This window comes from Cryptomeria japonica, chromosome 7 (assembly GCF_030272615.1).
Source record: "Cryptomeria japonica chromosome 7, Sugi_1.0, whole genome shotgun sequence".
NCBI lineage: Eukaryota > Viridiplantae > Streptophyta > Pinopsida > Cupressales > Cupressaceae > Cryptomeria > Cryptomeria japonica.
The window spans coordinates 527994193-528066281 of record NC_081411.1 but is presented as its reverse complement, the minus strand read 5'-3'; positions in this window follow the sequence as shown (position 1 = coordinate 528066281).

Below are 72089 nucleotides of genomic sequence, written 5' to 3'. Positions count from 1 at the left end.
ACAACCTAATGCTTATAAATTTAACCGCAAATGTTTCAATTGCAACAAATATGGTCATAAAGAAAATTAGTGTAGATTTAGAAATAATCAGAACACAAACTCACCCACCAGTCAATGTTCCAAATGCAACAAAGTTGGTCATAATTCAGAAAATTGCAAAATGAATGTGAAATGCTATGTTTGTGGAAGATTTGGACATTTATCTAATCAATGCAGATCACAAACCGGTCAAGGATATGGAAAGGCTATTCAGAGGAATAATGTAACTTGTTATGCTTGTAACAAGATTGGATATATTGCTAAATTCTGTAGATGCAAGAATGCACCAGCAAACAATATGAGATCTAGCTTGAAGGGAAAAGAAAAGGTAGAAGAAGTAAAGAAAGAATTTTCTAAATAGTGGATTAAGAAGAGAGATCAGAGAACTGATGAAACTATATCTTCACCAATAGAACAGAGTAATCCTCCACTAGTAGGAGATTCTTCATTTAACTGAGGAATAATCCCTTGGGGGTATGGCAGTGAGTTGAAGAACATGCATTCTACCCTCGGTTGATGGTGAGAAGATACATTTCTTCTTTATCGGTAGGTGTGTTAAGTTTTAACTTAACCGGCGAGCATTTAATGATATTTTAAAGAAACTTTTGGCTATAAAGTACCAGGAAACCCTCATTTCAAACTCACCGAGCATTCAAACTCTATGTAAGCACAAAATCGAGCAAAGGCATTCAAGGAAAATCTGAGAAGTGTTTTTCAAGCATTCAACAAACATCCGGATAAGAGGTATTTTTCATAATGGTTGCTTCATCTTTTGTTCTTGAATTTATTCTGAACCCTACCATTGTGGAGAATGTGAAATGCCCTCGGCCCATATTCAAAATAATTCTCAAGATTGTGAAGCAAGACGACTCTGTAGGAGCTTTTTCAAAAATACCTAAGGGAGTAGCATTTGCAGAAGACCTTAGGATTTACATACATTTCTATATAGAAGATCTAGGATCTGAGGAGTTAATGAAAATGTTTAATAAGGTCATTTGTGATGAACATGGAATTGTTAAACCCGAACACAAGATTGTGGAAACTTTAGGTTTTGTGGAGATACTGAATATCCCTCAATTTCCAGAGGAAGTGGTAAGGATTGTATTGAGTAGAGAACATGGAGAATTCTTATGGTTGGATTCTATTTGTATGATAAACCAACAAGCAATTAGGGCAGTTACTGGTTTACCCTCAACTGGTAGTAGACCTGATAAGACAAATAAGATTCCCAACAAAATGGTAACAAGCCTAACCGGAGCAACATCTGAGAATAGATCACTTAGAGTAAATGACATTAAGGACATTAATGTGAGATATGTAAGTATGGTTCTTGGATACAAAGCCACACATGCTAACAGACTCAATTTTGTTTCCAGTCTTTGTATTTACAGTGCACATGAAATGATAAACAACAATGCTAAGATAGATGTGTGTGAATGGTTAAAATATGAGCTTATTGACAACCTGAAAAAGATTAAGGGAGACAAGAAAGGTACTTTCCGCTTTGGAAACCTTCTAGTATGTTTGATGTTATATTTCACCAAAGAGATCCCCGATACAGGACCCAAAGACTTTTGTTATGATATATCGGTAGGAAAACAACTACAGGAAGCTTTTACCAGCATGGGAACTGATAGAGATAATAACATAATAGATTACTTTAGAACTTTCCAATCTAAGATGAGAGCTATGGAAAGGATTCCTCATAGCATAGTTGAGAAATATGACAAGCAAATTTGTTTTGTCATTAAAAGAGATGAAACGTGGATGGAAGCAGTAAGCCCTAGAACTATTTGGGTTAATAAAATGGGTTATGAGGTTGATCTACATGTTTTGGAAAAGTATGCAAAAGCATTGCTTGAAGCACAAAGAGAGCCATCTGAAGAATTCTTTGAAAATGCAGAAACCATAGAGAGTAAAGTATCTATGCAGAAAAGGACTAAGAGAAGAGAAAAATACATTAGGGATGCATCTAAGAAATTAAAATAAATCAAATAAAATGTCATGAACCTTAGTGGCATATCGGCTAGTGAGCTTGAAGGAATTCAACCGGAGGCACATATTTCACCGGTTGACACATCTTCTGACAGTGATAGTAGTAAGGCAACTGAGTTCAAAAGAGTCGAAAGGAAGAGAAAACCCTCACCGGTACCCTCTCCTTCTCCGAAGAAAACAAGAACATTAAGGAAGAAACAGAAGGCGGTTAGGGAAACAAAGAAGAAACTCACACCTAATAAAAAAGACATCAGTAACCCCCACATTGAATGACTTACTGAATGAGATAACTAAGGAAGGTAATTTATCTAATGTGACCAAATGATATACTTCTTCAAATGATACTGACAGAAACACTATTTGATTGAAGTTGTTGAGGAGCTACCAAATGATCTCTACATGAGACTAGAAGCAAAAAGACTATCAATGATGGAATTAGATAAGAAATTAAAAGTTGAAGCACTCTTGGTAGCTCACCCGGTTAACTCCAAAGAAGAAATAGATGAACTTATTTCTGAGGCTAACCGGTCAGTATTTTCTAGTGGACACCGGCAGGTAAGCCTGATGGCTGGAAGAGTGAAGCAAATTGTAGATGAAACAGCGGACAACTGGGATATATTATTTGTGGAGAAAGAAAAACAAGAGGAAATGAACAGACCTAAGAAGACATTTAAGGTTTATCAAAAGGACAAAGGTAAAAAAAAAATTGGTGGAGTTCCAAACATTAAGATTACTGACAATCTTCCACCACCACCTTTGGATATTGCACCGGTACACTTAGAAGATTCACCGGTTATTGACACTGAAGGAATAAGACATGATGATACTAATCTTGAGTTGGAGATACTTTTTACAATGAATGTGGATATTCAAGAGGTAAACATTGTAGTGGATAAGGATAACTTTGAAGTTAAGTCAGACAATGTTGACAATAGCAACATAGCAGAGAAACCGGTACAAACTGTTGAAACTGAGACATCAACACAATCAGAGAAACCAGTACAGACTGAAAAACCTACTGAAGATAAAGGTACTAGCATAGGGCCATCGAAGAAAAAGCAATCGGCAGTTGAACTTTTAGAGAAACAAACTGAGGCAAAGGTGCACACAGAGACAGAGAAACTGGCAATCACAAATACATTGAAACAGTCTAAGAAATCTTTAAAGGTTGAGATGCAAACGCAGACTAGTCCACCAGAAGAAAATGTAAGCAAAATGGATACATCTGATGGAAGCAAAGAGGTAATAAAGATGATTGGTCAGACATCCGACACATCTACAGGTGAATTCAGACTTACCAATGTTACAGAGGTACTATTGGATTCAATCAAGAAGATAACGGATTGCAATGCATTGGCCTACAAGGCAATTGACAACACATTACCTATTCTTAGGTTAATTGCACCAAATTGTAACATAGATCACATTAAAGATTCTTTAGGTAAATTGGACACATTGTCCAAATTTATTGTTGATAATGTAATAACTATTGATAAGGTGAATGGGGACACAATTAAGGAGAGAGTTGAAAAAGAGAAAAACACATTCTTTGAAGACACTATAAAGAAGTGTACAAAACACTTGAACACATTATTACTGGTACTTAACTCTACAATTTTGGAGTACAAGGAGCTATATAGGGAAACATAAAAACCTCACCTTTTGACAGAGGACATAGATGAGGAGATCAGAAAAACACAAAAAGAAATTGATGATATAGAAGATAATATAATTGGTTCATCCAAACATATATCTGGTTTTTAGCAGGAAATGGCAGTTTTTGAGGAGAAGTTAGAGAAACTTAAGAAAGAGAAGGTAAGGATAAGGTCAAATGCCCGGGAACTTAAAAATAAACTTGGTCCTAAGTTGGACAATCTTATCACTCAGAGAATTGAAACATCTAAGGCATTAGTTCAAGGAGAGAGATCACTGCAAGAACACATGCATTATCTCACCGGCACGATCCAACAGACTGAGGCAACTTTGAATGAATTTAGTTTTGGCAAATATTTTTCAGATTGTAACCAACCGGTTACAGACTTTTAGGTGAAATTTTTTGCACTTGTTTGATCATTTTTGACAAACCTTTGTCATTGACGTCAAAGGGGGAGTAGTGGAGAGAAAAATACTTATACAAAGGAGATCACTTACTCAAGGGGAGCACATCTTTCTGGAATCTTTTTGGACTTTAGTTTTTGGAAACTATTTTTGGATTTTTCTCATTAGTGTTGCCATCAATGCCAAAGGGGGAGATTGTTGGAATTATACACTCTTATGAGAATAGTTGATGTTTTCATTGATGGCAACCAACTGGCAATCATCTGGCAACCAACTTGCAAATCTTGGCACTGGAAATAGACTTCTACATACACTGGCAGGCACTTCACCGACATCGGCAACAATGCATACCAGCACTCAGGCCGACATGGAATAAACTTTTGTTTATTGTTTTGTAATGTAATTATCTTTTGTAAAAGCCGACGTGGTACATTGTAATGGATTCATATACATATGAGATCTTATAGGTCATTTTTGTAAGTGGATGGATGAAAAGCATAAGGCAATTTTTTATAAGGTGATATAGTTGATAACAAAGGTTTTGGTTATTGACTGAGCTTAAACCAGTACTGAACCTGGCATGAAAGATGTTGTTTTGAAGAAGTACATTGTATTGGATTTTGATAATCCATTTTGTAGTCAGTGTGACTCTTTATTGAGTAGTGTGCTCTAGACTATTGTCCTCCCTGCATGTGCAGGCCCCTATTGTAAGTAGTATATATTCATTGGCGAGTGAGTAAATATTGTGGGTCACAAATCCCACTGAGGTTTTTCCCACACCGGGTTTCCTCATTAAATATCTTATGTTATGGTGTGTTTTCTATGTTGTCTATGTTATTCTTATTTGATGCATTAATTATTATTTACCGGTACACTGTTTTGGGATGCAAAGTTTTAAATAAGTATAAATATTCTGCTAACCGGTTAGACACTGATTCACCCGCCCCCCCCCTCTCAGTGTCTTTGGGATTGTCATTGATTCTAAGAGCCAATTATATTGTTTACTCTAACAATACTTCCCACCTGATACCAATATTTGCCCTTACCAAATGAGAGTATCTCAACACCTTAACATCCCTCTTAATTGAATCGGCCTTTCTATAATCTCTGTAGAATTAACACTTCATGATATAAATCAAATGGCCACAAGAAAAACAATATCAAACTCCCCCAAATATATCCTTTATTACTGGGACTCCTGCAAATTTGTCTCCACAGGAGGCTTTACAAATTTGGCACAATTGAGGACTCCATCACGATTCACCTCCTTTTGGAAGAACTAGGGTTTTGTCCAGCTCTTATGATACTCCTGAAGGTTATCATCTCCATAAAATCAATAATCATTTATCAAATCATAAGCATACCAAAAACATCATCACACACCCCCTTATAAAGATCTCTAGGAAGAATCTAGAAGATAGGCCGACTTGATGGAGAAATATATTTTATAAAGTGATATTATAATAATATTTTATTACTTTATTATTATTTAATTAAAATAATTAATATTGTCATCAATTATATATTTATTTATTTTGTTGACAATTTAATAAAAAATAATTTAATTAATTATCACTTTAAAAATTAGGTACATTACAGCAAAAGAAATTATGAGAAATTAGATACACAGAATGGAAGAAATGAAAGGATATGCTCCCCCTAGGATTTATCAGGAGTACATATTTTTGCGTTTTGATTTGGTCATCTAGATTGAATCTATGAACAAAGATCTGTCAGACCCTCAACCATGAGGACATGGTTGACAGCAGGAGGGGGAGGATGATGAGTGCTCAAAAATGACATTTTAAATCATAGTTTATACTTAAAAACTCTATATATTTTATTAATTAGTGTGTTTGGTCATAGACTATATGCTTACATGTTTAATTCTTTTGTTTTTATTATTTATTAATTAGAAGGTATATATTAAAAATGATATTTTGTATTAAATGTATTACTTCCATGGTTAAATTAATGAAGAAACAACTATTATCCAGAATCTTTGTTGTTATGTCTTGTCCTATTTTCTTGGATATGGTTACAGATATTTTTAAAAGTTGTTTCAAAGAATGGAGCCATGAACTCTCTATCCAGCAAAGTGGAATGTATGGTCATACTTTTAATCACTCCAGTTGGGCAATGCAATGGTCCTCTCCAACTTAATTTCATTGGATGTCTACTCCACACTCAACATCATCAACTATTCATGAAACTTATAGTTTCATCAATAGAGAAATAAAGCATTGTAATTAAAGACATTAAGTTTTATGTAGTTCAATTAGTATTTGTTACCCATCCATGCGAGTAACACATCATTTGAAATTCAACTAAGGATATTCCTATATATCCCTCTGCTCTCAGTAGGAAATAGTTAGTCAGTCATCAGTTCTCAGAATCTTGTCAATTTCTTCTGTAATTTCCAAACTTTGTTTTACTCCCTTTTGGGAGCCAATTTGAATGCAAGCTAGAAGTTGATTTAAAATACCGGTGTTAAAGGATCCTAAAAATTCCAGTGTTAAAAGCTCCTACTAGAGGCAGAGTAGGGCTCGCTCAACCAAAGGGAGGTGATCCTAAGTTATTTCTTTATTTTCATTTGTCTGTTGTTTCTTTTTAGGCTATTTTTCCTTCTACAAGTTCATACATGAAATTTAAAATTCAAAAATAATTCCTAATCGGTAGTTATCATTCGCAAACTATTCTCAGTAGTGCTTAAAGTTATCTTAATCCCTTTTATCGATGTTTAGATTTATGTTTTTATCTAGTCAAGCCTAAATTCATAGAGTAGATTAATCGATAAATGCATTTTAGTCTCTGATTTTATCAGTAAGTCACAATGGTAATGGAAGTAGTGACTAGATAGAAGCTTTATTGAGTTAATTCATGGAATTTAGTTTCACTTTGAATGTTATTTAGAATATAATTATAATTCTTTGCAAGTGTAAAGTAGGTATCGTTCACAACAAAGTAGAATAGAACTTGAATTTATGCATTGTAGATTAGATTTAATTTCAGCCATAATTAGGAGATTCCATGAATTGATCTTAATTGAGTTTTGCTTGTATCACACTAAAACCACCAAGGTTTCTTTTAGGATAGGTTTTGCACACTAAGTTTCATTTTTTGTTAGATTAAAATAGTTTCCTAAACAAAGAACTTAGTTTTGAGAAGTAGATCCCAAGAGCTCCTAATGGAGCATGACTGAAGTGTAAGTCATTGTTCTCAGTGCAAAAACCAGCAACTTGAATACATCCTTCTCACATACAACTCTACGACACACCCAATTCAATAAGTAAGAAATTAAATGATGTATGTTGTGACATCAATGGCCTTTCCAATCAACCATCTAGCCACACCATCCTAGATGACCTGCCTCTCGAAATCATTGACCTTACTCCCCCATATGTGGGTTGTTTCTATCCTTATTTATTCCAAATTGGGATTGTTTGCAAGGGGTTCATGTCCTTCCCAATAATCCATCCAAAGAGAGGCATGCTTTCCATTCTTGATTTTCAATATAACATGTTTTGCGATGATATTTCAAAATTCTAATATATAATTCCAAATTGTTGATCCTTTTGATGGATCTAGGGTGGTGAGGACTCGAGTGGGCTCATTTGAGTCCAAGTGCTTTTGTTTGAGGATTTTGACCTATGTTTGGCTCCCATTTGTTAATCCTATGAGGATCCAGTTAATACTAAGAGGCAGGGGGATCAATCAATATTAATACCAATTAAAAATTTAAACCAAAAACAAACTTAATTAGATCTGAAATCATTTATCAAATATCTCAACTTCTTTTATCAGATCTAACAACCTCTTTATCATACTTGCTAACACATTAATCAAATCATTTACCACATCTATCAATTCTTTCACCACTTAAACAATCATATAAATTTGATCATTTACCAACTCATTATCCTCATCTATCAGATCAAACACTTTCTCTACCAATTCTTATCAATATCGATAACCTTTGATAAACCTCTGATAAAACATCATAACCGATGTACTCAGAAATAGTGCATGAAATGTAACATAAATAAGAACATCACATGAAACGAATTCCACACATGAACACCATAATTTTTTGACGTGGAAACCCAAATAGGGAAAAACCACGGTGGGAGTTGGCACCCACAAATATTTGTACTCTTTTGAAGTACACCCTGTTAGGAGCTTACAATACACCCTGTTAGGAGCAAACCCTGTTAGGAGTCACCCAGTTAAGGGATTTGCTTAGCAACCTAGTTAGGAGCTTGATGATCTATTACGATCAACATTGTTAGAGGATTTACCGCTCTTTTGAGATATTCCCTGTTAGAGGACTTAAATGTTTAAGGCCTATAAGAACCTACCCGATTAAGGGATTTAACTTGTTGCAACTGTTAGGGAAAAAAAGTGAAAAAGTGATATGTTACTTGCACTTCTCATCTTGCTAGATCAGATCCAGTTATACTCAACACTCTGCAACTCTCGGGAAGATCTCACACTTCTCTTGGATGGCTCAACACAATCTCTTAAGACCACTGACATAATAAACATCAACTGTGCCATCTTAAATAGCCATCTCAACTAGGTCGACCACTAAACCCCAATTACATCATGAAATTACAATACAAATCATAAGAGATCATCTCAGATCAATATACAGATCATAACATCAAATTACAAGCAATATCAACTATTGGTTGATCGAAACCCATCACGAAAATCTGATCTGTATTAAAGTCAAAACCTCAAAACACTCCACTAAGCATTCCATTGTTTCCCAAGAAATTCTTCCTTGAATCACGCCAAAATAGCAATCAAATCATTCACGCGGGTTGTGTCGTGTTACCACGTTCATGTAGACTCATCGTCGATCACTGCCATAACAAAAATCATTACCATTTTGATTACTTCTTCACCGTTCCTTAAACCCTACTAAAACCTTAGCAAAACTTCATCAGAAATTTGAAACAAGCCTTCTAGTAGTCATCACAAGTTCCAGTTCCTATCAGATACTCCTTTCCATGATACAAGCTCACATTCCCAACGGTGAAAACTTTAGTGGCTAATATTCACCAATTGGCTATTTTTTGAAATTTGGGAATCAAATTTGGCTAATAATTTCAACTTTTAAGGTGATGCAAATCGCCACAATTTTACAAATTTTTATTTTAATTTTATTTAAATCGCCAGAGAATTTATTTTATTAATTTTTTAACTTAAAGATTCGCCACAATATTTGATACATGATTGGATCAGATTCGCCAACATTTTATAATTTATTGTAAAAATCCATTTTAATTCACCAATAATGTATCATAATTATTAGTTACTTTAGGGTTATATCAACAATCTTTTGTTTCCACCAATGATTTAAAATATAATCTAATGATCTTCATTGTATTCCATGAGGTAAAATGTACCTACAAGTTGTAATGCTCGTGGGGTTTGAAATTGCTTTCGAATTGTTGACTTCAATGAAAACCAATGGTCTAAAAGCAATTTTTGGCACCATAAGTATTACAAATTGTTGGTAAATTTTATCTCACAAAATAGAAAGAGAGCTATTAGATTAGTTTAAGTTAATGGTAGAAACCAAATAAAGTATAGTCTAACCCTTAAAGTCATTAATGATTTCAACCTTCATGCCTTTACTTTTTTATAAAAGATTATTTTTAAATGAAATGAAATGCAAAAGTAATTAATGCATAGAATGATTATTATCCAAGATTTACCAATATTTTCTACCAAAACAAATTGATATAAACAAATTCTCCAATAAAATTAAATTTTTTTTTAATAAAAAGGAAAGATTTGCCAATAAACATTATTATTATTTTTAGAAAAAATTAAATATTCGCCAAGATTTTATACATTTTTTTGAGGGGGGTTTCTTAAAGTTATCACTGATTCCAAACCACAAATCACCAATCAACATTGATCGCCCAATTCAACCAAAACATCTATGCTTTACTGGTTAAAGTCCTATTTCACAGACTTCAATTCTTTGTCGGTAAACCCTGTCTTCCGATAAACCAAATCACTTAGATGATAAAACAAAACATCAAGAACATTAGTAATCATCATTTGACATTAGTTACCATCAACGACAACACAAATAATTGATCTAGTCATCTAATCACAAAATCTCAATCTCTTCATCACAAATAGTCTTCTATCCTCTACCGGTGCAGTCATCCATCTTCAACTGCATCACCTACATCATCTCATTTTGCATCAGTTATGTCAAATGCCAACACCATTGGCATATATATTACACACCAATTTCATACCCATGGCAAATTTCATGATAGTTAATTTCCTTAAACTTAGTCCCACTACCTCTCTTGGTGAGCAGATCATGTCCCATGATATGAGAAATTTCTATTGGTCTCCAGTCACTAGTACATTTGGGGTTGATTTTCGATGGCCTATCATTGGAATTTCGACTATTTTTTGTTAGACTGCTGACAAATGAAGTCGTCGAAAACTCATCATCAGTAATTTTGACAGTGCCATCTAACGTCAGAATTTCGACGACATCCTGAACTCTTCCGACGGCGGCCATGATTGCTCATTCGGCCAAAGAATGTCGTCGAGAGTAAAGCATCCTCATCGGATGGACGTCAGAATTCTGACGCCTACCAGGAACTTCCAGCAACGACGACTACGATGAGGGTCTGACAATAAAGTGTTGTCAAACATACAGCATCCTCATCGAATGTTTCTTCAATTGGCATTGAAATTCCGACGCCTACCAGGAACTATGCACTGATGAGGATTCTGTTTATCTGACGGTTTGGTCATTGGTGCAAAGTTGGGTCGATGTCAGAATTCTGACGGTGATTCATTTTAATTATTTTTAAAAGAATACGCATGCCAATTACAATGGTTCTTGTTGGCTCCCTTTTAGCATGTCCTACTAGATGGACCCAAGTAATTCAATTTCAAGTATACTGGGATGAATTTCAATGCCATTTGGAATCCCACATGAAGCCACAATGATATTGACTTGACTTGATTCTTAAATCTCTTATTCCAAATATATCTTTAACACATCATTTTAGGAGAACAAAATCAACACAAAGTCCAAAAATTAGTAAATTCAAGAAGTATCAAATCAAGTTCATCCTTGTGGTAGTTCGATTATGCTTGCACCCAAGAAAGATGACATATGGTGACTCTACATTGACTCTTATGTCTCAACAAGATCTCAATGAAGAACATGTATCTCTTTCTACACATCAACAATCACTTGGGTCATCTCTGGGCACACTAAACCAAATCAACATATCATCAAGTTTCGATCCAATAAAAAAAAAATTGGAAAACTATATTCAAAATGTGAGGACTCTATGAATGGATGGCTATGCCTTTTGACAGTTTCTAATGCTCTTGTGACACTCGTGCTTGATAAAATATGTTATCATTGTCTACATGGATGACATCCTAATCTTTAACAAGATCTTACAAGAATACATGCTACATGTTGCACAAGTACTAAATACACTACATCAACACAAGTTGCAAGCTAACCTTGATAAATGCATTTTGGCACCACACAAAATTAACACCTCAGTTACATAATCAACCACACTTGCATTCATGTTGATCCAAAGAAAATCAAGGTGCCTAAATACTAGCCTATCCCATACAATATTGGAAGAACATATGTTACACAATGCACATGTACCACCTATGTTATGCCAACACAAGTTGCAAACCAACCTCAACAAATGAAATTTTGGCACCATGCAAATTTAATTGCATTATCAACCACTCTCCCATTCAAGTTGATCTTGAAAAAATAAAGGTGACATGATACTAGCATACCCATGCAAACTCAAATAATTGCACAGCAACATGAGTATGCATTAGGGAAGACCATACATCCATGAAGTAATCATGCTGAAAGCACAACAATATCATATTTCTTCAACAAAACACACTATTCTCATCCCACTATTCTCATCCCAATCTTCATCAAACTTCTCACATCATGTTTCTTCAACAAAACATACTGTTCTGATCCCAATCTTCCTCAATACCCTCAATGGAGGGGCATGTATAATGGTTTCAACATACAAAGTCAATGATCATAAAATCCATTCTTCCAGACACCCTTGGATATATTACTTGGCTTCTAGGCTTGGGAAAACTAATATGAATTGAGCCAACACCATGAGGATAGGGTCAAGTATCATGGAAACTAATCATAATACGTGAAGACGGGATTCACACCTAAGTGTTGGCTCTCAACAATGCCACACTTCCAAAATTGTCAGTCTCAACTCAATATTTCTCCTATTGAGTCAACACTCATTGATGGCCACAAGGCCAAATCAATGTATCTAGGCTTTGAACTCCTTACTCTAGGCTTGGAGGACCCTACACAAGGTCTATGAACACTCACTTGGTATTACAATAAAAAGATCCTTCCTTTAGAACTTTTTTTGCTACGCACAAATCATTGGTAATCATTGTTATGATAGATGGTCTATTAGGACAGTAAATAAAATGCTTATTCTTTTTCCACCCTTTGAAACTACAACAAGGTATTTGACTTGGCAGGGTCCCCACACATCACTTCAACACCAAACATTAGGAAATTCAACCTTTTGCCTTCTCAATGCATTTTTTTTTGTCTTTCACTGGTTTTCTCAGTCTAATACATAGGGATATCAGACCTTTCATGGCATCATCACACGCGCAAACTTCCCCATATGTCCCTATAAGTCTAATATATTAAATGCATTTCACCTAGCACTATCTTGTACAAATTATTGTGTCCTATCCATATAGTATGTTTTCACACCACACTATCATCCTTGACTCATGTGTGTGATGCAGAGGTAGGGGCATGTATAATGGTTTCAACATACAAATTCAATGATCATACAACCCATTCTTCTAGACACCCTTGGATACATTAATTGGCTTCTAGGCTTAGAAAAACTAATATGAATTGAGCCAAGACCATGAGGATAGGGTCAAGTATCATGGCAACTAACCATAATTTGTGAAGACAGGGTTCACACTCATTGATGGTCATTTTGCAACTCACCTTGAGTCTACATGAGCTACAGAAGCTTGTGATAAGTATGGATGATTGTCTCCTTCCGATATGTATTCCTTTCATATTTTAGGTGCCTACACACTATGTTGTTTTTAAGTATTGATGTAGTCTTAAGACATCTCATGACTCCATTACATGTCAACACTTGGGTTTATAAACACAACTCTGTCAAAACAAAAATAATATCACTAGTAAAACTATGACTATGACCATTAATACCCTTAGCAGATGGTGCCTACAACTATGGATGATTTGAAGACCTTTGCGAACAACATGAAGAAGATGGTGGTTCACGTTGAAGACATTATGAAAAATATGTAGTTGTCTCGGTCTCGATCTTTGTCTTTGTCTTTGTGTTGTCCTTTTGCTTTCTTTTTGCTATCTTTTTGCAGTTCTTTATGTTATGTGTTTTGAGATCCCTTTTTGGTTCAGGTGGGATCAGTTTTTGTTGATGGAGTGATCAGGCACGATTCTTTTAATCTCTAATGCTCTATCTTTTTCCTGATATGTAAAAGGTTCAGGTTCCTTTCAAAAACCTTTTTTTACTTAATCATGACAATTAATACCCTTAGGACAGTCATAGAAATTTAATCTATTTCATTTGGTTTTGATCCACAAACCCTTCTGAAGGTTTCATAGGGTCCCCTCACCCCTCTCTCTATCATCAACCACTTCAAAATACCAATCTCTTGGTCTTCCCACCAAATTCTTCACTCTTACTGCCTTTTAATGTCTGATACATAGAGATATCAAACTGTCCTCATGCCCAAACGTGTACCAAATCTAATTTGGAGCCCTGCACACAACATAATATGATACATAGCATGATACCCAAGTTAGCATGATACACCTATTTGTTACTCCTACCCAAGTGAAACACAAGAAGCAACGGAAATGGGAGTGGACTAAGACAACTCAAGAATTATCATGACAATAGAAGACCAATAAAAATTATTTTCAGAGCCTAAGGCCAAAAAAAAATGAAGAGAGAAGAAACATAGAGTCAAAGAAGCATGGAGAACAAGAAAAAGAGGATCTATCTAGGCCCCCACCCCCAAGATGACTCCTCCAAAATTTTAAACTTAGGTGCACAAGAAACAAGATGAAGAACAAAGGCCAAAGAAGGTTGTAACTTCCATGAACCCATCCATCCAAAGTGATGAGAATCTAGATGTTCCTAAGTGGCTACAATTCAGCTTTGAAAGGATAAAGAAGAGAATATTGAAGAAAGTAAGTTTGCAAAAGATGATTGTTGAGGTTAAGGCCGCAAGGAATCCAAAGAAGGCAATGACCTTGTATGCCACCTAAAACTATCGAAAAGGAGGGATAGTTGCAAACATCGCTATCCCAATGCCAAATAAGGATGACTGAGAAATGGATCCTTTTGATCATTAGGGAACTCAAGTGAAATTTAGAAAATAAACTAAATGAGGAGAAGTAGCAACTTTAGATGCAACTACTGAGACTATAAAGATAAGGATGCAAAAATGATACCAATCTAAACAAGAAAGGAAGGCTATTTAGTATCATAGTACATGAACAACTCTTTAAAGATCTTGATGCCCCTTGAGGTTCTCAAGTTTCAGGGATACTGATGCCTACTTTTCTTCCTAAAAAGGAAATGGAATATTTGTATGCTATGAAGGGTAAAGCTACAATGATGGGTACATGGGTTATGGAGCAAATGAATCACATAAGAACCTTATTTGCTAAGTTTTACAATGTTTATGATGAAGCCAGTAAGTTGGAATTAATAATGTCAGCCTGTGCTAATCAATGGGAGAAAGATGTGAGGAAGTGAAATTAAAACATTGAGTGAAAATAAAATCAAAGAAGTTGATGTATTGAGAGATGGAGATAGTGGCTTCATTCAAAGTAGTCTAGACGAGCTAATATTCAAGCTAGAAATCACAGAAGGAAAAATAACTAAGATGGTAAAGTGTCATTAGCCCATGTTAACTGAGCATCAGGCTTATGATGAATACATAACAATCAATTTGGGGGCTCATCCCTTTAGATCAGGTAAGGATTGGTTGGACACTATATAAGTTATTTTGTCTAAATGGGATAAGAAGGTGGAACGGAAGTTTGGGCCAAATAGTAAATTTGATGAACAAGTCTTGAATGAATGTATGGGGTTAATTGTGGCTACATCTCATGCTGCCAATGTGGTGAAAGCCTTAGAGAATTCCATTACCAAACTAAATAAAGTTGTTAGAGTTAGTTACTTTCGAATCAAATGGATAGATGGGCCAAATGAAGGATCTTTAGGCTAATATTTGTACAATTATAAGGAGTATAAGGAAAGGCAAAGTAAGGCTTCCTCCACAAGAAATCCAAGTCCGAATTGATTTGTTTCAAATTTTGATCAAGTAGATGGCAAATAATAGATTCTTAGTTATTCGAAGTGATGACCTAACAAGCTTATCTTTATTTAAGTAAGGGCCCATCCAAATACTATTAGTTAACTGCACCCAAATTAGAAAGTTTCCTTCTTTCTACAAGCATTTCAACTTCTTCCTCTACATACATGAAATCCAACTTCAATTTACACAAAGTATAAAGGAAAGTTTGAGCTCTCCACTCTAGTTTGGGCTAGTAATTACTCACATTCTCTTATTTGGCATATCATACTTACTATTCTGGGGTTATTGGACTAGAATGAAAAAAGTTAGCAAGTTGCATGTTGGTTGGACTTCCTAGAGGTTAGGTAATTTTGGGCAAGTTATTTCATAGAATTAAGGAGGTTTCCTCCTGTAAATTGATGTTTTTAAGATATTTTAAAGGTTGGAAAATTGATGATATGAGGCCTCTAGCATAGTTTGTTTCAATTTTTGCGACTCTTTATTCTCTTTGTTTCATGATACATTTTATGAAGACATTGGACTCAAGTGCTAGTGATTTGCTAGTACATGGTTAATATATCAAGTTTTTGTCGATTCATTGTCTCATTGAGTTTTTGGTATTTTTCTAGTGTCTACATCTTCCATGATTTAAGAATGATCTAAAAATATTTGTTTCAAGCTTATTTACTTCAAAAATCACTTTATTTATGCTAACATTTGGTGTTTGAGGTTAGGGTAAATTTATGGAAAAGGGAAGGGTAATATGTGGTTACTTTATTTATTTGCTAGATTTGATTAATTTAGCATGTCAAATGGATCTTAAAACTAACCATGTTGATAATGTATCTTTAGAATATGTGCTAGTAATTTGCTTCCTCTTGCTCCCTACTCTATCTTTCTTGTTAGATTATAGTTGAGAGGCCACCACTACCTCAATATATTTTTTATTTTTTCTAAGTAGACAATAGTTTCTTCCTAATAGAATTCACATGAATCATTCAATCACCTTTAATCTACAGATTCTGCACTCATTTGATTCTCAAGTGTTCACAAGTTTGTAGGTCGATAAATAGTGTATGTGCTTCTACTTCATTGATGGTTATTGGTGCTAATCTCTTTGAGTCAGCTCCAACCATATTTCTACTAAGGTCCCCTGCGTGACCATATTTCCACTATAATCCCTCAATCTGCAACTAGTTTCTGAGATTACAAGGTGTCCCCTTGACACTTCAAATTAAGTTTGAACCAGCCTTTGGGGCCGAATAGACCAACCTATTCCCTTTCTTGGATTTGCCAATGGATTAATCCCTCCATCCCCATTAACAAGGGGTTATTTACTACATATATTATTTTATCTATATTATTTTATCCCTACTCTATTTGTTTTCCCTTGCTCCCTACTCTATATTATGCAAATATTATGCGAATCCCAAATTCCTCATGCAAATATTATGCAAATCCGAAGATCCAATGAATAAATTAAGGTGAAGATTCAGCAATTCCTCATTATGAAAATCCGAAATTAAGGTGAAGATTCTACTTGGAATGGTGAGTATGTTGTTTTATCTTGCCATGGGTTGAAGTCGACGCGGAAGCCTACGCGGGATTGAATGCACAAATGACTTGCCCTCTTTTGTTTTTTTAAAGTAATGCCCATTGTCATCAAAATTTAGACGAATGTGGGAACTTTTTTGAGAAAAAAAACAAATTTCATTGCTAATGCCTTCTCCGTCGAAACCAAATGTGAAATTACCGTCGGAATTCTGACGAATTCGGGCATTTTTTCAAAAAAAAAATTGGTCATAATATACCTTCTCCATCAAAAACCTCTGTCGGAAATCAAGACCAAATGTATTAGTGAGTGTTGCTCCTAAAGAACCTTCTCATTATTTGGTTGAGAATATCCTCCATCACCTTGTGAATCCTCAAGAAAGACATGGATTATACAAGTATGGTTGAGAGGAATGATTTGAGCATTAGTATTCTGCCTAAAGAGGTGAGACATTTTCCTTTCCATGTTTCCATCTTATTTTATAGCTATAGATAAAATTCTCCATGTACCAATTTTTTGTTTATCCCTGCAAATAGGGGCATTCCCAGAAATATCCTTGGGATGTTGGCCACTCTAAGATCTAGGATTCTATTCATGTCTCTTTGTAGATTGGGTTGTGTGTTGAGGAAATAGACCTCTAAATTTTGTCAGTTGATACTCAATCTTGAGGCCTTGAAATAGTTATCTAAGAAATATTATATGACTCAAGCCTTCATTCGGCAAGTTGTGCCAAAGAGTATCATGTCATCAACAAACTGTTGATGAGTAACTGTGTCCATTCTTGTGGTGATAGACATTCCCTTCCATCTCCCCTCCTCTCTGAGTTGACCAATGCTTCTTTCTAATGCCTCTACCATGATGATAAATAGTAAGGGTGATAACATGTCTACCTCTCTGAAACCCTTCGAAGAGGCAAAGAAACCAAGTGAACTGTCATTCATGAGCACCAAAAATTTTGGGGGTAGAGATGCAACTCTTCAACCATGTCATCCAACTATCATTGAACCCAAATTTCTCCAACACACTCACCAAAAATTGTCTATTTCCAAATCATATGCCTTAAGAATGTCAAGCTTGAGTATCATGCTTGTTGTTATTGTCTTACTGGTAGAGTGTATTACTTCATGAGCAACAATTATTCCCTCAACTATTGATCTTCCAAGGGAGAATCAACTTTGTTCTTTTGATATGATATCTTTAAGAATATTTTTTAGTCTATTTTCTATAACCTTTGTGATGATCTTATATACCGTGTTTCATAGAACAATTATCCTAGAGTCACTCATCATTTGAGAATCCTTCCTCTTAGGGATAAGGGAAAGGAAAGTGTCATTTAGTGCCCCCAACATCGTCATTTTCTTCCTAGATTCCTCCAAAGCTTTGAAATAGTCCTCGCCCACAATATCCCTTAAGTGTTGAAATAAAATGGTAGGAAATCCATTTGGGCCCAAGGCTTTGCTTGGGTTGAGCTGAAATGTGGTTATTTGGGCCTCTTCCTTGATGACTGCCTTAAAAAAATTGATGTTTTTCTCCTCACTAATCATTGTATGAATTGAGTTTAAGATATTTTCCTTCTCTTCTCTATAACTTTGTGTATCCTTGTTTAGGATTGACTCAAAGAATCTAACCCTTTCCTCACTGACCTCCTCGATGGAATATGCCATTATCCCATCCTCCTTCTTGATTTATGCTATCATTTTCCTATTTTTATTGGCAATTCTAGTCCTATGGAATTTTTTTGTGTTTCTATCCCCTTCCTTCAACTAGATTTATCTTGACTTTTGTCTCTAGTAGCATCCCTCTCTGGCCAATACTTTAGACAATTTTTCATTAAGTAAGTTTTTTGCTTCATACTGATCCATGCTCATGCCTCTTTCTATTATGATCTCATTTACTGCCACCAACTCTCTTTAAACTCTCTCCTTTGCTTCAAATATGTGGACATCTAAATTTAATGAAAATTAATATTTAATTAATCTAACCTCTCCACATAATTAATTAATTAATTTAATTGTGTGAGTTCATTTCTTCTTAAAATTATTTAAATAAAATTTAATTAATTTTATCACTATAGTCCAATGATAAATTTATCAAATAGATTAATTATTTTCCTATTCTTCTAAAGTCAATCAAATCATTAATTCTTCTAAGTCTCATTTGGTTAATTAATTAACTTAACTAAAATGATTCCTATAAATCACCTTCCTAATCCTATCATCTATCCTAATTAATCACCCTCTAATCATTCTCAACATTTCCTCCAATTTCATATTCTTCCACTCATTCTCTCTCCTCATGTCACATCCTGCTAACTTTCCCACTTGCACTCTAATATCTCATTAATCCACCTAAACAATCTCCTTAATCATTTTCACATCCCTAATCAACTTGATTAGGAATGATTCAACTCTTTTCCATAAATGGATTTTCCATCTCATCCTCCAACCTTAAAAGCTACTCACTTTGATCCTTTCAAACAAATTCAAATTCTTTGAATCTCCCCATGCGTCCTCTTCCCAAGGAATTTTTAATTCATTTTCTCATTTTTTCTTCCCACACATCCCCTTATTTTGGAATTTTTAAATCCTCTCCCCTTTCACCAAGGAATTTTTAATTCCTTTTTCTTTTTTCCATGTACTCGAGAGCTCTTCCCCATATACCTTGAGAAGTGTGGAGACAATGGTGCAGGAGCACCTCCTTACTCATCAAACCTCCATGAGGTCAAATATGGAAGACAAGTGTTTTGGTGGGTTCTCAATGTAAATAATTTCAATTATGATCATTTTTTATGTAATATGGTCATCTAGACCAATATTTGTTATGTCTAGTCATACGTTACTCATATTGGCAAAATTGCTCAAAATTGCTCAAAAGTTGTAAAAAAAGTTGTCAAAGAGTGCTCAAGGTGTCTAAATGGTCCATTTTGATGTAAAATTTTATGTTAAGATGTTCTTATCTCCACTTGGACCTATTTCGATGTTTTGGGGGTCATAGGTTTGTCTAAGGTCAAAGTTGTCAATATGGTAAAATGTTGTCACCAAATTGTCAAGTTGTCATTTACACAAAAAGTTGCATTATTGTACCCAACGTACATATGGTTTGAAATGTATTTGTAGAAGTTTTAACCACCATTTGGATGCATAAATAGACCTTTATATTTTGAATCAAGGTTGTTGTTAATGGTATGAAGGAAGAATCAATAAAAATCTTGAAACTTTCTGTACTTCCCTATGATTTACCATGTGACAGTCTGCTCCAAGGAGTTATTCATTGACAAGTCTTATTCATTTGCTTTTAAAAATTATTTTTTATGATTCTTGAATGATTAATCTTCCTTTTCCAATTGGTTTCATTTGATTTGATGCACTGTAGAAGAAGATATCTTGTTTTTCCTAAAACCTATCAAAACCCAAACTAGGGTAATCTGAGACAGAGGAAAATGTAAAACTCTTTATATTCATGATTGAGACACAATCCAATTGATGTAAAATATTTTAAATATGTATCTCTTTGTCTTCTAATGATTTCATGGTTTCATGATGGAGTTGGCGCGTGCTAAAGAAGAGTACAAGGTTGAAATCCCTGTCTCAGTCTGAGAAATCATAACTTTGGTTGTGATTTGGAAGGCTAAATGTAAGGTGAGAGTCTTGAAAGGGTGGTGAAGGAATAGAAGGGTGTGTGGAGTGTCCAAGTACATGTTCTCAACATTGATAACCTTTAACAAGATAAAGATATTAAAAACCCTTGATTGTCCTAAACCTTATGCTTGATTGTCACAATTTTACAGTGACTTGAATTTCTACACTTTACATGCTTTAGAGTGGATTTGGGGATAAATTGGAAGTTATGGGGGGTATTAGGAAGATTACCCATCATCATGGATTGCATATAAATTGTTGAGAGTAAATAATGATCCCTCAAATCATGATTGTCCCCGCCTTGTACATGAATGTCCTAAAAGTTGATTTTTGTCCCTATGAGCAATGTTGAGATAACAGGGTGTCATGATGTTTCCTTGGGAGGTTGGGAGGGTAGAGAGAGAATTGTATATGCATTTTGGGAGTATTTTAAAGTGTGTCTCAAAACAAGAGTATTGTTTTTACATAAAGACTGTCCAAATGGTGTGTTTAAGACCGTTGGAATGAGTCTAGGAAACCGGGTGTCATGAAGACTTGAAGGGTGGATGTAGGAGTTGAACCTTGTGAGTTTGATCAAGGAAAGGAGTATGAGAATGTGTGTATGATAACCCTTAGTTTGGTGGATGATTTTTGAGTTTGTGAATCCTTAGTAAGGAAAGGTGTTGATGAATTGTGAGTAAGAACACCTAAATGAAGAAACACACCTACTAAATAGGTGAGTTGGGATAGGTTGTCCCTTAATTGGTGAGTTTATGTTTGGATTCTCTGCATCAAAGTATTATCAGAGCAAGGAATTAAATCCCTGAAGAAGATAGTTGGGATTTGAGAGAAGAGTGAGTAAGAGGTTGGAGACAAGATGCCTCCTAAGAGTGTGGGTACTGCTAGAGAGTTGCAGGAGTTGAAGGAGAAGAATGCAAGGTTGCCAAAATCCTATAATGAGGTGATAGCAAGGCTTGAAGCCTTAGAGTCCAATCAAAGAAGGAATGTTGGCATAGGAGATGTGACTGATGAAGAGGAAGAAGAGGAGGCCCAAGAAGAAGAAGGGGAAGAGTATATAGATCCTGAAGAGCGGCGGACAGTCATATTGTTAAAGGCAGTACAAGACAAGAGTTGACCTACCTATGTATGGTGGAAATATGAATGAAGAAGAACTACTTGATTGGGTTGCAACCATGGACACTTATTTTGAGAGTGAAGATGTACCAGAGGATCAGAGGGTCAAAGTGGCATAGACAAAGTTGAAAGGACATGCTCTCATGTGGCGGGATTATGAACAGGAAGAAAATAGGAAGAACGACAAGGAAAAGATCATCTCATGGGATAGAATGGTGGCAAAACTCAAAGGTAAGTTTCTCCCTAGAGACTATGAGGTTCAAATGTTTAAAAGAATGCAAAGTTTAAAACAGAGGGATTTATATGTGAAAACTTATACTGATGAATTTTATAAGTTGAGTATAAAAGTAGGAAGGGATGAAGATGAAGTTGAAAAGGTGGCTAGGTATCTTGGAGGACTTAGGTTCAATATTCAAGATGAGTTGGTAATTGCTAACCCCAAAAGTGTGGAAGAATGTTTCCAATTGGCACTCAAGGCTGAGGAGAAAGTCAAAAGAAGGAAAGAGAAATCCACAAGAGGAAGCAAAAATAACTGAGGTAGAGGTGCAATTCCTTCACAAAAACAAACCCATGAGGATCAAGGTGATACAAGCAAAGGTAAAGAACAATCATTTTATGATTCTAGAGCTGGATTTGGTAACAATAGATACAGATTTGGTAGAGGTTCTAATCAATTCTCTAGTAGATGTTATAATTGCAATAAATTTGGTCATCCTTCTTTTAAATGTCCTGAAAATACAACATCATCGTCATCTAAGGTTGACAAAAGGGTTGCATTTGCACAAGAATAGTTTGTTGATAGTTCAAAGGTGGTTGAATGTAATTTTGAAGTTGGAGAGAGTTTGATGATTAAGAAGTCTATTTTGAAGACCTCACAAGGACATAAACCCATACAAAGAAGAAGCCTATTTAGGACAAGGTGTCAATGCAAAGGTAAAGTTTGTACTATTGTTGTTGATTCTGGTTCTACCGATAATATCGTTTCTACTGAAATGGTTGAGAAATTGAATTTGGAAATGATACCTCATAAGAATCTTTATAGAGTTTATTGGGTTAATGATGGTGTTACTTTGTTGATGAAGGAACAAGAAAAGGTTGATTTCCAGGTTGGTCAATATAAAGATAGTATTTTATGTGATAACTTGCCCATGGAATGTAGTCATATTCTACTTGGTAGACCTTGGCAATATGATAACAATACTTGTTGTGATGGTAGGAGCAACACTTATACTATTGAAAAGGATGGGGTTAAGTATCCTCTAATGCCAATGAATGATGATGTCAAGGGTAAGAGTAAAATAATTATGTTTGGTAAGAAGACACTACTCAAGGATGAGGAAGTTGCAGCCAATTCAAGGTTAGAGAAGGTTGAAAATAGTGGTTTGTTTGTAGGGGTAATGATTGGATCAGTTATGTGTCCTTTTGTGTAGGACAAGATCAGAAAACAACATGTAAATGCAGGTGTTAAGGGGAAAGTACAGCAGGAAGAGACTGAACAAGTGTTGGAGAGGGTGCAAGTGAAAGCACCACAAGGAAATTCTTGGCATCAACCAAGTGTTATGGTGGTTGGTAATCCTTTTTGGTCTAATGTGCCATTGTGTTCTGATTTTTATCCATTTTTTGCAGGTGTATCAGGTGTGTATTCACAACACGGAGTTGGAGTCCCCTCATGGGACATGAGTTTTTCTATAGGGTGGGTGCATGGTGCAAGAGCACCTCCTTACTCATCAGGCCTCCATGAGGTCAAATATGGAAGACATTTCTTTTGATAGATTCTCAATGTAAATAAGGTCAATTATGATCATTTTTTATGTAATAAGGTCATCTAGACCAATATTTGTTATGTCTAGTCATACGTTACTCATATTGGCAAAATCGCTCAAAATTTCTCAAAAGTTGTAAAAAAGTTGTCAAAGAGTGCTCAAGGTGTCTAAATGGTCCATTTTGATGTAAAATTTTATGTTAAGATGTTCTTATCTCCACTTGGACCTATTTTTATGTTTTGGGGGTCATAGGTTTGTCTAAGGTCAAAGTTGTCAATATGGTAAAATGTTGTCACCAAATTGTCAAGTTGTCATTTACACAAAAAGTTGCATTATTGTACCCAACGCACATATGGTTTGAAATGTATTTTTAGAAGTTTTAACCACCATTTGGATGCATAAATATACCTTTAGATTTTGAATCAAGGTTGTTGTTAATAGTATGAAGGAAGAATCAATAAAAATCATGAAACTTTTTGCACTTTCCTATGATTTACCACGTGACAGTCTGCTCCAAGGAGTTATTCATTGACAAGTCTTATTCATTTTCTTTGAAAACTTATTTTTTATGATTCTTGAATGATTATTCTTCCTTTTCCAAGTAGTTTCATTCGATTTGGTGCACTATAGAAGAAGATATCTTGTGTTTCTTGAAATCTGTCAAAACCCAAACTAGGGTAATCCGAGACGGAGGAAAATGTAAAACTCTTTATATTCATGATTGAGACACCATCCAATTGATGAAAAATATTGTAAATATGTATCTCTTTGTCTTCTAATGATTTCAGGGTTTCATGATGGAGTTGGAACGTGCTAAAGAAGAGTATAAGGACTGAAATCCCTATCTCAGTTCGAGAAATTAGAGCTTTGGTGGTGATTGGAAGGCTAAATGTAAGGTGAGAGCCTTAAAAGGGTTGTGAAGGAATATAAGGCTGTGTGGAGTGCCTAAGGACATGTTATCAATATTATTAACCTTGAACAAGCTAAAGAGATTAAAAACCCTCAATTGTCCTAAACCTTATGCTTGACTGACACAATTTGACAGTGACTTGAATTTCTACACTTTACAGGATTAGAGTGGATTTGGGGCTAACTTGGAAGTCGGGGGGGTATTATGAATATTCCCCATCACCATGGATTGCATTTAAAGGGTTGAGAGTAAAGAATTATCCCTCAAATCATGATTGTCCCTGTCTTGAACATGACTTTCCTAAAAGTTGATTTTTGTCCCTATGAGTAGTGTTGAGATAGCAGGGTGTCATGATGTTTCCTTGGGAGATTTGGAGGGTGTCTCAAAAAAAGAGTATTATGTTTACATAAAGACTATCCAAATGATGTGTTTAAGACCATTGAAATGGGTCTAGGCAACCGGGTGTCATGAAGACTTGAAGGGTGGATGTAGGAGTTGAACCTTGTGAGTTTGGTCAAGGAAAGGAGTATGAAAATGTGTGGATGATAACTCTTAGGTTGGTGGATTATTTGTGAGTTTGTGAGTCCTTAATAAGGAAAGGTGTTGATTAATTATGAGTAAGAACACCTAAATGAAGGAACACACCTACTAAATAGGTGATTTGGGATAGGTTGTCCCTTAATTGGTGGTTTTATGTTTGGATTCTCTTCATCAAACAAGAAATTCCTCTATGGAAATTCTATTGAGTCCCACACCTTTTCTTCTCAATCCTCTCCTCCACTTTCGTTCAATCTTACCCCTCATCCCAAACCAATCTTGTCCCTCTATTCTGGCCTTCTCCAATCTATAAATTGGAGTCTCCTCCCTTCACAATCATATCCACTTCTATCATGTTCTTTTGTTGTCCATTTGAGATCCAAAATCATCCATCATACCATCATAATTTCAAAATATGGACTCACCCAAATCATCCAATTCCATCCATCACAATTTTAGTCCAATGCAATATTGTTGTGTAGTGGAGAGCAATCCACATATTATCCTATCAAAGATCCAATCCAATCAAGTGGAGATAGGGCGCTATTTCACTTCATCAATGGCTCAATCGGAGGAACAAGAGAGCGTCACATGAAGGTATAATCATTTTTGTTATGTTTGATTATGTGTTTCATGCTTATTTGGATTGAATCTAACCATTAACCCTTGTGTTGATTTTTCCTTGGTTAATTTTGGCACGCTTGGTGGGACCCACATCCCTTTTACTAATCATTTTGTGAGTTTTTGTGAATTTTAATTCATAGGTTGTTGGTTCAATGTTTGGGACTGCACATCGACGTCTTTGCATCATTGTTTTAGCATCTCCACCTAGCTACATCGGCCTCTGAATTCAAATTTGAATTCTCCCGCTCTCTTTTCTTTATATTTCCTGAATAAGCGTTTGCATTTTTAAACGCGTCAATGTCTCCACCCTAAGTTGAGAGCTAATCAACATTTAATTTTTTGTTTTTGTTTTCATTTGCTGAAACAATCTAAAAAGTACAAAAACATTTTAAAATTGGCAAATTTTACTTCTCTAACAATTGGAAATTAATTAGCAAATTACTTTTTTTTAGCAGGTTAGACAAAAACTTTAGGCATCTACACAAGCGACTAGCATCTACACCTGGTTCGGTGTCTCCGTCAGACCCATTTCCTGCTTAGATTTAAATATCAAATTTTCAATTTTCTACTAGTTAATGTTTTTTTTTTTGCAGCTTCTTGATTCGATGTCTATTCAGACGGTTAGCATCTACGTTTTAATTTGGCGTCTTTGTAGGTGAATTCACCCACACATAATTCAAATTTAAAAAAATTTAAAATTATTTTCATTCTTTCTAATTTTGTTTGTTTAGAGTCAGGCCCTACTTTGGCACCTATGCAGACGTATAACGTCTGCGTAGACATTCGGTGTTTGCACCAAGGCAGTTAGGGTTTTGTGTTACTAATCATAATCTAAGTTTTTTCAGGTTTTATTCGTAAGCCCAAGACAATTTTTAGACTAATAACTTGTTTTTGTAGCACGTTAGTTGAAGGCCATCTTTTTTCCCACTAATCTAGTTTACTTTCATTATACTTAGCTTAGAAAACATTTTTTATGTGGGACTAAAAAGAATGCATGTCTTTCGTGCCTGGTGTGCTTCCACATGTGTAGGGTGGACCCACCATCACATCTATTACATTCTATCCTCGCCTTCATGGACCTTGGGTGATGAGAAAGGTGATTGACAAAACCCTATTTTTCTTTTGTAGTTGAGGGCTATTCTTGATTGGGAATTTCATCACCTCACAAGGGTACTTCAAATTGGGACACGTCGGGGATATCGATTCTCTCAGTGCAATCTCGAGTGGTGTCTTTTGAGCCTATATAAAAACCTGGTCAAATGGTCAAAGTGCTCAGTGAATTCAACGTATGTGGAGGCCTTCTCTGCACCAATAAGCTCAGTTAGAGCCTTAAGTGGCATGCTTCCCAAAATCGTTGTTGGACTGAACCTATTAAAAAACTACTAAGAACCTTTTTGTAGTAGCCCAAATCTCACATTTGATGGTTCGAGGAGTGTGGATCGCACCCCATAAATACCCCTTATGTACCCACTCAAGATGAGATAGGAATCCCTAAATTAAAAGATCTTCATATCTTCGAGGTAAGAGAATCTAGTATGCCTGAGAAGTGTGTACCATGGAGTGGAGCCAGTGCTACTAGATTCTCTATCTATCCACCTGTTTGAGGTATTTCTAAGTCCAGGGGGGCCCATTGAATGGTTTCCAATTCCATCATAAGTTGTATGTTTTCAAGTGTCTTCATTATGCAAACTAGTGAAATTTTGTTACATTGGGCTAATTTAGGCCCTCCTCACTTTCATGCTTTCCATAAAGCATTACCTTGGCCAAAGTGTATTCATTGCTTGATATCTCTTGCGAAGTCAAAAAAATCCAAAAATTCCCAAATTTGACTAAACATTTGACCAAACCCTTCAAATTTCACTTTGTCATTGTCAAAAACCTATTTCATCATCTCCATTCTAGCTAAATCCCCAATCATCCATTCAAATGATCATCAATACCCAACTAATATTTGTATCCAATCATTAATCTAGTCTCAGGTAACCTTCCCCTTATTCTGCCTATCATCAATTCATTCTTCCATAATCATTGAGGACTTATCACATCAACCTAATCAATCCTTTACTCCAATCGTCAATCATCAATCCTAATCCAAGGTCAACACCTAGTGAAAGTTTGATTTAGACCTTTATATTTAATCAATCATCAATTGGCTCTTCTGCTTGGGAAAGAATCCCCCCCAAGTACCTTTTCTTAATCGTGTTGGGTTGATTAAAACCCCAATTCTTTTGTCCTATTTTGATTAGGGACATAAGGTTGTCCTAAGTAGAAGAAGGCATGATCAATTGTACCTTAATCCAAGGGTCGTAATTTTACCTAGCTTGGTTGTCACCTTGCTTTGTGGTCCACATCATCAATTTCACACCTCATCTAAGTCCTAATCCAAATCCAAATCAATCTTGTCTGAATCCAAGGACCAATCAAATCCAATCAAATCCAACCCAATCGAATCCAATCAAATCAAATTGAATCCAACCAATCCTCAATCCAGTTTGAATTTGCTAAGTCCTAACCCTCATCTTCATCTAGCATCATCTCATCACTATTCTCAATCAAGTCCACTCATCCAATTCCAATCCCCCATTCTCATCATTTTGAGGTTACCATTGCATACTCTACACACACTCACGAAAGAAAAATTTGGCTATTCAAAACCCACATTCAAACATCATGGGTTGGTTTGAGTAAATGGTTATGGAAGTTCAAGGATCATCCTATCAACCATGCCCATCCATCTCATCCATGCCTTAAATTTATCCAACTTCCACCTATCCATGTCTCCTATCACAACCCACTTATCAAGTCAATCCCAATTCATCTCACATCCCTTATCCTTCCCCTACTTTTGACAAGGGAAATTCATCTTATTCCCCATCCATGTCTTCATATTATTCGTCATCCACATACCCCTATGATCCAATATCTATACCTCCATCTTCCCCCCTTATGTACATCCTAATCCCCATCTTTTTACAACACTTCCATCATATCTACTCACCATCAAAATGCTTTACGCCATATTTATCCAAGCCTTAATCCTAATCCCTTGATCCATAATCCCAATCTTCCATCTAATATCAAACCTTCGCATTATTGTAATCCTCTGAAATCCACACCATCCCCATCCTCGAAGTTATTTCTTCATGATTTAATCCAAGGCATACTAGCAAAGGAGACTAAATCCCCACCTTAAAACAAAGTTACCCAATCTCCCCAAGTCCTTCATCCCAACCAAATCAAGATAACCCTCAATTCCCTAAGCTTCATGATACCACCATCCCTCCATCTACCCAAGATGAAGAATCCATATCCTCTGACATCACACCATTCCCACAATCCCAAACATGTCAAGAGCTTGTTCCAAAGCATGCTAGCATATATTCCTCTCCACTTGAAGATCAAAGCATCCCTGCATCTCATTATGCCTCTTCATCTCAAAATCCAAGTCTACCCTTTACTCCCTCCCATAATTCCATTCCATCTCAAGATCCAATCATCCCTCCCACTCCACCACAGGTTCCCATTCCATGTCAAGATCAAAATATTTTTTCATATCCATAGTCATAATCCCAATCCATATGATGATCCTAACATTCCTCCTAATCCCACACATGATCCTCATCCTCCACATGATCCCATCACCCCTATCCAAGTTAACCATGAATCCCATACCTATCAACTTGGCTCTTCCACCTTCATCCACTCCGGTTTCCTACAAGAGCTTACAATCACTTCCACATCCCATCCCCCTCAAAATGGACTCGCATCTTGTTTCCAAAATAACAAGAATCCAATTGGAAAAATAATTTGTGAAAAAATAAATTAACAAGGTAAAGGGTTAGGTCTCCACGAACAAGGCATCTTGGAACCCCTTCAAATCAAAGAAAATGAAAGTTCGTATGGCCTTGGCTACAAATCTCATGCTCAAGATGTTGGTATATCTTCCATCCCTCCTAAATCCAAAATCCCTTCGTATCAATCAAAATCACACCATCCCCCATCTTCCAAACCCCTTTTGGGCCCTTATGTCCTAAAGTCCATTCCTTCATCATCCACATCCATTTTGGGTCCTTATGTTACAAAGCTAAACCCTTCATCCTTTCCATCCATCTTCGGTCCTTACCTCCCTCCATCCACCACTCCATCACCTCAAATGATCCTTAGGCAATATCAATGAAGGAACACCTTCTTGATTTCCTTTCAACAATCTCCCTTCATCCAACCATTCATAAAATCTCTAAGTCACCATCCTCATGCACTCATACCATTGCTATTGGAAGAAATTTGGATGCCAAATCTAAAATGCATAAATGCAGAAATCCACAAATATCCAAGGATCAACATGTCCCCTCAAAAAGACATGCTCAAGAAAAGAAAAAATATGATCCAAAAGAAAGAAAAATCCAAAAGGCCACAAAGGCCCAAAAAGAAAAAATTAAAAACTATGTGGATTCCCAAGCTACTCATAGAAGAAATGTGTCTCAAAGTAAAATCCACAGTGGCATCCAAACTTGCTAATCCAAAATCTCCCTCCACTAATAAGTCCTCCAATCACACATCTAACTGTTGGAATTGAAGGAATCCAAGAACACTGAGAGGGGGGGTGAATCATTGTTATGTCAGTAATATAAGATTTTAACTTATTATAACATACACATATAAACCTGTAAATGAAGAAACATATAACATGAAGTAAATAAACCAGCCACATGAATGAACACCATAACACACTAAATTTTATACATGGAAAACCTCAAATAGGAAAAACCACAATGGGATTTGTGACCCACAATATCAATTCACTGGCCATATGAAAGATATTGCATAGCATGGGGGCCTGCACATGCAGGAAGGCACACTTCCTAGAGCACACTACTCAACACAAAAGAGTCTCACTGACTACAAACTTCTACTAAGATAAAATAGTAATGGTGAACTCAAAAATGCATCTGCAATGCCAAAAAGAGTTTTGGTTATAGCTTTGTTTTGTACCATTTCATAAACCCTAAACCCTTTTACCGGCATCTCCTTTCCTCTAAGAATGACTTACAAACCATCTATTGATCATTGCATGATATTACTTTTGCATACAAATTATCCACATACATATCCTTCGCATCAAATTATTTTGATTCCTTGTCATATTTCAAAACGACCTAATAAACTGACTTATATACCCTTTACAAAAAATATGCCTTATGTCGGCTTACAATACATTACAAAATATATTTAATGTCGGCCCTATACAATAATTACAAAATGATTTTACAAATAAAACTTTTTGGATCCCAAACTGATGTCGACTTCACTGAAGTGTTGGATGTCGGTGTTGGTGTCGGTGTCGGTGATGACCCTGATTACTCCAATGCCGATATTTGTCGGTGTATGCCTCCAATGCCAATATCTGCTGGTATATCTATTCTACAAAATCTTGTTGCCATAAATAACAACATATGAATCCAATGAGTGTCAATTGCCAACAATCTCCCCATTTGGCATTGATGGCAACACTCATGTGAAAAATGGATTCCTTGCCAATTCAACTGAGCTAAAACATGCTCCCCCTGAGCTGATTGACTATGTTTGCAATATACTCTCTGTCTAATATCCTCCCCCTAGGATTATATACATATTTTCCTTTTCATTTCATTTTTCACATACATATACTCCCCCTTTGGCATCAATGCCAAAGACCGGTGAAAGAATTGAAAGAATTGTTAGGAATATGTGCAGAAGAATGAATAATTACATATTACTTACCGGACCCTTACCATTTTCAAGATTTCCGGATAAGATTTCTCTAGTAACTCTATATAGGTATCCCAACCGATTTTGAATGTTTCAAATATGGATACAAGTCCACTCAGTAAATGTGCAAGTGATTCTTTCTCAGTGACTTCTGCCAGTGTGGGCTTCCCAAGAATATCCATGCATTCCCTCTTATGTACACCAAGTGAATCCAATCTTGGACTCACCAAACCTCTGAGACTACTTTCTCTCTGAAAGATCTTATCTCTTTCCTTTTTAAAAGCAAAAATTTGGTTCTCCAAAGTCAAAATTTGTCCATCAATAGATGTTGTAAGTGAAGTAAGTCCATCAAAAGAATTAGCAATATTAGAAATCTTTTCTTGTAACTCCTTTATCCTCTTATCTACATTTGTTGTAAGAATCTCTATATTACAACAGACCCTGAAAATGTTAGTACATCATTTTAAAGAATTTTCAATAAGTATAAGTTTTTCTCCAATCTTCCTTTTCTTTGTCTCAATAATCTAGTCAAAAGCGGCTTTCTTAGCCAAAGTAAATCTTTCAAGTGCTTGTCGGTCGAAAATCTATTGTAATGATTGAATTTTTTTAGAAATGTGCTATGTCAACAACTTAAGCTTGTTGGAAGGGCTTGCTTGATTTTCAATTATACATTCAGGAATTAATCTGTGCAAAACTGTTATTGACAGATCTATTATTCCTTTGTCTACAAATCCCTCCTTCATTAGCTTTTGAGCAGCCATCATCATTAGCTCTGTGGGATTCATCTTTGTGATGGATTTCTTCTCAACTTGAGAAGTGTCAATTACCAAAAGTTTTGTTGAGGAATAAACTGCTGGTATAGTACTGGGTGTTTTATCAGTCTCCTTTTCCTTTTGTTTCTTCTCTTTATCCTCTCCCAGTGTATCTCTTATCTCAGCCTCTTTACCTTAGGAGCACTTTTCACTACAGTTGTTGCAGTTGCCATTGTCGGTTGATCTACCAGTTTAGATCCAGAACCTAGTTCTATATCTATCTTGTGAATTACATTTTGAATGAAGGTAGACATTGTGTCTATTATCTTTTCCCTCATTTTCTTATTGAAACCAATTTTAACTTCAAGATCCTTCTCCTCTGTAGTACCAAAGTGTTCAGCCTTATCATCCAAAGGAGCATCAATCAAAATTTTAGCATATAGTTCCAAGATGTTGTCATCAACTTAATAGCCCAATTCAGTGATCCATATTGTTCTAGGTTCCACCGCTTCCATGAGAGTCTCATATGTTTTTACCATGAAGCAGATTTCAGTGGAGTATTTCTCCACAATGTGTTTGGAGATTCTCTCCCTCAGTCTCAAGTTCTCTTGGAAAGATTTAAAGAAGCCCCATAACTTCTCATCCCTATTGCTGCCAAGACCAGTGATTGCATCTTTAATTTGCATGCCTACTGGTATGTCATCAACCCATCATTTCTTTCCCAAACCTGGTAGCTCATTCATGAAATACAACATCAAGAAGACAATAAGATTGCCAAACCGGAATGTTCCTTTCTTAACACTTTTGATTTTTCCAAGATATATCATTAATTCACTTCTTAACCATTCACAAAAATCATACTTTCCATCATTATTTATCATTTGATATGCAACATGGATACAGGAACTGGCAACAGAGTTTAATCGACTTGATTGTGTTACCTTGTAGCCAATGATCATGCTAGCAAATTTTACATTTGTATCTTTAATGGTGTTGATCCTCATCAACCTTCCATCATGGGTTGCGTCAGTGAGCTTTTCAACGTTAGTGTTGGAGATCTTATTCCCTGGTTCCTGCCCGACTTTGAGTAAGTTGATGACCACCTGAATTGCTTCTTTGGTGATCATGTGAGGCCGATCTAACCAGATGAATTCATTATGGACCCTGCTCAGAACATATCTAATCATTTCGTCCTTGAATTCCGGTATATACAAGATTTTGGTTAACCCTAAGTCTTCACTAATTTGATATTTCATCTTGATTGTTCCAGAGCTACCCAGTATCACAGATTGATACATTCCCTTAATTTCCTTAGTGCCTAAATCCTCCAAAGTGCAATGAATATAGGCCCTTACATCTTCCACATAAACTACACCATCGGGAACCCTCAAGAATGCGCCAGAAGAGTCTTCCTTCTTTGCTATTTGAGTAACTTCCTTGAAAATAGGTCTAAGGCTATCCTTAACCTCGACAACAGTGGGATTTACAATGAAAGTAGGAGCAGATGATGATCAGGATGCCATTTCAAATAAATACCTGGATAACAATTGTCGGTTGAAAGATCTTGATTACTTCTTAGATAACTGGTGGAAATCCCTTTAGAATGCCTTTGCTCACTTTTGATCGCCTATGATTTGATTTTGCTTCGCTCTGGTTTGCTCGAGTGTTGGGTGAGTGAAAATGAGTAGATTTTCCTTTTTTATCAGCAAGTAAATCCTAATTCTTCATTGTCATAAATGCTTAGCGTTATGCCCTACTAGATGTTGGTTTCATAGTTTTATGTTAGATAAACCTCCATCAATGATCAATGCCACTCTCCAGATCTCTTTCCAAATCTCTTCCGGGGAATATGCAATATTTGCAATGAATTTGCCAACCCCTAAGGCGTATGCCTCAGTTACTCATTGAATTTCCTGTCGATGCAGGAATTCTCTGTTCTACCGGTGGAGTTACTGGTGCAGTTACCGGTGTAGTTGCATCTCCACTTGGTTCTTCAGACTTTCTAACACATCTCTTGGTGTGATCTTGATGTAAATCATCTACCTTCTGCTTTCCTTTCTCATTTGCTCTATCATTGCTGACCGGTTTAGTCTTTCTTCTACAGTACTTAGCAATATGACTTATTTTGTTGCATGCATAACATGTAACATTGTTCTTTTGAATTGCTTTGACATATCCGATATCATTCCTTGATCTGCATTGGTTAGCCAAATGTCCAAACTTTCTACATGCATGACACTTAACATTCATTCTGCAATCTTCTGACTTATGACCATGTTTCTTGCAATTTGTGCATTGACCGGGAACTGAATCATAGTTTTGATTTGCTCTATTTCTACATTGTTTAGCCATATGCCCAAATTTATTACAAACAAAGCATCTACCATTGAATTTGTAAGCATTAGATTGCCTTACCGATTTCCTCTAGACTGATGAGTTCTGCATATCACTTGACTGATCTTTATTTGCAGTACTGGAGCTTTCACTTTGTTCAAATCCAAGTCCTCTAGAATCATCATTCTGCCTTTGTCTTTTCAATAGATCATCCAACTATGCAGCACTAATCCTGAATTTTTCTTTATACTCACTTGCAGTAGTTAGATCATTTCTCAGAGTCATTATTTTTCTCTCCAGCTCTTGTTCATTATTTTGGGATTGTACCAAATAAGTTCTCGACATATCATTCCCATGAGCCAATCTGCCACATTCTTCAAATTTGTTCTTTAGAGATACAGCAATATTTTCTTTCTTCTTCTTTTTGTCCTCAATATCTTTTGACAACCTCATAGCCAGGTCTTACATTTCATTCTTCATGAGAATGTTATGTTGACTCAGCTTCTGACATTGTTCCTTAAGTGCATTTTTCTCTTCATCATCCTCGTTTTGCAAAAGTTCCTTCATCCTAGCTTGAGCTGATGATAACCTTTCTTGCAAAACAAGAATTAATTCATTAGCAAAATTCAATTCATCTTACAGCTTTAAGTTCTTCAACCTTTCAGCATCATAATCCTCAAGTGCCATCTAAAGTTGCTTCTCCATAGCCATATTCAATGATTCTGGTTTTAGGATCTTCCTCAAGCAGTTAAACTTCCTCCGAGGCACTAGGATCTGATACCAATTGTTAGAATTGAAGGAATCCAAGAACACTGAGAGGAGGGGGTGAATCAGTGTTCTGTCAGTAATATAAGATTTTAACTTATTATAACATACACATATAAACCAGTAAATGAAGAAACATATAACATGAAGTAAATAAACCAGCCACATGAATGAACACCATAGCACAATGAATTTTATCTATGGAAAACCTCAAAGAGGAAAAACCATGGTAGGATTTTTGACCCACAATATCAATGTTGGCATTATGGATGAACTGATTACGTGTTGCATTGATGTTTTGTCATTGATGTCAACGCTAGTTGTTATGGTTGGTTACCGGCAGACAAGTTTTGGTTACCGGTAAAAGTTCTAGTGTTACCAACATAAGAGACTATCTGTTGGACACTTCCGGCATGATTGGATCAGTAAAGATGCTCTATGAGCATGTTTTGGTCAGTTGGTATTGGCTTGGTAATCGGATGCTATCATACATTCTAGTAAACCCTTACCAGCACTGGTTTAAGGCTTTACCGACAGAGCTTTCATTGAGGAATTATGATAGGATGCATAATTGGTGTCGGTGCAACTTCTTCATGGATTACAGGATGTTGAAGATGTTCTTTGATTGTGCTTCAAATGCTTGAAGACTATGCTTTGGCGTGGTGGACCCAGAATAGCTCTAGTACCTATCTAGGTTATGGATCGGTATCATGCTAACGTGTACTCTACACATTACCGAGATGATTCGACATGACTTATGGATTTGTTATTGTTGTTTTGGTCTTAAGCCGACATGGCATATCATTGTAAATGAAATTATGTAATGATATTATTGTAATATCTTTAGGTGGCCGACCTAATCGGTTTAAGCCTTAGGGTTTGTATAAATAAGAGGTAGAAACTCTTTGTAAAGTATCATTGTTATTGGAAAGGTCATGGTCAAGTAATGTAATGTGTGAATATTGTAATATCATTCAAGCAGAGGAGTTGGTCGATCATTGGTGATCGAATTGGATTCAGAAGAGGATTTAGTCCTCTGGCATTGAGCTCAATCGAGACTATAATCAGGCATGGTAGATACTATTTCCAGTAGTTCACTCTATTGGATTGTTGTCCATTTATCTTGAGAAGGTTGTATCCTCTCTATAGTCAGTGAGACTCTTTTGTAATGAGCAGTACGCTCTAGGCAGTGTGCCTTCCTGCAAGTGCAGGCCCCTCATTGTAACACATATACTTTCTACAGAAGTATCATCTGACTGTGGGTAGGCTTCCCACCGTGGTTTTTCCCTTTCCAAGTTTTCCACGTACAAATCATGGTGTTATGTGGTATGGTTTCTTTGCATTGATTATCTAGTTAATTGCTAAGTTGTATTGTTTACCGTTATCTGTTCCTACTGGCATCTGTGTGTGCTTTACCAGTACTTGATTTGTTTAAGTTCATATTGTGGATTAAAAGTTATAACCAATTAACAACTAATTCACCCCCCCCTCCCTCTCAGTTGTTCACCATTTATCCTAACAATTGGTATCAAAGCTTTGGTCCTCTTTTGCAGAAGCTTAACCGCTTGAGGTAAATCCTATGGCAACTAACACTTCTAATCCACCGGCAACTATTTTTCAGAAGAGAAATCCCTAAGCTTGATGGAACAAATTATGGGATATGGAAAATTCGAATGGAGACTCATCTTAGATGTCTTGGCAAGGATATTTGGGAGATCGCTGAGAAAGGATACACACCTTATGATCCAACATCTGGAAATCCTACTTATGCAGACTTGGATAAGAATATTGAAAATGACTGCAGAGCTAGAGAAGCCCTCTTGTGTGCACTTACTGATCAATAGATTATGGGATTGACTAACAAATCATCGGCTAAGGTTATGTGGCGAAAATTGCAAACTTTGAATGAAGGTGATCCTACTATCAAAATTGCTAAACTTGATGGTTACCGAGTAAGGTATGAAAACTTGAAAATGGAAGATAATGAAAGAATTGTTGTGTTTATGGAAATAGTAAATGAGATTGTTATGGGAATTCAATTTTGTGGAGGATTTCTAAGTGAAGATGAAATAGTTTCCAAAGTCTTGAGAGCCCTTCCATCGGCTTACAAGATGAAGGCAACTACTATAAATTAATTAAGAACAATGGCAAACACCTCAGTTAACAAAGACATTCTGATTGGGAAATTATCTGCTTTTGAGCTTGAAGAATTTGGATCTTTAGGAGCTGTAAAATCTGAACCTTTTTTTCATGCATCATCACCAACATCTACCAGAAAAAGTGACTGGAAAGCCCTATATGCAAAAGAATTGGAAGACATGAGGAAAGAAGATGAAAAACTTGAGCAACTTGAAGCCTTATTTTCTAGAAGAGTACCTAAAGGACCAACTGGGAGTAAGTATGAAGAAAAAGAACGTTTTAAATGTTTTGCATCTAATAAGATTGGTCATTTTGCATCTAGTTGTCCTAAAAGGAATGCAAGGTTTGAGGAAAGAGTTAAGAAATATTTTAAGCCTAACCCAAACACATAGATTCAAGAAAAGTAAACAATGCTACATAGAAGATGAGGAAGGAGTAACTGATGACTCTAGAGATGAACCGACAAAGACTCTGCTAGTGGATCTGGAAATGGAAAGGAATGTGTGCTCTATGCTTTGAAGGAAGATGAACCAGAACCGGCTATCATGAATGAAGAAAAGGCCCTAGCAAAAAAAGTTGAAGATAAGGATGAATGGGTAATTGACAGTGAATGCTCACATCATATGACTGGAGATAAAGGGAAATTTTTGTCCCTGCAAGAATACAATGGCGGTCAAGTCAGATTTGGAGATGATAAGGCATGTATGATCAAAGGTAGATGTATTATTTCTTTGGATGGAAAGCATAACACTGATAATGTCTATTATGTATAAGGTTTAAGGCATATTCTTTTGAGTGTTGGTCAATTAGTTGATAAGGGTTTTGAACTTCAGTTTAAAGATAAAAAATGCAAAATTATTAACAAAACTGGTTTGGAGATTGCAACCGGTATTCAGACAGGAAGTAATATCTTTCACTTGAACATTGGTAATAAGACATGTTTGATTTCTCATATTGATGAGAGTTGGCTATGGCATAAGAGATTGTGTCATGTTAATTTTGATTGTATTGTTAAGATCAGTTCAACTAAGGCAGTTAGAGATATACCTAAGATTATGAAGCCTCATAATCTGGTATGTAAGGAATGTCAATTGACTAAGCAAGTCAAAAGTTCTTTTAAGAGCATACTTGATAAATGTAATGATGTACTTGATTTTATTCACACTGACTTATGTGGTCCAGTAAGGACTGGAAGCTTTCAAGGTGATAGGTATTTCATGTTGATTATTGATGACTATTCTAGAATGTTGTGGGTGAATTTTCTAAGGGAGAAGTCTGGAGCCTTTGAGAAATTCAAGATCTTTAAAGAGAAGGTTGAAATAGAAACTGGATTGAAAATCAAATGTCTAAGATGAGATCATGGCGGTGAATTCACTTCTCATGAATTTAACAGTTATTGTGAGACAAATGGAATCAGAAGACAACTATCTGCACCTAGGACTCCTCAACAAAATGGAGTAGTTGAAAGAAATAACAGAACCATTTTGGATGCAGTTAGATCTATGATGATGGAAGCCAAATTGCCTCATATCTACTAGAGAGAAGTGGTGAGTACAGAAGTCTACACATTCAATAGAGTTCATATCAAAGGTGAAACCGGTAAGACCCCTTGTGAACTATGGTTTGGACATACACCTACTGTTAAATATTTCAGAATTTTTGGAAGTAAATGCTATATCAAAAGAGATGATTCAATTGGAAAGTTTGATCTTAGATGTGATGAAGAGATATTTCTTGGTTATTCAATTCAGAGAAAAGCATGTAGATGTTATAACAAAATATTGCAAAAAATTGTGGAAAGTGCTAATGTAAAAGTGGATGAATAGTACAAAAATAATTCTATATCATATCACAGGGAATCGGAAGTGGAAATGATTAGAACTGAACCAGCAATGCCTCAACCGGTATAGGAAGTTGAGATAGTTACACCGGCACAATCAGAAAATTCAACTGTGACTAGTGATCAGAGTAGTGAACCTAAAGTTCAAAAGACACCAAGATATGTAAGATTAAATCATTCTGAAGATCAAATTATTGGAGATAGAAACAAGGGAGTTATGACAAGAAGAAAATTGGCAAATGAAGAGGTATGTCTTATTTCTCAAATTGAACCAGCAACTGTTATTGAAGCTTGTAAGGATAAACATTGGTTAAAGGCTATGGAAGATGAATTAGATCAAATAGAGAAGAATGAAACTTAGTCTTTAGTTTCTCGGCCTAAAAATAAGAATGTTATTGGAACTAAATGAGTTTTTAGAAATAAACTGAATGAGGATGGTCAAGTTATAAGGAACAAGGCTAGATTGGTTTGTAAAGGATATTTTCAAATGGAAGGACTTGATTATGGTGAGACATTTGCACCTGTAGCTAGAATTGAAGTTGTTAGACTATTTCTTGCATATGCAGCTTATAAGAACTATAAGGTTTATCAAATGGATGTCAAATGTGCATTTTTGAATGGTGAGCTTGAGGAAGAAGTTTGCATTGAGAAACTTGATGGATTTTCATTGACAGATGATAAAGATATGGTTTGCAGATTGAAGAAAGCTTTATATGGTTTGAAACAGGCTCCTAGAGCTTGATATGCAAGGTTGGATAAATATCTTTTAAAGCTTGGTTTTACTAAAGGTAGTGTTGATAGTAATCTTTATTATAAGATCACTAATAATGATATTCTGGTTATTGAAGTTTTTGTTGATGATATCATTTTTGGAGGAGAAGATAAACTGTGCATAGAATTTGCTAACAACATGAAGAATGAATTTGAAATGTCCATGATTGGTGAGATGAAATTTTTATTAGGTTTGCAGATTAATGAAACTAACAAAGGCATTTTTATCTATCAAAGTAAGTATCTAAGGGAATTGTTGAAAAAGTTTGGTATGGAGAATTCCAAACCGGTAAGTTCTCCTATGGCTACAAGTGAGAAATTATCTATCAAGGATACTTCTACACCGGTAAATCCGACAAGGTATAAATCTATGATTGGTGATCTGTTATATCTAACTCAGACTAGACCTGATATTATGAATGCAGTAAGTATTGTTTCAAGCTATCAAAGTAATCCTAAAGAAAATCATGAATGTGCAGTAAAGAGGATATTTTGGTATTTGCAAGGAACAACAAAATATTGTTTATGGTATTCCAGAAATGATGATTTCACTTTATGTGCATATACTGACTCAGATTGGGTAGGTGATACAGATGACAGGAAAATCACTTCTGGTGGAGCTTTCTTTCTTGGAAAGAAACTGGTTTCATGGATCAGCAAAAAACAGTAATGCATTTCTTTATCTACTGCAGAAGCTGAGTATGTTGTAGCAGCAACTAATTGCACTTAAGTCTTGTGGATGAAACAAATGTTGAAGGATATCAAGGTAAATTGTAGTGAATCGGTAGTTATCTACTATGATAACTCTGCAGCTATTGACATGTCTAAGAATCTGGTATTTCACTCTAAGACTAAGCATATTTCAATAAAGTATAGCTTTTTGAAGGATAAGGTTGAAGCAAAGGAAGTCAAATTGGTTTATGTGAACACTAAAGAACAGATTGTAGACATATTCATTAAACCGTTGTCTAAGGAATCATTTGAGTATTTGAGAGACATGTTAGGGGTTTCTGCCCCTCCGATAGAGACTTGATTGATGAAGTTTGTCATCAATCCGACATGTATTATCAGAGACATTATTCATTCTAGCACTGATAAGTGGTACTACTACTCAGGGGGAGTAGTCAGCTTTGAGATTCAGAGGTTTATATCATTGCTTTGATATTTTTGTCAAATTTATGGCATTGATGTCAAAGGGGGAGTGATAGTAATGTGAAAAAACATTCTGAACCTTATAGAGATATCATTCAAAGGGGGAGAGCTATTGATTGTTGGTTGTCTTCCATGGGGGGAGACTTGTTTGGCATCTCTTGGTACTTAGATGTTTTTCACATCTAGTGTTGCCATCAATGCCAAAGGGGGAGATTGTTGGCATTATGAATGAACTAATTATGTGTTGGATTGATTTTTTGTCATTGATGTCAACACTAGCTATTATGTTTGGTTACTGGCAGACAAGTTTTAGTTACCGGTAGAATTTCTAGTGTTACCGGCAGAAGATACTATTTGTTGGACACTTCTGGCATGATTGGATTAGTAAAGATGCTCTATGAGCTTGTTTTGGTCATTTGGTATTGTCTTGGTAATCGGATGCTATCATACATTTTGGTAAACCCTTACCGGCACTAGTTTAAGGATTTATCAGCAGAGCTTTCATTGAGGAATAATGACAGGATGCATAATTGGTGTTGGTGCAACTTCTTCATGGATTTTAGGATGTTGAAGATGTTCTTTGATTGTGCTTCAAATGCTTGAAGACTTTGCTTTGGCATGGTGGACCGAGAATAGGTCTGGTACCTATCTAGGTTATGGACTGGTATTAGGCTAACGTGTACTCTACACGTAACCGGGATGATTCGAGATGACTTATGGATTTTTTATTATTGTTTTGGTCTTAAGCCGACATGGCATATCATTGTAAATGGAATCATGTAATGATATTATTGTAATATCTTTAGGTGGTCGACCTAATCGATTTAGGCCTTAGGGTTTGTATAAATAAGAGGTAGAAACTCTTTGTAAAGTATCATGGTTATTGGAAAGGTCACGGTCAAGGAATGTAATGTTCGAATATTGTAATATCATTTAGGCAGAGGATTTGGTCAAACAATGGTGATCGAATTGGATTCAGAAGAGGATTTAGTCCTCCGGCACTAAGCTTAACTGGGACTGTAATCAGACATGGTAGATGTTATTTCTAGCCATTCACTCTATTGGATTGTTTTCCATTTATCTTGAGAAGGTTGTAGCCTCTTTGTAGTCATTGAGACTCTTTTGTAATGAGCAGTACGCTCTAGGCAGTGTGCCTTCCTGCAAGTGCAGGCCCCTCATTGTAACACATACTTTCTACAAAAGTATCATCTGACTATGGGTAGGCTTCCCACCATGGTTTTTCCCTTTCCGGGTTTTCCACATACAAATCATGGTGTTATGTGGTATGGTTGTTTTGTATTGATTATCTGGTTAATTGTTAAGTTGTCTTGTTTACCAGTATCTGTTCCTACTGGCATATGTCTGTGCTTTACCGATACTTGATTTGTTTAAGGTCATATTATGGATTAAAAATTATAATCTGTTAACAACTGATTCACCCCCCCCCCCTCTTAGTTGTTCACCGATTATCCTAACAATCAATTCACTAGCCATTACATAGCATGGGGGCCTTCACATGCAGGAAGGCACACTGCTCAACACAAAAGAGTCTCACTAACTACAAGCTTCTACTAAGATAAAACAGTAATGGTGAACTCAAAAATGCATCTGCAATGCCAAAAAGAGTTTTGGTTATAGCTCTATCTGTACCGGTTCATAAACCCTAAACTCTTTTACTGGTATCTCCTTTCCTCTAAGAATGCTTTACAAACCATCTACTGATCATTGTATGATATTACTTTCACATACAAATGATCTACATACATATCTTTCGCATCACATTATTCTGCTTCCTTGTCATATATCAAAATGACCTAATAAACTGACTTATATACCCTTTACAAACAATATGCCTTATGTTGGCTTACAATACATTACAAAATATATTCAATGACATCCCTATACAATAATTACAAAATGATTTTACAAATAAAACTTTTCGGATCCCAAACTGATGTCGGCTTCATTGAAGTGTTGGATGTCGGTGTCGGTGCTGGTGTCGGTGATGACCCTGATTAATTCAATGCTAGTATCTACCAATGTATGCCTCTAATGTCGGTATCTGGAGGTATATGTCTTCTACAGAATCTTGTTGCCATCAATGACAACATATGAATCCAATGAGTGTCAATTGCCAACACTAACAATCCTCCATCTTCAAAATCCATTTTAGGTCCTCATGTCCCAAAATCCACTATCTTAAGTCCATCATCCCCTTCATCTATTTTGTGTCCTCATGTCCCAAAATCCACATTTTATCCTCCATGTAATTCAAAATTCTCTCCTCCACAACTCCACCACCCCTTAAGGTGTGTGCCAATGTTGATCTTCCTAACATCCCCATTTATTTATCCACAAGTCTTTCACAATCCCATCCATTATCCAACATCTGTTTTCCATAATGTCGTCCCTTTAATTCAAGATTTTGCATAAATCCTTATCCCCCTCCATCTTCCATCCATTCCATCTCCCCATATATTTCTACCAACATCTATGAGAATACCTCCAATTATCTTGGTTCAATGTAGCACATCTTCAAGGGATACCATCAATGGAACTAGATGCTTGAGTCCTTCCTCTATCCTACCACACATCCACTATCTTCCAAATCCACTTATCTAAATCCAATTATCCCCATCCCTATCCATCCAAACTATTCCAAAAAAAAAAATTAAATTAAAAAGAAGCAAAAAAAAAAGTAAAGAGAAAAAATCCACCCAATGGTGAAAACCACTTCTTGTGGCGCCTTAGGTAAGTACCATGATGAAAACTTGGTAAACAAGCGTCATACATAATCCCCTCATCCCCTTGCACTCTACAGTTGAGGGCAAGCTCCATCTAGGATACCCTACCATTCACATCATCCATATCCCTTGTCCTCTATCCACATCCTATCTAAATCCATGCTCATTTCCTATCTTTGATCTTGACTATCCTATCCATATCTGCCATCTTTCATTCCCCAACCTACCCAACTGCATCATCCATTCCTACCTATGATCTTGATCTAGCTAGAGGCAAAAATAATATCCATGCATTCTTTGGAACACACAAGCCTACATTTTTCCTTCATCCATATCCATTCCACATTGTTCTTCCATATCTACATCATTATTCACCTTCTATCTATCCTTAATTACACTACCTTTAGTGGGGCATTTTCCTCCTTTGCAACATAGTTCTTGGATCCCTATTCCACCTATCTTTCATGTTTTACTCCTCCATATCCTATCACTATCCATCTCCTTAATCCTTCCATCTCCTATCCAAGTGATCTCTTGATCCATTTCATATTTTTACCAAGCCTTGGTTCTCCCTTGTCATTGCTCCCCATCCATTTATCATATATCCATAGACCAATCCAATCTCCAATCCAATCCCATCATATTCAATCATATTCCCCATCTTATCCAATCCAATCCAATCATATTCCCCATCCCATTGAATCCTATTTAATAATTAATCCCCCTCCCATCTTATCCAATCCATTTATGACCCCCATCACACTGAGCTTTCCCATCAAATTGAGCTTTATCCCATTTACACTGAGCTTTCCCTATCACATTGAGTGTTTCCCCTCTATCTGAGCATATATTGACTTGTGTGTAATCCAAACACACTTTTGCAATGTGTTAACCAAATCCAAGTGATAATCCTCCCATTTGCAGACCCTGCACTATCCGCTTATCTATTGCCTCCCATCAATCTATCCACACCCTGCCCATTGGGATGCATCCTTCCCATGTGTGGCAGTTTATCCAAATTCATCACCTGCCCATTGGGATGTATCCTTCCTATGTCCAATAGACTATCTAGATCCATGTCCTACTCTTACAAAGAGATACCAGTTGGTCATGTGCATGTTGTTTGCATGATTGAGCTTTTCATTTTGATTTTTATCTTGTGTCCCATGACTATACCTATTCAGGGTTGCCTTGGTCATCCTATATCTCGGTATGTCTTGGTTGGTGTATAAGGGGGCATAGTTTTTGTGGTATGGCATGTTTGATGGTTTCTCTTGTACGATCTTATAATATTGCATCTACACCATCATCAGTGTTTTTGAACCTGTGTGCATACCTATTGTTTGAGAGTCTAGTCCACGCATCGAATATTCACAACATCCTAACTTCCATAGCTAGTTGTGTAGATAATTCGTTGCAAAATCAAAACTAGGTTTCCTCTCCACATCTACACAACAATAAATCCCATCCACTTACTTCATTTTGTTCATTCATCTCATTTGATCCATTTATCTTGGAGACTATAATTCATTCATTCCCCCTTTATCATCCTTATCCTCTTTACATTCTTTCATCCTCAATCCTTTAGTCCTCTAATCCATTTTGAGAGCACACCCGTGTTCTTAGAACCCACATGTCCTCTCGAGGAGGAATACCACTACCTCATCATCCTTCCCCATCTCACTTATGACTAGGGCATCATGCTACTAGTCCTTATCCTTTCCATCCACTATGTTTTATTCTTCTTTGATATAACATCACTTCATGATGCTATATCAAAGAGGGGCAAAATGTAGACATCTAAAATTAATTAAATTAATATTTAATTAATTTAAGCCTCTCCACATAATTAATTAATTTAATTGTGTGAGTCCCAGATTCATAAAATTAATTAAATCAAATTTAATAAATTTTATCAATATAGTCTAATGATTAATTTATCAAATAAATTAATTATTTTCTTATTCTTCTAATGTCAATCAAATCATTAATTCTTCTAGGTCTCATATGGTTAATTAATTTTAATTAATTAACTTAATTAAAGTGATTTCTACATATCACCTTCCTAATCCTATCATCTAGCATAATTAATCACCCTCTAATCATGCTCAACATTTCCTCCAATTTTATATTCCTCCACTCATTCTCTCTCCTCATGTCACATCCTCCTAACTTTCTCACTTGCACTCTAATCTCTCATTAATCCACCTAATCAATCTCCTTAATCATTTGCACATCCTTAATCACCTTGATTAGGGATGAGTCAACTATTTGCCATAAATGGCTTTCCCATCTCATCCTCCAACCTTAAATGCTACCTACATTGATCCTTTCAAGGAAATTCAAATTCTTTGAATCTCCCCATGCATCCTCTTCCCAAAGAATTTTTAATTCCTTTTCTCATTTAGACTTTCCACAAATCCTCTTATTTTGGAATTTTTAAATCCTCTCCCCTTTCTCCAAGGAATTTTTAATTCATTTTTCTCTTCCCAATGTACTTGGGAGCTCTTCCCCATATACCTTGAGGAGTGTGGAGACAAGAAATGCCTTTATGGAAAATCTCTTGAATCCCACACCTTGTCCTCTCAATCCTCTCCTCCACTTTTATTCAATCTCAATCCTTCATCCCAAATAAATCTTGGTCGTCCATTTTGGCCTTCTCCAATCTATAAATTGGAGTCTCCTCTCTTCACAATCATATCCACTTCCATCATATTTTTATGCTATCTATTTGAGATCCAAAATCATCCATCATACCATCATAATGCCAAAATCTTGACTCATCCATATCATCCAAATCCATCCATCACAATCATCCTCTTAGTCCAATCCAATCTTGTTGTGTAGTGGAGAGCAATCGACATATCATCCTATCAAAGAGCCAATCCAATCAAGTGGAGATAGGGCACTATTCCACTTCATCAAAGGCTCAATCGGAGGAACAAGAGAGCATCACATAAAGGTATAATGGTTTTTGTTATGGTTGATTATGTGTTTCATGCGTATTTAATTGAATCTAACCATTAACCCTTATGTTGGTTTTCCCTTGGTTCAATATGTTCTTGAAGTGTTCTTTGTTCCGCTCCTTCAATTTGTTCTTAATGCAGTTTAATTTCTTTATATCTGATAAAGTCTTGAGTGATTTCCTATTCTTGCTTCTCCCCACCAACTTGCAACCAAATTCTTCAAGCTCTCATCCCTAAGCCACTTGTTGTTAAATTTGAATGGACTGCCAACAAGGGGAGCTTTCGTCCTAATGATTAGCTATACTGGAAAGTGGTATGAGCTAGTGAAAGGAATAATTGAGGCTTCTGACATGCCCAACTGATTGTCCCAATCTCCAACCTAAAAGAAATGGTCCAATCTCTCTGCTATACTTGTAAATCCTTTCCTCCTATTATTCTAGGTATAGGTGTCATTTTTAGCCTAGATGTCTCTAAGTTGGTTATGGTATACAAATTCTTGGAAGTCTTGGTTTATTTGGGTTACGTTTGTGAGACTCCTCCATTTCTTCAAGTTGTTCAAGGTGGCATTGAAATCCCCTCTGATTATCCCTTTCTCTCCCTTGCAAGTTGATATTTTTTCAAACAGTTGTTTCCATACTTCCCTCTTGCCACTAGTGGGTATTGGCCTTTACATGTTGATTATGAAAAAGCTCTTATTTTCCTGTTATTTGCACCTTACCATTATCCAATTCCGACTTTCTTCCTCCACAACTCCTACAATTGTAAGGGGATTCCAAATTATCCCAACCAGTTGATGCTTCGAAAGATCCCAAAAAATGTCTTTTCTACTACTTCCAACTACTTAATCTTTTTTTTGTTGTCCTCAATTCTCCATTTTGTTTCCTGCAATAGAACTAAATTGGCTCTTGCTTGGTCAATTTGGTGCTTGACCATGCACCATTTGTTAGGTGCCCCTAACATTCTAGGTTAAGGCCCTCATTGCCTTCCATGAAGGAGGATCTCCTTTCTTGATCTTAGTTTCAGATATCCCTTAGCACTAGTAGCTATCTCCAGTTTTGCCTTATTGGCCTTCAGTCCCGTTTTTCCTTTCTACTTGATGTTTGGTGTCTTCAGCTTCAATTGAGTTTTCTCAATTGATCTAACTTTGAAGCTTCTTTTTCATAGCCTTCTTCTTCCTCTAAATTTGTCTCTAGATCCTCTTCCTCTTTTAGTTAAAGAATCATTGCTTCTTCTAGGGTATTAGTAAGTGTGTGATCCAAGTTCCTTGTTTTGTCCATGATCTTCTTCTATTCCATCTCCTTTCTGTGACCCTCCATTTTCCACTCTAGTTTCCACTAACCTAGCTATATCACTAATTGCTTCACTTCCTTCAAGTCCAGGTGCTTCCTTGGTCTCCCCCACTGGTGCTTCAATCCTTCTATGGGTGTGATTAGACCCTTCCCTCGACTCAAGCTAGATCTATGTCTGTACACCCTTATTTGCCTTTGTATTCTACTCTGATGAGAGCTTCATCTCACTATTCTAATCTTGTTCATTCTTGGTTGGAGGTTCCCCACGTTGTTCACTTATTTGTAAATATGTTTCTGCTTTGTTGGCTATAACAATATTCCAACACTCCAGTTGTCCATGACCTTTGGATTTACATTTAGCGCGTAAGGTCAGACTATCTTCCCTTTCCACCTTCTATCGCCATAAACCCCATTAGTGTATAATTATATTTCTTGATGGAGCAGCTGAAGGGCATTAGATTGATATATATTCTGAAACTCATGTTGTCCAATTTCTTATCCACTTGGATGAGTGGTCTCGGACTTTTCTCAATCTCCTTCAGGATTTCTTCCTCCCAATACTCTACCAGAAGGTTGTAGAGATGGATCCAGACAGGCACTGCTTCCACTTCATGTTTCCACAGGTCAAAATTTGGCACCCATTATTTTATGTAAATGCTAGTGTTGTCCATCATGCATGGCCCATGGTTCAACACACTCCATCTGTCATTTTGAGATGGAAATTTTGATAGGAAGAATCCATTCAAGCTAGGATTCTCAGTTTTGGTCGCACCAACTCCTCATATTCCCATGGGGGCAGTTGTCACTAAGTTCTCTATTCTACTACGATCAAGAAAAAATGAAATGTATTTTTAATATGGTCTGCTAGGGCCTTGGGACTTACCTTTGTATCCTGCCGAATTTAGTTGCTAGGTCATTTCCCAGTAATGTTTGCCTTTTTCTTTCCAGGGTTTGCTAGCTTGCCTCCATTCTGTCCACTGCCAATTTTGGGGATCCTTTGTCCACCAATTCCTAGAAGAGTTTGCATTTCTATTTTTTTCTTGCCAAAATTATCCATACATGCGATCCTCGATTCTACTCTATACGATGTCTCCATCTCACTCCCACTAGCATCACCGGGGTTGACCAAGTGCCGATTGCCCAGGGATATAGGTAGGGGAGGTATCTTTCATTCCCGCTTTGTACCTTAGATCGCATGTTCCTTGTTCGCTTCACTTGATTTCGTCTATCATGTTCCCTTAAATTATTGTTAAAATTACTAGTTTGGAGGTTTTGAGTCTCTTTTCCCCTTTTGCATTGCTCTGGTCTTCTCTACTTCGAGGGTTGGTGGAATCTTGGCTCTGGCATGCAGAAATCCATGTCTGCCTAATCCAACCCCCAACCTGGCCTTCCTCCCATGACGAAAGGTCATCCTTTCTAAATGGGATTTTGTTTGGTCCTCTGAGTGTGCTCACACTTTTCATAGATGTCCGGAGGAACCTTCCATCCCTATAAGATTCCCTTCTTCTGCGTGCTCTACATTTTTTGCTCGCGCAGGGGTATAATTTTTATCTTGTGATATTATACCTTGAGATATATAATAAATGCATAATGTTAATTTATTTTTATAGTTAAGAAATAGTTTACATTTACATGTTAAAATGTAAAGTATAAAATGTATTATCTAATATAAATTCACATTTAAATAACTCTATGTGATCACTAAACAAATTCTACAACAATTCATCATTTATTACCATAATTTGCTTGATCACTCTCTATGCTCCCAAAAAATCTATAATATCAATGGTTTCACTTATGGGAGGTGATACTCTTTGCCCTATGTGGATCATAGTCTTGTCTAGAACAAAAATAATAATTGTATCATAGGTGGGAAGTAGGAGCACTAGAACTCAATAGTCTTTTTGTCTGATCATCTTCTAAAGCATAAGTTTGGGACATTTGTGTGACATTCTATATATAGGTATCCTTGATGCTAGAAATGATATGGAGAGTCTATACCTACATGGTCTCCTTGATAATTGATGACACTATCACTTGATGTATAGATTTTTGGGCTAGCGGTCTTCAATGAAGGTTTTCTATTTGATGAGATCTCAATTTATTTGAGAAGATCCTCCACCACTATCATGAAACCCTCATGTCAAAACAATTGGGAATTTCATGAAGGAAAAACTCACAATAAAGTTTTGTCAAAAGTTATAGTAGCACCTCATGGTTATTACATAGAGGATGGTTAAAGACCATCTATCACAAAAAATATTTTATATCAATATGATTGCACTAGTACATTAAAAATATCTTCAAATAATTGGAAGGGGTGAATTGGTTTTGAGATCAATAAGAAAATCATAAACTTAGGCTTTTGTTATATCCTTTTTTCTCTAGTTCATTGTAAGATCTTTGCCACATAAAATTGGTGACGTGAATCTATTTGATTTTTTAATTAATTAATTTGACTCATGACTGAGTCAACTTGTTTCATCATTTCTTTCAATGATGATGCAAGTAATCCATGGTGAAAATTTCTTAGGGTGCCTTCAATGATAAGACTAGTTTTGTGAGTTCTTTTGTTTGTTCCAAATGCCCCAATCATTCTTCTCGACTCTTTTTAGGGTTTTTCAAAAGTGTAGGAGAAGAATTGGGTGATGCAGAGATCTCTTTTGAAATTTCTTCATCTGTATTAGGTTTAAAGTTAGGATTTATAGGAGCTAGTATTAAAAAAAAACATATGACAAATGTATTCCAAACTAGTCGAATTAATGAAAACACAAACATGAATATATTTTATGCTCTCCTATCTTTCAACATAGCATTGCTAAAAAACTTAGAATAGGGTTGAATTTCGTAAATAATTATTAGGTTTTTCTTAAAAAATATGCATTCCTTTTCTTAAAATTATCTACAGATACATCAATCTAGTCCCTAATAAAGTAAGGAGAAAATTAACACAATTCCAAAGAAGTAATGCTACATTAGGAGAATATATTTTTTAGAGAATTTTCAAAACTAAATAATGCTTATGAAATTATAGATGAATACATGATGATAAAATTGTTTATACAATTTGTAGATGTTATAATCAATAATTGGTACAAAAATCCTCAGGTAGACAGATTCATCATAACATGTTGCAATTTTCAAGCTATATTCAAAGAATAATATGGGAGCTAAATTGATCCAAAGTTCACCATAAATGAATTCACTAATATTGTGAAGGTGTCCACTGCAAATTTATTTGAGTTTAAAATTGAATTGATGATATTGGTGACTAGAATCCCTTAGCACAGGGGATGTAATCAATCTATGTGTTTGGTAATATATTGCAATGAATTTGATTCTAAGGTGGGCTACCTACTAAGAGATAAAGAAACCTTCGTTCTAATAGATACATATGTTGGGACCTCCAAAATTTGGCATAATTTTGAGGACCCAGGTTCAAAATTTTGTAAATTGCATTCAGAATCGCCTTTTAGAACAAGCCTAAGTAGCTCAGTTTGTGAGCTCATATTTTTGCACCTATCAAGGTATCATGAGAAATCCCTTTGGGGAGGTGTTAAGCACCTATTGGAGATGCCATATATCCATTTGTAGCTTCCTTGGATTAATTTTGATGATTTTTTGAAGTCTCCTTTGGAGGTCCAGAAGTTAAGGTTATTGTTTGCACATATTGCACTTTTCTGAGTAAGCCCTCTTTGAAGCATTATATACTTTTGTCAGTTGATTTTCAAGCCTAACTGAGAGTTTCCCATGATTCTCTGCTATTTTTTGAAGCCCCATGAAAATTTGCATATCCTCGCGAATCTGTTTGACAAGTTTCCCAAGTTGATTCCATTTGCAAAAAGTTACAGTTTTGCAAACTAGACTGTATCAAACAGCAGTCAGTAGCTCACTTTATGAATTTTTATTTCACACCTAGTTAACTTGAATTTCAAATTTCTTGTACCCCATGAATCCCTATATAATTATCTACCACATTCCCATTTTGTAGCCCCCCATCTCATCATTTGATCAGTTTTCAAGACCCTTTCCAAAAGAACTTTTGTGGGGTTTCAGAATTAGCATGTTCAGAATTTTCAGAGAAGGAAGTTGGGAGGTTAATATTTCACACGTGACCTAGTCAAGTCAAACCTTCTTGCACACATATTCGGTATATATTGATGTGTCAGTGTGCCTAGTGGTAGCTCGTGAGACAGATGTTTGATATTTTTTCCAATCAATCATTGAAGGGATCTCATGCTGATTCAGCAAGTGCATATTCAGAAAAGCCTGAGTAGGCAACTTTGATGATTAAAATATTTTTTCTTGGAAATCGTAATGACGATCCGTCTAATGCCCTGTATTCTTCATATTACATTCTACCATGGTGCTATGTCTCATGCCTTGATTGAGTGTTCTGATCAGTTTTCAAATCTAGCTTCTGAGGCTACTCAGGTGTTTTGGGCCAAATTTCAAATTTGCAAAAATGTCAAGTTTGATGTTCCTGAATACAGTTTCTCGAATTTCGAGCATCCCCAGTTAGTGTTCTGAAGCTTTCTTGTCATGCAATTGCCCAAAAATGAAAAAAAAAATTAGTCGGGCCCACCAGGGGCCCGACTAATGATAGCACCCAATGAGGTCAGTTGAAGCTTGTCAAGAGATAACATATATTATTTAAATCCTCTTGATTTAAATAATATTATATTTAATTTGACGTGGATAAAAAGAGGCTGAGAAAGGGATTTTTTTTTAAAATGATTCATGAGAACACTAAAATAAAAAAATATTTATGTTAATCTTGAATCATGTTAATATTGACTTAATAATTCATCAATATTAGCATAGCAGAAAAATGTGAAGGGGAGCTTTCAAATTGAAAAAATCATAAATGTCACGTAAATATATATTATTTTCCTCCAGTTAATATTTGAAGGCGAGAAAATTTGTCTGAGCCCCACGTGACACGGTGAAAGGGCAAATATTAAAAGACTTGTAAAAGTCTTTTATTTTCTATCCAGCAGTAGTCAGTGGCCAAAAACAATAGACCCATGGGATAGCGGGAGGGGGAGAAATTTCCCCCCCCTTTTATCCTGCACCCTCTACATGGTAGTGCAGAAAGGGGTGCGGGCTAGCAGGAGATTTAGTCTCCCCGCCATCCCGCAACCTTAGGGCATGCATCCAGAGCGCATTGCGGGATAAGACAAAGTGCACAGGAAAGGAAAATAATTGTTATCCCACAAGGGGATGAAGGTGGCATATAAACGGCATGGGATTGCAACCAAACACAGGAAACAAAATAGATTAGGACAGTGCAGTGCGAAATAAAAAACAAAGTTGGGGCAGCATGAATGTCTAATGTGCAAATTTTAGGGTTTGCACAGTGAAAGATGGGATTGGCTATTGTCGAGTTGCAGATTGAGGGAGGACGACAATGCAAGGATGCTTGTGAAGGTGAAGCGATTCAGGCCGAAGGATGTGCCAAATGGGAAGCCTTGATTTGGCACATGAATCTCGATCATCCCATGATGGATTTGGTCGAGCCCCGATATTATCAAGCTCACTGGGTATAAAGTATGTTATGTCATGACCAAGATACAGGCTATGGAAATTCTCAAGTGGATCTATTGCCCATTCCACAGTGTCAATAAATTTTTAACTTCAGATTAGGGGTTTGATGGTAGGATTTGGGCATCAACATTGGTCAAAGCATGAAAATGCATGAGGCATAGAATATATGTGTTTTACAAGAAATGATTTCATGAAATGCTATGATTGCAAGATATAAACAAAGCAGGCTTGGCCTTTTCAGCGTGAAGAACCATGTATTTAGTTTGACGACATCCCCAAAGAAATGTGCCTCGTGAGATATCAAAGTACGATGCACAGGTTTGAGCAAGCTCCTTCTTTTAAGGGTACTCTTCTGGTGTGTTATTCGAACAAAGTTTGAGTTCTTCAAATTTTCACAAACCTTGTGTCTTGTGATTCATCAAAAGGGAGTGCAAAATATAAAGTGGGAGTGAATAGGGTTCGGTATTCAAATGCTAGTTGGGCTCGTGTTTGTGGAGCCGCATTTTGCCCCTATTGAATCGATGATTTCATCTTCTTTGAAGGACATCTTTCCAATATTCTTTCCCGACATGTGAAGCAAAATTGTTGAAGGTAGGTGGGTATGTCAATGAGGACATTGGTATGATATTTCCTCCCGCACATTCCATGCATTTTTTTGCAGTACAAATCAGTTGGAGGTGTTGTGTGTTGTGTTACCGTGAAAGCCTAGCCACAGTAGCGCCCAGGCTGTAAATGGCATTCGGATTCATAAAGTCCCAAGTGTTGGTTATTTTTTCACTCGCCTTCCAGATAAATTATTGAACGTGTTTCTAGGATGTGAGAATTGTAGAGACGATGTGCCCCCTGGAGGTCACGTTGGGTTTTTAGAGGGTGGCGATTGGTGCCCATTCCGTTCCTAAGGCTAGAGGAATGTACTGAATGTTGTAACAAGGATGTGATATTGTGCAGATTCAAAGATTGTTGCCAAATAAGGAGAATTAAAAAATAAGCCCACCATGGAGTACAGGACTGCTCTTAATGCTTTGAGGGGAAGAGTAAAGTATCGAAGATGTAATCCCTTGGAGGCTATGTGTGAGGCTACAATGTAAACGATGATGGACATCAAACGGATTTAATACCCAGTGGACCTATGTTGAAGAATTGTTGAGCTTTTCATGGTACCACGCCCAAATTACGAGTTGGGCTTGATAATGAAAGATTCATGCTATGATATTTCAGTCGATGGCTAGATGAAGGAGGGCATTTCACAGTATATGTAAAATAAGAATGCATAAGCAGTACCCAAGGAATGGCCTCATGGCATCATCGTTTCAAGCTACATGGTGACCGTAGCAAGTGCACAAAATGGGTTTGATAAAAGCAATTTTTGAACCCTTTCCCAATTCTTTATGCAACATGAGTAATGTAGGAACTCTTTGAGCAAATGCGAGCGAGGGGTGTAGCAGTTATAACAAAGGATAATTTCAAATCCCATTTGAGAAGTTATGGATTGAAAAGAAATAATTGCAACAAAGGTAGGTTATTTTATATCCCGAGTAAATTGGTGCGCAAGTGTTTACTACAGGTGACAATGGTAAGATATGGTACCCAGGCCTAGAAAAAAATATACATAGAAGGGCGAAGTGAGGTTAAGGTATCAATACAAAAGGAAATATGTCCATGTACAAGGTAAAACTACATTTAGTAATATTAAAGCCTTCATACTACAATGTGTTTTTTATAAGTGATTACTAAGCAGGGTGAAAATATGTTTTGTAAGACAAGGGGCAACTTTAAGGAGAGTGGTTTGAGTAAAGTAAAAGGAGATGGTTCGTCAAATTAAGGGGAAATTATTCCAATAATAAAGGCATAATGTGGTCAGGTGAAGTCTTAGTTAAATATCAAAATGACATCCACAGGGAGGCTAAGCCAGTAAAGAAAAATTTGCGAACAGTAAAGAGGGATTATTTTTTACCAAAAACTAACTTTCACTTGGAGGGTGGTATTTTTACTTGAAATGCATATTGTAGCATAGGGGTAATCTTTTAAAGAATTGCTTACACAAATGGACACAATTAATTTACAAGGGAATTGTTTTCGCACTAAAGCTGAAATATTTTATTGAAATATTTTCTAAGGTAAAATGTGCAGAAAATGAAAATGATAGGTCACTTCCAACAAAAGGGGGGATTTTTGCTACTTTTGATTCGAGAGATAATGCATGGAAAAGTCAAAGCTTTTCCTTTCACTAAAGTGGAATTTTCAATTTTTAGATAGAGAGGGAAAGTGTGAGCTTCTGCAGTCAAATGGATCGTGGCTACAAATGGCAAACTTTGGACAAAGTGCAGAAATTGTACTGACAAGTGCCTAAAGATAGCATTTTTTTATTTTTTTCGAAATTTTCAATAGGTGCAGGTGAAGATTTTGGCAAATTTTGAAAGAAGAGAGCAGATTTTTAGATTTCAAGATTCAAGGATGAAGACATGTCTTTTTCAAAGATGCTTTTAGGGTTTCTTTAAGGTCTTTCTCTTTGATGTATATGATTTCTATTCTTCTCAGTATTAATAATTTTGAATGTAACTTTTTGTAAGTGTTGGAAGCAAGACTTCCATGCACAGTCCAAACTTAGAGTAGTTTTGAGTTTTGAGTTTTCAGCATGTAATCTTTTGATGTTTCAAATAGTTATAGCCAATATACAAGTAAGTTTTATGAGTTTTCTAGAGCTATTTCCTTCTTGTATTGGTATTATTTTATGAAATAGAAGATCAAGGATCATTTTATTTTGTCCCATCAAGGTTGATGTCATTTTGTCTTCAGCTTCTCTTCAAAGAAGAGATTAAAATGCCTATGATAGAATGAAGAATGGTGTCATGCATATGGAGGGTTTTCAAGTATGGTTGCAGGAAAGCTTCAATGAAAGGTGTTAATGTCATGCATTAGTGCTCAGAACTAACTGGTTATATTTCACATTGTTTGAGTTCAATGTTTACTTGTTGTAAGTTGACTCTACTACCCTAATAAGGCATTGGTCATGGGGTTTGCACCCAGTTTTCAGAATCATTCCTTTATTAAAATCTCTTTTATTTTCTACATTAGGAGTAGGATTAGTGTAGAAACCCAACTTCAATGAGTGCTTAGATGATTATAGACTAATGTTATAGCCAAAACCAAAAGTTTATCCATCTTCCTTAGTATCTTTTCATCGAGATGATCTACTATAATTTCATGCATGAGCATCCCCGGTTCATAGCAATCTTGCATCAACCAAAAACATTTTCCATTCTGTTTTATTTTATGTTTGCAGTTTCAGTTTTCCTTTCGGTGTGTCCCGGTTTTGGCTCACTTGATCCTATGGAGTCGGATTCTACTTGAAGATTTGATCATCTTTATTACTTCCAGACCGCATCACATTTGGATCATTTTTTGGTAAGATATTGTTACCGGTTTCCATGACAGTTTCTTGTTACCGATTGTTCCTTTGTTACCGGTTGCCTGGACATATTCTGGTGATCTACCAGAATCTATTTCAAAGGTTGTGAAGCCTTGGGCATTGATTCTGATGTTCCTTGGCATGTGGTCGACCTTTTCCCATGATCTATGTTTCATCCTTTGGATTTATGGAGGAATCTCTTGGCGGAGGCCGACCTTATTTATTTTGCACGTTATGTCTTGTTCTTCGGGTTTTGATCCCTATTGGGCCGGCTAGATCCTTTGGATCGATATATATATATATATAGTAGCGTCCTAAAATTGTGACACTTGCAATTTCGACTGCATTTGGGTCTTCACGATGGCGATGCAACACGGAACCTGAATGGAGACCCCGAAACTTGCTCACGACACCAAAAGCTGCATTTTTTAAGCACCCTGGCCTGATCCTCCTTGCACCCTGCTGTCCCGGGAGGTGGGACCAGAGCGCCCAGCGCCCTGGTCCTTCAGGACTAGGGCGCCCAGCGCCCTGGTCCCCTAGGACCATGGCGCCCAGCGCCCTAGTCCCTGGCCCTATTTTGGGCCCGGTCTCCTATGGGACTTCGGGCCTTTTTGTTTGCAATTTGGCAAATAGCATTTCCTGGTCGGCCTAAGGTCGGGAAAATCAGTCTTTTAACCCTAATTGGCAAGTATATAAACTACTTTTCCTCTCTCATTTTGGGAGGATGGAAAAAGGCGGAAACGACATTCAAGCATTCAAGCATTCAAGCATTCAAGCATTCCTTCAAGCAATTGATCATTCTAAGTCTCCATTCAAGGCTAAGTGTTGCATTCAAGACAAGGATTCAACCATTGAAGAGGAGATCACTTACAACACATTACATGCTACAACATACAACATACAACAAACAACAACATCTATACCTTCGCATATAAGGATACAAACATCCTTACAACAAGGTATTAGTACTTGTTTTACATTACATTTACAGCATTTCTCATTTCTTGGTTAATTCCAAAACCGGGGTTTGACCTAAAGGAAAACCCCTAATCCCTAACCCCCAAATCGTCTTCACTTTTCTGTGTAGGTTGCAGGTACGCGGCTGAAATTGAAGATCTGGAATCCTTGTGCAGAGACGAACAGATCCCCCTTCGTTTCGCGGATTTTTCGGAGGACCGTGTGCACGTCGGGCGCCATCGTCCCGTCAACTTTTGCTCAAATTTGTAGGACAGCGTCGTCTCAACATTTTACTGCTAATTCCAGGTCCGCAGCTTCATATCATATCCCTATCTCTATTTATAAGTGAATCTTTCTTGCTTCTACATGCATTCCTAGTTCAATCTTTCTATCTACATTCTTTACAAAAGAGGGTATCCTTGATGTCTTAACCCTTGAAACTCATATAGAATCCAATCTTGCATTGCGTGGGATCAAATCTTGTGGGTTTCAACCCCTCTTTTGAATGTAAAGTCCCTCCTAAGTGAAAACCATCAACCCTAGTGACTCTCCCTTCTCTCTCCTTGGAGTTGGGGAGGGGAGAACGACTAGGGTTCGATTTTTCCGCTTTACATTTTGGTGAACCCGACGTGAACATCCTTTCTGATTATTCATAGTTAGATCTGAAAATTGGATTCCTTGATTACATTTCCATGTTTGATCTTTTGCAAAATTTTAGAGGTTAATTGCATAAAAACCCTAAATTTTCTTTTTAAGTAATTAAACTTGTGAAATGTTTAATTGTTGATGCTTGTTTCAGATCTGCCCTTCTATTACAAATTATCAATTCATATTTGTGTGTTAATTTTGAAAATTAAGTGGTTAAGTGTCAAAACCCTAATTTTTGAAACCCTCTTGATTCAACCTTTGTCCGACAATTTCACTGATCAAAACATTTCCAAATCAGCTGTAACTTTGGATTCCGAAATAAAATCATAATATCTTTCATCCCTGAAAATTTGGAAAAAAGTTGCGAGGACTGTGTGCACCCCGAGCGCCATCGTCCCCGACATTTTTTCTGAAATTTTGGGAGCTAGATCTTACTGTATTTTTCTGCTAAAATCCAAAATTTTGGCTGATTTTATCAATTTTAACACCTTCAAAATTAAAGTCAAAGTTGGTCTAGTGATTGCTTGGATTGAGGCTTCTAATCATTCAAAAATTGTTGAAATTGAAATTCATGTCAAAATTGTGTTTCTTACTGTCCTAAATCTGAAAAGTGTGTTGGCGTTCATTCAAAATTTCAGTGATTTATCCAAATTTTTGCAATTTGTGACTTTTGAAATTAAGTGCTTAATTACAACAACTTTGATTTCCGCTTTCAAAATTGAATTTTGCGTGAAATTGAGTCAATTTTCAAATTTCAAAACTTGCATTGCTTTCAGTATTCCCTCTAAAATCATAAAATTCAAAATTTTAGTTTCCCTCTCTTTTTCAAAATTCAAATTTTGCATTTTTCGACAATCTTGGTAGGGTTCAATTTTGAGATTGCAACTTTAATTTGGCCTATCTACAGATCGTAAAATCACTCAATTTTTTCAGGTTAGCTGTAAAATCATCATAACTTTCATCCCTGCAAATTTTTAAAAAAAAGTTGCGAGGACCGTGTGCACCCCGAGCGCCACGGTCCCGGACATTTTTTCTGAAATTTCGGGAGATTGTCCTGATTGTATTTAACAGTTTAAATCTAGAAGATTGGTTGGTTTTACTGAAATTTGCTACCTCTAAAATTCAAAATCTTCTCTCTCTCTCTAGTGCATGAGTTTTACAACAATAAGCCCTACCTACACTATTCCCGTTAGACGAAGCCTTAGAATTAAGTCTTTCCAAGGTTTAATTACTAAGGAGATGGAACCTAATTTGAATGGTCTTTTTAACGAGGACATGGGTAATTCCTCTAATCCTCTTAATGATGAAGAAGCTCTCCATGAGGTTTCTGTAGAACAACTTTCAAAATTGGATAACCAATTTGATGATTTTCGACAATGGATGTCTCAAGAATACCCTGATAGTCAAGCTCTTCCTTTAATTGAGGGTCTAAAACGTATGCTTCAAAGTGATAAGAATGGAATTGATATTTTGTGTGGTATTGCACACATTGTGGATTCAAATGTGATGCCTATGAAAAGTTGTGCCGAAACCTTAGGTTATACACAACCTCCTACTCAAGACAATCATTCTATTCCTTTGATGACTCCTATTGCTAGTATACCTACTTTTACATCAAATATAATGACTACTTCAACACAAGACATTCCTCCTATGATCACCAGTCATGAGGGCAATCCCTCTTCTTCAATCAACCCTCTTCCTTCATTCAATCCGACTTCTTCATTCATTCCTTCAATGAGTGTGCCTATTATATCACCACAAATGAACATGATGCAAGGGGGCAATTCATTTAACCATTCCATTCCTCCTTGTAGTGTTCCTCCTTTCCAATCATCTCCTATGACTAACTATCATAGTGTCCCACCACCTTACTCTCTACCTTCTTTCAATAACATAACACCTCCATCACAATCTAACACGTCTAATATGAACTCTTTGACTGAAGCGACCATTAACAATCTTGCACAAACTGTCTCTTCTTTACAGCAACAAATTGCCTCTATGAATCAATCCAAGTTTAGTGTGCCCACATTTGATGTTGCGAGCCCACTTTCTCTTGATATTGTTCGAGCTATTTCCCCTAAACATGTTGAAATTCCGCATTTGGAGCTTTATAATGGTAAGGGTGATCCTCTGACACATGTTAAGACCTTTCAAACAATATGTACTGATTTTGCTTATGACCAAAGGTTGCTTGCAAAACTGTTTACTAGAACATTAAGAGACAAAGCCCTACAATGGTATTGCTCGTTGCCTTCCTATTCTATTACTTCTTTCGAACAACTTGCAAATGCTTTCATTCAACAATTTCAAAACAATATAAGTCCTAAAGTTACTTTGATTGATTTAATGCATTGTAAACAAGGTGTTAAAGAAAAAGTGACTGATTTCATTGGTAGATATAAGCATTTGTATGCTCAAATTTCTTTTCTAGTGCCTGACAATGATATTCAAAGAATCTTTATTTCAAATTTACAAAAAGACATTAGAGAAAAACTCTTTTTTTCTGAGTTTACTTCTTTCCAACAGTTGTGCGCAACTCTTCACAATTATCAACTGACTGTGAGTCAAATGGAACAATCACATCCTATGGCTCCGAGTGATAAGGGTGATAGTAGTCAACAACCATTTGGGAAGTTTAAACCGAACAGAGAGTCCATTAAATTCAATGAAAACATCATCAACAACAATGTGAATGCAGCATCAGGTGTGTCTCCTATTTCTAAGTTTTTCAAGAAAGAAAGAAAGTTTACTCCTTTGAATGAATCATTGCATAGCATTATGAATAAGTTATTGGAACAAAATGTGCTTACTCTTCCTCCTATAAGGCAAATTGATCCTACAAAGATTAATTCACCTTATTTTGATAACAAATCTTTTTGTCAATTTCATCGTCAACCTGGGCATGATACTGAAAAATGTTTTGCTTTAAAAGGTAAAATTCAAGATTTGATTGATAATAATACTATCTCTGTTTCTGGAGTGAATGATAAAGGCAACACATCTGTAGCTCCTCCTAACCAAAATCTTCAGATTTTCACTGATCCATTGCCTTCTCATACCTCTAATGCGATTGATACTACTGATTCCTCTGTCTCACCTGATGATCTCGTGTCTATGACTCCGAATGTGATTAATTTTGTGGAGCAACAGAAAATCCCTAAAGAACCTTCCATCACATTTGATTCCAGTGAAACTATCAGGGCACCTGATGGTCCTTTATATATAGTTGCAAAAGTCAAGAACACACCTTGCCGTGGAGTGCTTATTGATCCTTCGTGCATGGTTAATGTTATTACTGAAGAATTTCTTTTTACTTTGAAATTGAATCAAGTGATCTATGACAAAACAGATGTGGTTTTGAAATTATTTGATGCATTTTCTTCTCCTGCCATTGGTTCTATTACATTACCTAATGAGGTCCATAACAAAACCCTTGATGTGGACTTTGCTATTATTCCATCATCCGAACAATTTCATGTGAAGCTAGGCTATACTTGGCTATCTTCCATGAAAGCTATTGCTTCTCCTATCCACAAGTGCTTGAAATTTCTCCATAATGCTGAAGTTGTTACTGTCAATCATAGTCTCTTTAAACCAGCTGAAAGAACTTCTAGCATTCCTCTTGATTACTTTTGGCCTAAACAATTCCAATCTCTTCCTCCGCGAAGTGATCATCTTTTCAAATCTTATCAAAAGTGGAAAACAAATATGATCCTATCTCTAAGTGAACCTAGAACACCCAAACTTGATATTCCTATCGTTCTTGAGAAGGAAGTTCTTCCTTTGAAAGATAAAACTAATGTCTTTCCTCAAGAAGATTCCCAACCCATCCCTATGGATGTGACTATGCCTATATCTAATAAACTTCCTAAAAGTAGACCTATCCCTCCTCGTCATGATGGACTTGGTCTCCTTCCTAAACCAAATATTCCTCCCTTATATGGAGCAGTTCCTCCTCCTTCCTTTTATGGAGAGAAGAGACTTTCCTCTTCTCCTATTATTCAACCTAAGAGACCACAACCTAAACACCCAAGTGATAAGGATGAGAACATTCCTCCTCCTCAATCTCCTAATCTTCCTACTAAGACTAGACGAAATCATTCTGCACGTGAACGCCGACGAAAGCATCATCTTAGAGCTCAGGCAGCTACCTCTCAAACTTTGCAATCCCCCAAAACACCTTCAACAAGCATTATTCCATTTTCTCCTCAGCCGACGATTGAGCCGAAATCTCCTAAACATAAGATGCATGATGGTCTTGATCCTGTGCGAGTTAAAGATCCTATTTCTATAAATCTTGATGATGATATAGATGAAAATGTTACTTCTCTTGCTTCTGATAGTGAACATGAACTTGTTGGTGTTGATAACCATTTATGTAACGAATTTTCTAAAGCACTTATCCTAGCTCCTAGACAAGAACATCGTGGCTTGGGATATGAACATAGCCCTTGTTTGGATCTTGTGATAGCTCCATCTGTTGTGTTGGATGTTCCTCCTCTAGCATGTTCCCTACCTTCCCGAAATATTGATCAGCAAGATCGGGGGGTAGATGACGTGCTAGACTAGTTTCATTAGCATAGCAGATTCTCTCCCCCTCTCTTTTGTTACTTCTTCTATATGTTATTCTCATTCTTCTATTTGTTGTCCTTAGTGTTGTCTACTTGAGGACGATGCAAAGCATTGAGATCTCTCGATCTCTCTCATGTTGACTCAAAAAGACACATGTGTTCCCTTCTTCTAGGTGACCTTCCTTGATTGGGGAATGAAGAACAATTATGCATACATACATATCATATACATGAATTATCATACAGCATACTGACCCCGAGGAAAGCGAAGTCACCTTGTGCTTTGTGTTTTGTGTCTATTATCCTTGGGTTTATCTCACACTTGGGGGCTAAATCCTTGTGATAACATGCTCCTTTCTCATTTCTTATATGTATCACTACCTTAAAGCAATCACCCCCGGTGAGGTGTGTGCGATCGCTTTAATGTAGGGGGGCATACATCCCGTTCATATCTTTTCAAGATACTTGAAAATTTCTTGGCAAATTTAACCTTGCCTTGAAAATTTTTGATATCTTTCTCGCATGACTCATAGTGAGGGAACCTTACTACTGACAGTCATGGTTCTCCCTCGTGATCTTCCCTTTTACTTTGTCAATCGAAGTCGTAAGATCCTTAGTCCACTGGGGGCTTGGTGTATCTTGCCTCCTTGACGTGGTGAAAGTTTTTCAATGTTGTTTCCTTGTACTTTACCGGAAGTATGAGCGTACGCTTATACTCCCACTAAAGTGGGGGCTAAATGTAGCATCCTAAAATTGCGACACTTGCAATTTCGACTGCATTTGGGTCTTCACGATGGCGATGCAACACGGAACCTGAATGGAGACCCCGAAACTTGCTCACGACACCAAAAACTGCATTTTTCAAGCACCCTGGCCTGATCCTCCTTGCACCCTGCTGTCCCAGGAGGTGGGACTAGAGCACCCAACGCCCTGGTCCTTCAGGACTAGGGCGCCCAGCGCCCTGGTCCCTGGCCCTATTTTGGGCCCGGTCTCCTATGGGACTTCGGGCCTTTTTGTTTGCAATTTGGAAAATAACATTTCCTGGTTGGCCTAAGGTTGGGAAAATCAGTCTTTTAACCCTAATTGGCAAGTATATAAACTACTTTTCCTCTCTCATTTTGGGAGGATGGAAAAAGGTGGAAACGACATTCAAGCATTCAAGCATTCCTTCAAGCAATTGATCATTCTAAGTCTCCATTCAAGGCTAAGTGTTGCATTCAAGACAAGGATTCAACCATTGAAGAGGAGATCACTTACAACACATTACATGCTACAACATACAACATACAACAAACAACAACATCTATACCTTCGCATATAAGGATACAAACATCCTTACAACAAGGTATTAGTACTTGTTTTACATTACATTTACAGCATTTCTCATTTCTTGGTTAATTCCAAAACGGGGGTTTGACCTAAAGGCAAACCCCTAATCCCTATCCCCCCAATCGTCTTCACTTTTCTGTGTGTAGGTTGCAGGTACGCGGCTGAAATTGAAGATCTAGAATCCTTGTGCAGAGACGAACAGATCCCCCTTCGTTTCGCGGATTTTTCGGAGGACCGTGTGCACGCCGGGCGCCATCGTCCGTCAACTTTTGCTCAAATTTGTAGGACAGCGTCGTCTCGACATTTTACTGCTAATTCCAGGTCCGCAGCTTCATATCATATCCCTATCTCTATTTATAAGTGAATCTTTCTTGCTTCTACATGCATTCCTAGTTCAATCTTTCTATCTACATTCTTTACAAAAGAGGGTATCCTTGATGTCTTAACCCTTGAAACTCATATAGAATCCAATCTTGCATTGCGTGGGATCGGATCTTGTGGGTTTCAACCCCTCTTTTGAATGTAAAGTCCCTCCTAAGTGAAAACTATCAACCCTAGTGACTCTCCCTTCTCTCTCCTTGGAGTTGGGGAGCGGAGAACGACTAGGGTTCGATTTTTCCGCTTTACATATATATATATATATATATATATATATATATATATATATATATATATATATATATATATATATTTGTAATTGCCCATTAGAATGCAATCAATCAGAGAATCAGATAGTTAGATTGGGCATAGAAGATAGATCATAAGATTCAAGGTCCCGGTTGTGACCTATTATACCAGGCCTGTGAGCCGGTATGTTGTAACCGATTGGATGTAATCAAATTTCATGCAATAAAACAATTTGTTATGCATTGCCTTCATCATATCTTTGTGTTTACTCTTGTTGACCGGTCCAAATTGATCTCTTTGGGGTCCCTTCTCTCCGGTGATTGCTTTTGTGTCCTAAAATTTTGTGGTATCAAAGCGAAGTTTCATTTCAGAGGTTGTGTGTCCTAAAATTTTGTTGTAGGGTAGCGGATTGTGGATCCGACCTGCAGCTGCAGAGGACTAGTGTGAACGATGGCGTGAAGAGGATCTAGGAATGGTGGAGCGTGTGGGAATGTAGACCTGTTGTGATGGAGATGTTGTGAGGAATAGAAGCTCGGTTAGAAGTCATGGAGACAGCCCAGAGGAGAGGATGACATATTGAAGATGTAAGTGAAGATAAAGGAAAAGAAGCCCCGACAAAACAAGAAAACCTACCGGCGGTTGATCCAGATGAGGAAATTTTTTTCAAGGTTTTGAGTAGGGCGAATACTAAACCTCATTTTACCCTACTAGAATATGATGGGAAGTTAGATACAGATGAATTTATGGATTGGATCTCAGAGATGGAGAAGTATTTTGATTTTCAAAACACTGCAAAAGAGAGGAAGGTGAAATATGCTTGCACCCAGTTGAAAGGTCATGCATCTCTTTGGTGGGAGCATTTGCAAGTTGATAGACACAGAAGAGGTAAAGAGAAGATTAAGACATGGGGTCAGATGATTGCTAAGTTTAAGTCAAAGTTTGTGCCTGTGAATTATCAAGTGGATCTGTTCCAGAAGTTGCAGAATTTGAGATAGAAGGAATCTAGTGTGAAAGAGTACACCGAAGCATTTTACAAGTTGAAAATCAGATCCGGACATGTTGATGATGAAGTTGAACAAGTTGAAATATATTTGAATGGATTGTGGATGTCTATACAAGATGAATTGAGTATGATCAAATTGGAGAGTGTTGAAGAGGCTTACGAGTATGCCCTAAAGACACGAGAGAAGTTAAACAAAATATATGAGCAGAGATAGAGAAGTAGAGGTGGAAGGTTTACTTGAGGAAGATTTCAAGGAGAAAAAGGATATACCAGAGGAAGAGGAATCAATATAGATCAGAACAAGGACAAGGAAGAGGGAAAAGAAGGTAATTCATACCGGAAGGATCATAAAAATTTCTATTGGAGGAGAGAACAGGATGGTTACCGGAATGAGAACTTTGGAAGACAACACAAGAGGACATTTAGAGGAACCTGCTTTAAGTGTGGAGGAGAATGACATCGTGCATTCGAGTGTAAGAAGATAAAAAATACCAGAAGAGTAGCAATGGTGGAAGAAACCCCCACCAGATCAGACAATAAACCAGAAGATGGAGAACTGTTGATGATGAGGAGAGCTTTGTGTCATACCGGAGGAGACGAAGAGCCCTTGCAGAGGAAGAATCCATTCAAGACCAGGTGTAAGGTTTTTGGTAAGTGTTGCAAAGTTGTTATTAACAGTGGTAGTTCAGATAATCTTGTTTCCGAAGAGATGGTGAATAAGTTGAAATTGGAGAGATTGAAACACCCTAAGCCTAATCAGATAGAATGGATTCAGGATGAACATAAGTTTTTAGTAAGTGAACAATGTTTGGTAAAATTAAAAATTGGGATTTATCATGATGAAGTCTTGTGTGATATTATGCCTATAGATATTTGTCATCTTTTGTTGGGTAGACATTGGCAGTTTGAAAGACATGCAGTACATTATGGGAGGAAGAATACATACACTATTGTGGCCAATGGGATGAAGAAAACCTTGTTACCTTTGGAGGAACCTTTGAAAAATGAAGTCTGTACGAATGCTAGAATCTGTTTGTTAGATGGAAGGAAATTCCTAGATGGACTGAGACATGAGAATGTATGTTTTGCCTTAATTCCTAAGAAGAATAAGAGACCAGAACCGAAAGGAGAACACCCTGAAGAGATAAAAGATTTGCTGACAGAATATGAGGACATCATTTCAAATAATATACTTGATGGATTGCCACCTGTGAGAAGTATTAGTCATTGCATGGACTTGGTTCCCGAAGCTATTTTTCCTAACAAAGTTGCACACCGGTTGACACCGGTAGAGAATGAAGAACTGAATAGACAAGTGCAGGAGTTGTTGAAGAAAGGTTTCATCAAGGAGAGTCTAAGCCCCTGTGTAGTACCAGTAGTATTAGCACCCAAGAAAATGGAGAATGGAGAATGTATACCGATTCAAGAGCAATAAACAAGATCACAATGAAATACCAGTTTCCTTTGCCTAGGATGGATGACATAATGGATTGTTTGAGTGGAGCAAAATACTTTACAAAGATAGATTTGAAGAGTGGATATCATCAGATCAGGACTAGAGAAGGTGATGAGTGGAAGACAACATTTAAGATAAATGAAGGACTGTATGAATGGTTGGTGATGCCTTTTGGATTGACTAATGCCCCTAGTACTTTCATGAGGTTGATGAATGAGGTATTGAATATATTATTGGGTAAGTTTGTTATTGTGTATTTGGATGACATTCTGATTTTTCAGTAAGACGAGAGAGGAGTATTTGTTGCAGTTAAGACAAGTTTTGTAGACATTGAGAGAAGAGAAGTTGTTGATCAATATCAAGAAGTGTACTTTCATGAAGGATGAGTTAGTCTATTTGGGATTTGGGATATATGAGGATGGTTTGAAGATGGACCCTGAGAAAGTAAAAGAAATTATTGAATGGCCTACATCGGAAAGCATTGGAGAGGTTCGGAAAGCATTGGAGAGGTAAGATCATTTCATGGATTGGCTAGTTTTTACCAGAAGTTTATCAAAAATTTGAGTTCAGTTTGTAACCCCATGACTGAGACCATGAGAGGAGATTGGAAGTAATTCAAGTGGACCACTGGAGCAAACAAAAGTTTTGAACTGTTCAAGCAAAAAGTGACTGAGCAGCCTGTGTTAGCTTTACCAGATTTCAATAAAGTATTTTAAGTGGATTGTGATGCAAGTGCAACAGCAATAGGAATAGTCTTGTGTCAAGAAGGAAGAGAAGTAGCCTATTTCAGTAAGAAATTGAATGATGCTCGAAGGAGATATTTAGTGTATGATCAAGAGTTTTATGCCATAGTTGAAGCCTTGAAGAAGTGGAGACATTACTTGTTGTCTAAGGAGTTTGTGTTGTATACTTGGATCATCAAGCTTTGCACTATTTGAACAGTCAGAGTAAGTTGAATCGAAGACATATGAGATGGGTAGAATTCTTGCAGAGTTACACCTTTGTGTTGAAGCATAGAAGTGGGAAATCTAACAAAGTTGTTGATGCATTGAGTAGGAGAAGTAATTTGATGATAGAGATGAGAGTGATAGTATTAGGATTTGAAGATTTGAATACCTTGTATGATGAAGACCCAGATTTTGTAGAACCATGGAAATCATATAGAGAACCGGTTATGGTAGACATAAGCAAATGGTTGGATTATTTCACTCGAGATGGGATGTTATTCAGAGGAGTTAAGTTGTGCATGCCTAAGAGTTCTATGAGAGAAAATCTGATAAAGGAGAAATGCAATGGAGGATTAGCTAGAGATTACTGCATTCACAAAATAGTAGCATTGGTGAGTGAGCAGTACTTTTGGCCCCATATTCATAATTATGTTAAGAGATATGTGCAAAGTTGTAGATTTTGTCAAGTTGAAAAAGGTAGTAGTCAAAATGTGGGATTGTATAAACCTTTGAAAGTACCGGTAAGACCTTGGGAGGATATAAGCGAGGATTTTGTACTTGCATTGCCTAAGACACTGAGAGGGAATGATTCTATATTTGTGGTAGTGGATAGATTCTCAAAGATGGCTCATTTCATACCTTGTAAGAAGAAATCAGATGCATTGCATGTAGCAGACCTATTTTTCAAGGAAGTGGTGAGATTGCATGGATTACCTAAGAGCATAGTTTCAGACAGAGATACTAAGTTTGTTGGATATTTTTGGAGAACAATTTGGAAGAAGATGAAGACAGGTTTGAAGTTCAGTTCTAATTTTCATCCACAAACTGATGGACAGACAAAATTTGTTAACCAGAGTTTGGAAAATTTGTTGAGATGTTTAGTGGGAGATAAAATTGGAAGTTGGGATTCAATCCTTGCACAAGAAGAGTTTGCCTACAACAATTCAGTGAATAGAAGTACCAAAATAATACCTTTTGAGATATTTACCAGAGTGCATCCTGGAGGGATATCAGAATTGAGAGACATTAGCAGTGAAGACCGGAGGAGTTCAGAAGCAGCAGACTTTGTAGATCACATGGCAGTATTGCATATTCAGGTTAAGCAACATTTGGAAGACATGAACAACAAGTATAAGGAGAAGGCAGATGATAAGAGGAGACATAAGGAATTTGAAGTTGGTGATGAAGTGATGGTATATCTGAGAAAAGAGATATTCTCAGTTGGAACTTATAACTAGTTGTAGATGAAGAAGTTTGGAACTTGCAGGATTTTGAGGAAGTTCAATTCTAGAAATGCATATGAAGTGGAGTTACCGGATAGTCTAAGTATTTCACCTATATTCAACATTGTAGATCTTCATGAGTACCATGAATCAAAATTCAGTGAGGACAGTGTTGCAAACTTGGAGAAACAATTGCCCCCGGATCAGATTGAAGAGATTTTGGATAGTAGGATTGGGCGTAGTACCTAGAGCAGTCAATATAAGGAATATCTTGTGAAGTGGAAGGACAGACCAGTTGAAGATTCATCTTGGATTTCTCAGGCAGAGGCAGACCACCTTGGTTTTCCTCTAACCTCGAAAAAGTGAGAGGCTCACTTTTTTCAATAACCCTGGATGTCTGATGCAGGAGAATCCCCGGTTCATAGGAATCTTGCATCAACCAAAAACATTTTCCTTTCTATTTTGTTTTATGTTTGCAATTTCAATTTTCCTTTCTATGTGTCCCGGTTTTGGCTTACCAGATCCTGTGGAGTTGGATTCTACTTGAAGACTTGATCATCTTTATTGCTTCTAGACCGCATTGCATTTGGATCATTTTTCGGTAAGATATCGCTACCAGTTTCCATGATAGTTTCTTGTTACCAGTTGTTCCTTTGTTAACAATTGCCTGGACCTATTTTGGTGATCTACCAAAACCTATTCTGAAACTTGCAGAGCCTTGGGCATTGATTTCGATGTTCCTTGGCATGTGTCCGACCTTTTCTTGCGATCTATGTTTCATCCTTTGGATTTTCTAGAGGAATTTCTTGGCAGAGGTCGACCTTGTTTATTTTGCACATTAGGTCTTGTTCTTCGGGTTTTGATCCCTTTTGGGTTGACTGGATCCTTTGGATCGATATTTATATTTGTAATTACGCACTAGAATGCAATCAATCAGAGAATCAGATAGTTATACTTGGCGTAGAAGATAGATCATAAGATTTGAGGTCTTGGTTGTGACCTATTCTACCAGGCCTGTGAAATGGTATGTTGTAACCCGATTGGTACCGGTTGGATGTAATCAAATTTCATGCAATAAAACAATCTTTTCTACATTGCCTCCATCATATCTTTGTGTTTTCATTGTGTTTACTCTTGTTGACTGGTCTGGATTGATCTCTTCAAAGTCCCTCCTCTTCGGTGACTGCTTCAAATTTGTAATGTCAAGAGTGTAAGAAGCTAGAAGTTGTTTATACATTACATAGGTTGACCCGCCTTGGTCTTGCAGAGCCAAAAGTGCAGGAGATCTTAGTCTTGTGACGGAATCTCATTCATTGGCCGAATCCTATTCCGAGTCTATTGATGAGTTAGTGGCAGTTTCTCTAGGACTTGGAATCTTTTGATTTCGGAACCAACAACATATACAATATTCAAAAATATTTAAAGAAACAAAAGAGATTTAGGTAAATTTCCTAATAGAAAGGAGATTAGATTACCCCTACATAATAGACACTCTCAATGAAAATAATCATAATCAAAGCATAATCTAGATAAATTTATGCATTATTTGAAGGATTAAGCTATAAAACGGAAAAAAAGAGAATGGTATCCTTTCTAAGAAAAAAAATCCCAAAGATGGAAAATTCATATGAATTAGTCTAAAATACCTTACAACACTAAGTGGATAAATGCTAAACTTGTCAATGAAATCAATAGAATGGGTTATAAGAGGTTGCACCAAAAATATCATGAGGGATATACTTGATCATTTAAGTGGTATAAATTTGGATGTTTTTAATAAAGATATTTGATGTGAAGCATGTGGGATCCCCCACAATCTTACTCTTTGTGCTATTACTCTAGCTCTGATGGAAGGGGAAATTAAATATGATGTCATCTACTTAAGAATAATGGAAACATGATATCATCAAAAAAAAATCTCTTATAATGGATAACAATATCATTATGTCAATACTATTAAACTTTTACAGTTGAAGCATGATTTTATTCAAAGAAGAACATGTGGGGGAGAGCCACTAATGAAAGAGATTAGATCTCTTACTATTGTAATAGTTACTCAAGTGAAAAGTGACTACAATCCATGAAATAAATGTTGGAGATCAAGTCAAGAGGGAAAAGACAAGGTTGGTGAAATCTTTGTAGAGAGGAGAGAAAATCAAAAGAAACTGATTATAGTCCAACAAGGACTTGTAGTTAGTGTAGACACCTAAAAGTTGCACAATGAA